This window comes from Anomaloglossus baeobatrachus, chromosome 5, assembly GCF_048569485.1.
Source record: "Anomaloglossus baeobatrachus isolate aAnoBae1 chromosome 5, aAnoBae1.hap1, whole genome shotgun sequence".
NCBI classification, from domain to species: domain Eukaryota; kingdom Metazoa; phylum Chordata; class Amphibia; order Anura; family Aromobatidae; genus Anomaloglossus; species Anomaloglossus baeobatrachus.
Window position 1 is genome coordinate 490,932,324 of NC_134357.1, and position 72,089 is coordinate 491,004,412.

General features: G+C 49.4%; 1 protein-coding gene across 1 annotated transcript; it reads right to left on the reverse strand.

The window, feature by feature from the left end:
- Window positions 1-34,295: 34,295 nt before the first annotated feature.
- CHMP6 (charged multivesicular body protein 6) lies at window positions 34,296-58,370 on the reverse strand. Its single transcript, XM_075347911.1, has 8 exons — window positions 58,211-58,370; window positions 49,578-49,687; window positions 47,940-48,027; window positions 46,010-46,096; window positions 45,862-45,927; window positions 45,675-45,755; window positions 39,106-39,160; window positions 34,296-35,917 (listed from the first exon to the last, which is right to left on the reverse strand). The coding sequence occupies exons 1-8, from the start codon at window positions 58,271-58,273 to the stop codon at window positions 35,865-35,867; spliced, it is 603 nt and encodes a 200-aa protein (XP_075204026.1). The 5' UTR covers window positions 58,274-58,370; the 3' UTR covers window positions 34,296-35,864.
- Window positions 58,371-72,089: the final 13,719 nt, after the last annotated feature.

Consider the following 72,089-nt stretch of genomic DNA (forward strand, 5'->3'; position numbering starts at 1 on the left):
CGCACTATCTCTCTGCCTTCTCTGAATATAGGAGGTGTGGTCACACATGCTCACTACCTCTCCATTCTCTGTCTATAGGAGTGGTGTCCGCACATGTGCACTACCTCTCCCTTCTCTGTATATAGGAGGTGTGGTCACACATGCTCACTACCTGTCCATTCTCTGTATATAGGAGTGGTGGTCACAGGTGCTCACTACCAACCCAATCACACAATTTCAGGAGTGATGAGTATCTCAGCAGTCAACCCCCCAGTAGTCACACATTTTTATCTATTCTGTGGATTGGTGATAAATATTGTTCATCCCTTTAAGTAGAGATGATCTAATCCATACTTGCCATCAGTCTTGATTTTGCAAGAAAAGGAATCTGTCACAAGGTTTTTGCTAGATAATCTGAGCAGTATAATGTAGAGACAAAAGATCCTGATTCCAGTGATGTGTCACTTACTGGGCTGCTTGATCTAGTTTTAATATAATCACTGTTTTATCAGCAGGAGATTATCACAAGAGGACTAGTAAACCTGCTGCCAGGTAGTCAGGCCTATTCATGTGCTCTGCATAACTCTGTCCCAATCACTGATTGGCAGCTTTCTGTCTCATATAATGGGACATGGGGTCTCTACAGTTCCCTGCATATCCGGGATGCTGGGAATGTCTCTGATTGAGACATTTTTACCTGTATCTGACTGAGGGGACACAATACAGATTCAGTGTGACAACCCCTTCATTCCCAGGATCAATGGAGGTCTCAGAGGGCAGGAAGTCTATTGGAACCTCCTGACGAGCACTTATGTGCCAAGATACTTAAAGAGGGGTACAAACAGAAGCACAGATAGCAAAGAGGGCGGTTGGGCTTATCTATATATATAATTGCCTTATTCTGTCTGTCTGTCTTGCTCCAAAATTGTGTCCTTACGGTGACAAACAGCGGATTGGCCGCTGGGCTCGACATGGCCCCTCCCCCCCCGCACGGATTGGCCGCTCGCCTTGCCTCGGCTTCGCCCCCTCACACGGATTGGCCTCTCGCCCCGGCCCCCTGCACGCATAGGCAACTCGGCCACGCCCCCCCCTCACGCAATGCACGCTCGCTCTGGCCCCGCCCCCCGCACGCATTCCCTGAACCGACTCCCTGCAGCGGCAGAACACACACGCACACACATAAGAACAGACACACACACACACACATCAGATCACACTCACTCTCACACACACCTCACACACACATCAGATCGCATCCACACACTCACAACATCCCGTGATATCGCTTGCTTCTCGGCGGCGATCCTGTGCATGCAGTGACCTTCCAGGACCTGCCGGAGGATCACAAGGCCGGAAGCATGTAGTATCTCCGGATGTTGTGACTGTGTGAGCGCGTCTGTGAAATATCGTCATTGTGTGTGTATGCGATCGGATGTGTGCGTGTATGCGATCGGATGTGTGTGAGTGTGTTCTGATGTGTGAGTGTATGCGATCGAATCTGAGTGTCGGCAGAGGAGCACGGGGACCGCCCACCGGTGGGCACAGTGAGAAGTGGGGGGTGTGTGTGAGTGTATGCGATCAGATGTGTGCATGTATACTGTCTGATGTGTGACTATGGAGCACGATGGGGGGTGCGCAGCATGGGGGATGGAGCATGATGGGGGGTGCGCAGCATGGGGGATGGAGCACGATGGGGGGTGCGCAGCATGGGGGATGGAGCACGATGGGGGGTGCGCAGCATGGGGGATGGAGCACGATGGAGGGTGCGCAGCATGGAGGATGGAGCACGATGGGGGGTGCGCAGCATGGGGGATGGAGCACGATGGGGGGTGCGCAGCATGTGGGATGGAGCACGATGGGGGGTGCGCAGCATGGGGGATGGAGCACGATGGGGGGTGCGCAGCATGGGGGATGGAGCACGATGGGGGGTGCGCAGCATGGGGGATGGAGCACGATGGGGACTGCGCAGCATGGGGGATGGAGCACGATGGGGAGTGCGCAGCATGGGGGATGGAGCACGATGGGGAGTGCGCAGCATGGGGGATGGAGCACGATGGGGAGTGCGCAGCATGGGGGATGGAGCACAATGGGGAGTGCGCAGCATGGGGATGGAGCACGATGGGGGGTGCGCAGCATGGGGGATGGAGCACGATGGTGGGGGTGCGCAGCATGGGGGATGGAGCACGATGGGGGGTGCGCAGCATGGGGGATGGAGCACGATGGGGGGTGTGCAGCATGGGGGGATGGAGCACGATGGGGGGTGTGCAGCATGGGGGGATGGAGCACGATGGGGGGTGCACACCTCCCCCCAAAACACACACACCGCCACACACGCACTGCACAACACACCACACACACACTGGGAACCACAAACACTGCCCTACACAGACACCCACACACACAGACAACGCCGCACACACACAACACCCAACACAAAAACACCGTGGCACACACAAATATACGCACATACCGCACAACACACACATTGCACAAAACATACCTCCCCCCAAAACACACACACACACCCCACACCCAAACAAACCGCGCAACACACACGCACAACGCTACAGACACACAGCGCTGCACAAACAACGCAACACACAAACAACACCGCTCTCACCCCCCGCCACACCTAGAAAACACCCAGAACATGTACAGCCTCTACACAAACACTTGGTAACTACACACAACAACATCTATATATCTATATCTATATATATATATATCTATCTATCTATATATCTATATATATCTATATCTATCTATCTATATATCTATATCTATCTATATCTATCTATATATATCTATATCTATCTATCTATATATATATCTATATCTATCTATATATATATCTATATATATCTATATATATATATATAAATAAAACAAAAATCATACTTTAACTACACAATACGTAAATTCTAGAATACCCGATGCGTAGAATCGGGCCACCTTCTAGTAGCAGATATAAATGTGCTCCCTTTACAGGCACTGCTTGACACCAGCAAACTCACCAGTCACCCACAGGAGGTCTTGCTGCCCCACGCTATTTTCCAGGCTTGAGAACGTTAACACTTTCCTGTCTGCTAATGTTACAGCATCCGCAGAGACTACATCCCTATGGCTAATCTGGAAAGGTCCCCCAGGTGTTGATGGCCATAAGTATTATTTGGACCATTGTTAAGGTGAACTCTTAACCAGAGATCTCTAGTTGCCTACTGCCTGGCCAAATTGGTGTGGATCGAGTGCATGCTTGAAAAATGAGATCAGACACAGTCAGATATTCATCTTTCCTCGACAGAAGTCAGCCCATGCTCTGCTTTATTACAACTGAGCTTGCTCTGATATAACCTTGCAAAGGGGCATGTCCGGATGTGTTCATTGGTCAGTGGGTCGAACAATGTGTTAGTCCATGAGCTGATTGGTAGGCGTCATTGTAGGCGGGTCTATTACATCATTGGATGGATCCATGGTGATGGTGATGGGAGGGACGTCATCTGGTGGATCCATGCTGGATGGTTTGGTCTGTGATGTCTTCTAGCTTGACCAGTCTTCCCTTATATGGTATCTTCTTACACCTGGACATTCCTTGCATTCCAGGCAAGGTGTGGAGAAACAGGCAATGGCAGCCACCTTTATATCTGTGTCATGTATATGATCTGAAACCTGAATTACGTAAGGCAAATCAACATATTTCCCACAATCCCTTGTCAAGAAATTAATTAAGTATTTCATCTTATGGCTCTCCTCAACACCATTATGGGAAAGTCTATAAAGGGGAGTATTGGGAAACCTCAGCAGAGCAGTGACATGTGGTTGGCACAGCGGAGGGCAGATTGGTGTGGTAACGCATATAGTGACACCTCACCACATAGTAACACAAAGAGAACGGCAGGTGTCAGAGAAGAGAGGGACGCAAGGAATCAGCACTTTTAGCTGTTGCACACTACAACTCCTAACATGCGTGGAATCAGGTGGCCACATGGAAAAACATGCCAAATTGTGGCCGTGCTGGTGCAGTGTCCACGTGGGCTGGTGGTGTCGGAGCTGCTATTACAGTGCATGGATGATGCTGGGATTTATTTGAACACGCAGATGAGCGGCTACATGGAAAGTCAGCCATGTGCACTGGCACCCAGGTGATAATGGATACGTGGCACGCACAGACCGATAATACGCTCGTCTACATGATTCCTTGAAGATTTGCAGCAGTTAAAGAGCAGCAGATTGGAGATCTCATCCGGACAGTGAAAGCGGACAGTGTGTGCTGCCATTTCCATACTGGTGCAAGAAATAACGGAGTCTACCAATGCAAATACATAGATCTATTACTCGTAGTTCAGCATTAAAGAGTACACATTTATGGCACATCCATAGGACTTGCCACACATGCCCTAGTGGTGCCAAGGCGATGGGCCCGTTACCAGTCACCGATTTATAGCTGCCGCAGTTTCTTTAGGTAGGATCCCATTAGACACATCACTCAAAATATGGTATATGACTATATCCCTTTAAAAGTGCTAAAAACTCTTGCTCACTGAAGATTTTTTGCAGATCTATAAGGCCCTTAAAGGAAATCATCAGCAAATTTTTTGCTAAGTAATCTGAGAGCAGCATGGTGTAGGGGCTGAGACCCTGATTTCAGTGATATGTTACTTGTCATTTTGATACAATCACAGTTTTTCTCCGCTGCAGATCTAGCAAAACTCTGAATGCTGAGCCCTGTATAATCCTGCCCACACCATTGATTATACGCTTTCGATCAATGTACACAGAAAGTTGTCAATCAGTGGTGGGGATGTGGTTGGACTAGGAGACAAGAGACAGCTAGCCCTGTAGACATAATCTCCTGCTGATAAAACACTGGTTTTATTGAAACCGCAACACAGCCCAGTAAGTGACATCGCTGAAATCAGGGTCTAGCCTCTACATCAGGATGCTCTCAAATTACACAGCAAAGACCTGTTGATAGATTACTTTTAAAGAGGTCATGTTTTACTAGAAGCTGTTTATCTCAGCCTGGGATAGGGTCGGCTTGCTTGTCTAACACATTATGGACTGATCATTCCATTTTACGACTTGGTTGAACCAAAACATCTGAGAAGGAAGATGTATGGTCTCTTATCGAATGAATAAAGCTTGGGATGGAGGAAGCAAAATGTAGGAACTGCTGGTCCGGTCACTTTGCTCATACGGTGTTATACCTGTGGAAACAGTCATGTTGCAGACAGCTATTCGTATCGCCTAGCAAAGAAACACCATTTAAAGGGGGGGGGGGGGGGACGAAAATGGAGGTTAGGTAGGTTTAATACTTTGTTTTGGCAAGAAAAATAATAAAAAATATATATTTCGTTAGCACCCCTATAAAATAATTGTTCCTATTGATTGACACCTTGACATATACAATTGGGTATTACTTACATGGACATGTTCCCCTGCCCCATAGGCTGGGCATCATCATGTATTGCTGCGGGGACACTGGGGCGAGACCCTTAATCAGCAGACTGCACAACCAGATTTCAGATTGGGGAAGATAACATTGTTTTTATTAATCCACATTATTACATAAACTGACGACAATACAACACCCAGATCTGCAATATTTTCATGCTGTGCAGGTGTATGGCCAAAGTACTGCAGGCAGCGTACAGCAATCAAGGTCTGTTCTGCCCCCTGGTGGTGAAGCTAGGTACTGCCACCATTGTGTGCACGGTGTATGATGAAGCTGGGGAATATGTGCAGCTATTGTCACCATTGATCATGTGCTTAACCTAGAAAGAAGGGGATGAACATTTATGACAAGGCAGAAGATGCTTTGTTGAATCGATGAGACTAGAGGAAGAGCTGGGGGAGTGAGGGTCCGATTCTCTCAGCATCCTACTCAGTAGGAGGTGGGTGTAATGCCCCTGAGTGCATGTGAATCACAATGTGAGGGGCGAGATGCAGCTGAGTCAAGGAGATCATCCCACGCTCACACTACGTGGGAGTACGGCAGGCAGCGACGCTCCAGCACAATCACAGCTCTGAGTAGTCAGTGCTCTGCATCCAGCCGCTATTATACAGAAACCATGCAACAGGTCACTTTAAGGCTATGTGTGCACTGGAAAATGGAATTTTCTCAAGAAAATTCCGCAGGCACTGAAAGATTACCGCACCCGCAGTAAAAAACCGCGGCAAATTGCACCCGAAAACCGCATGCGGTTTGCCGTGGTTTTACCGCGGTATTGCCACGGTTTTGCCGTGTGCGGGTTGGTACATGTGCTTTATTGCATTCAATACAATAAAGCACATTGAAGGAAAAAAAAAATAAATAAAATAATTTCCTTCTGAGATAGATAGATAAATAGACAGAATAGATAGAGGGATGGATAGATAGATAGATGACAGATCGCTGCATTTCTCACGGTCGGTAGTGAGTTCACATTACCTGCCGTGGGAAATGCCCTGTGGTTACTGTGACGGGGTGTACATCAGAGCAAAGAGAGACAACAGGCCGAGGATGATCCAACAGGTTTACTAACAGGAATACAGGAACAGCACACGACAAGTCCAAATAAAACAGATTTGGGGCACCTCCCGATAATCCAAAGTGCCAGATCACAACGTAATAGTCCTTTTCAGAGTCCCAGAGAGTTCCACACAATCCCACGGAGTCCTTTTCAGAGTCTCAGAGAGTTCCACACAATCCCACGGGCCGCCACACAGGCCTAGCTCCGTCCGTGTCCACAGCCACCCAGGCTGGGGCTCCTGCTCTCTTCAAGTTTCAGCTCACTCTGAAGTTACAAAAAGGGAAATGCATTGTCTGTGCTGCTTGACCAGCCCACCATGTTTGTTCAGAGGGTAGGGGTCACACATCCTATCATCAATGGTTTGGTCCATCACAGGGCTCCGATATGTCTGCCAGCCACAGTAGATGAAGGGATCCCCTGCTGTAAAGAACAATGACTATTCCTTCACTGGCCAATGCAATTACAGATTAGATACACAACTCTGGAAAGAAGAGGACAGGCTATTTACATAATCACATTAGATGCCAAGACTACAATTGTATGAGAGAGACACATTGAGACCAGTAGCTCCCCCAAGAAAATACATGAATTACAACTAATACAACCAGGGAAATATACATATCATGACATAGTATCACAGCATATACAGTGAGAGGGTAAATTACATCTTCACAATCCCTCCCCCTCCCAACTTGTGTACGTACTAGGGACCTCTACAGGTCACTGGTTAAGTATACACAGGCAGAGCGTTACTTACATGTGGCTTCATGCAGCCACGAATTGGCATCGTAGCTCTCCCACATCATTGCCCAGGAGAACAGCTGCAGGCAGACCACCCATCACCCCAACCACACATCGCCTGACCCCAAAACCAAAGTTCAGATCCACAGTGGCTGTGGGAATAGTCCTCCATTGTCCACCAGCCAGTTCAATAACAATCCCAGGTCCTCTATGGATTGCCTCAGGCCGAACCACTCGGGGATCAGCCAGTGTGAGGAAAGCACCCGAGTCACAAAATCCAACAAGTCTCTGTCCATAAGCATAGAAGGAAGAAATGGAGCTTGCAAGGCTGTTCGTATAAAATATCAAAAACTTTATTATACAAATTTCTTATTATATTAAAATGGTTTCAATCAATATAGAAAACGTACATATGCGGTGCTAATAGAGAAAAAGGTGAGTTACCACACATAAGTGGGAGAGCAAAAGTGGTAGACACCCCAAGTAGACTTAAATTACTAGCAGGGGCAAAGGGTCATAAGTAATCATAAGTGGCTGGCTGATAGATATGGCATCTCTGTCCTGGCAGGATACGTAAATATATATAGCCAAGTCAGCATAAATCCCCAAGACAGGACAGAGATTCCAAACATCAGACTAATCATGAAAAAGGTCACAAAAAATGACTAACAATTATGGCGCATCCACCATGACCGGACACATGAAAATGTATAGCCAAATCGGCATAGGTCCGTTTAGACAGGGCAGGGATCACCCAATAACAAGCCAGTCACATGAGAAAGACCCTAAGAACCCATAACTTACACATAGTTAAAAAGGGGGGTGAACACCAGAGCGTCCCACGACAGTGCAAGGAGCCTTCCTACGCGCGTTTCGCACGGATTACGTCTGCTGGCTTCATCAGGGAAGGTGTACGGCAATTGCCGTTCAAGGACCTTAAATAGGAAGTCACATGACTTCATTGGGCAGACCTGGACCTAGAAAATGTGTCCCAGCCAATCGGATCCCCGCTGACGCACACGCGCACCGCGCGCCCAACATCACATGCCCCACAGCCGTCCAATGGGAGAGGGAGCCCGGAGCACAACAACGTGCTCCAAGGCCACCCCCACCCAGCAAGGACGGCCAAGGGGCGGGCAAGGAAGGCGAGCGGCGCGCACGGGTCACGGAGATCAGAGGGCGGGACACAGCTCCCAGCTAGAGCCCGTCAATCAGCCATCGGGTTGCCATGGCGGCGCGCACGCCAAAGCACGGCGGGAGTCCGCACCACGTCCCCGGCAATCCAGTGAGGGGGGACGCGGCGGGCCCCCGGGCCCAGGGGTCCGCAGCATCCACCCCCACCAAAAAGGATGCCGGGCAGGCAGTGGGGACAAAACACCGCGCGATGGGAGCGCGCACAGCAACCAGAGGGCGGGACAGGCTAATGGCTGGAAATGAAAAATATGAACAATAAATAAGTATCCATGCCATCCCATAAGTAAAACCACAGAAATGAGATAACAATGGCATCAATCATATTACATAAAAACAAGGAACAGGGGAATTATTATGAAGAGATCTTCTTAAAGTGACAGTACGTCCATGTCATAAGGGAATCATGTGCGAACAATTTTTCCAAAATCGATGTCAGGTCCAAGTCCGACATGTAAACCACATGGATTATAACTGAGACAAGGTCCTATGAAGGCAAGAGAATTAAATTAGGAACACTGAAAATTAATAATGGGGCCAAAAAGAAACCAGATAAAAAATGTTGATTAAAAAAACCTTAGATTAAAAAGGAAAGGAATGGTGCAGTACATGACAAGGACTACTCATAGAAACGGGGCGAAGTTTAGAGCCTCATTAAGGCCCTTCGGTGTAACTGTGTCCAAAATGGTGATCCATTTCAGTTCACGTTGGGCCAAAAGCTTTTTGACATTTCCCCCCCTAATCCCACAGTGAATCACGTCTATACCCCTGACCATAAAAGATCTAGGGTTGCATCCATGAACAGATTTGAAGTGGCGCGGTATAGTTTTTAGTTCTGCCACATTGGTCGCTGTGGTTGCCGCCCGAATGTCCCTCACATGCTCTCTTACTCTTACTCTTAGTTCCCTTGACGTCATACCTATATAGATCTTATTACAATCACATGTTGCATAATAGATGATGTTGATGGTAGTACAAGAGATATGTTCTCTTATAGGGAAATTTTTCCTCCCATCACTAGTATGGAAAGAGGAGCAGCGGGAGACATTCGGGCAGGAAACACAGCGACCACAAGGGAAGCAACCTTTAATGGGTCCAGACGAGCCAAAAGGACTACTGGTCACTGGTGGTATGTAGTGGCTTTTGACCAGGTAGTCCTTAAGATTTTTACATCGTCTGGCGGTCATCAAAGGTACAGGGGGTAGACGTGACTTCAAGGTGGGATCCGATTGAAGGATCGGCCAAAATTTAGTTAGGATTTCTCTCATCTCCTGCCATTTAGCATTAAATGTTGAGATGAACCTTATATTTTCCACAGGCCGGATTTCACCTCTCCTCCCGTGAAGTAGATCGTCCCTAGACACCGATCTTGCTCTCTGATATGGCAACCCGATGGCTGATTGACGGGCTCTAGCTGGGAGCTGTGTCCCACCCTCTGATCTCCGTGACCCGTGCGCGCCGCTCGCCTTCCTTGCCCGCCCCTTGGCCGTCCTTGCTGGGTGGGGGTGGCCTTGGAGCACGTTGTTGTGCTCCGGGCTCCCTCTCCCATTGGACGGCTGTGGGGCGTGTGATGTTGGGCGCGCGGTGCGCGTGTGCGTCAGCGGGGATCCGATTGGCTGGGACACATTTTCTAGGTCCTGGTCTGCCCAATGAAGTCATGTGACTTCCTATTTAAGGTCCTTGAACGGCAATTGCCGTACACCTTCCCTGATGAAGCCAGCAGACGTAATCCGTGCGAAACGCGCGTAGGAAGGCTCCTTGCACTGTCGTGGGACGCTCTGGTGTTCACCCCCTTTTTAACTATGTGTAAGTTATGGGTTCTTAGGGTCTTTCTCATGTGACTGGCTTGTTATTGGGTGATCCCTGCCCTGTCTAAACGGACCTATGCCGATTTGGCTATACATTTTCATGTGTCCGGTCAGGGTGGATGCGCCATAATTGTTAGTCATTTTTTGTGACCTTTTTCATGATTAGTCTGATGTTTGGAATCTCTGTCCTGTCTTGGGGATTTATGCTGACTTGGCTATATATATTTACGTATCCTGCCAGGACAGAGATGCCATATCTATCAGCCAGCCACTTATGATTACTTATGACCCTTTGCCCCTGCTAGTAATTTACGTCTACTTGGGGTGTCTACCACTTTTGCTCTCCCACTTATGTGTGGTAACTCACCTTTTTCTCTATTAGCACCGCATATGTACGTTTTCTATATTGATTGAAACCATTTTAATATAATAAGAAATTTGTATAATAAAGTTTTTGATATTTTATACGAACAGCCTTGCAAGCTCCATTTCTTCCTTCTATGCTTATGTGCCATATGGAGTGGCGTTGATTTTGATGCGAGATGTGCCTTGGTTCAATGTTTTTGTGTCTTAAGTCTCTGTCCATCCAGCACAACCTCCTGCAAGTGCTTACCTCGATGAGCAGAAGTCGTCATAACTGCGGGTCGCACCCCGTAAACTGCTGGTGGTGCAACATGGGGGGCTGAGTCACTAGGCCAGTCTTCACATAGCGGTGCCACATCTTCCTCCATGGCACTGGGCTGTAAATAATTAACAATCCGATTGGGTGCAGGATCAGTCCTCATTTGAACAGCTGGGCAGGAGACTTGCCGATGCCCTGGCTGTCCACATTGATAGCATCTGAGCTGGGTCTCCCTCCATCCAAGGCGTCCTCTTGGGTAAGGGGTAGGGGAACTTGGAGGCCGGCTCCCACCTGAAGGTGCTGTAGGGGTTTGAGGATGATTCCTCCATGGCCTGGCTGGGCATGAGGCCTGCAAATGCCCGGGATGCCTACAAACATAAAACCTGTGCTCTGTTACTTCCTCTCCCCGGCGCATTCCAGAAAGTGCAGTAGAAGCAACTGGAGGCACATTAACACGGGTATCAACATGTGGTGGCTTAGAGGAACGGGGAACAATGGGGACAGAATAACTGGGGGCATCCGGTGTTGTGGAGCTGTTAGGCGTCTCTCCATCCTCCAACAGAACCCTCCACTGAGGCTTGATGGTGAGCACCTCATCAGCTAGAGCAGCAGCTTGTTCCACAGTTGACGGCTTTCTCTCACGCACCCATTCCCGGATCTCAGCGGGGCACTGGGCAAAGAATTGTTCTTTTAGGATGACCTGCAGGAAGGTCTCCCAAGATAAGGCCTCCTCTGCCTCCAGCCAGCGATTACATATTTGTTTGAGTCTATGAGCATATATCTTAAAAGACACTTCCCCATCACAGGCTAAAGCACGGAACTGAGTCCTGTAAGTGTCTGGGGTCACGGCATAATGTTCTAGAATAGTCTGTTTAATATCCGCATACTCACAGTTCCACCGAAGGTCCATAGCTCTATAGGCTTCAGCAGCTCCCCCCTCCAAGAGGCCCACCAGGTGTCTGACTCGCTCTCTTTCTGGGACTTCCATTAATCGGCACTGATGCTCAAAGTCCTGAAAGAAGCCCTCAATGTCACCTGCAGCTTCATTAAATGGCTTAAAGTCCTTGCGGGACACTCTGGAGAATTCCCTCATAGTGGGTGCTGTGGGTACAGTCTGTCTGGAGCCTCTAGCTGCTTCAACAGCAAGCCTCCTCTCCAGCAATGCCCTCTCCTTAGCTCCGCGAATAGCCTCCCTCTTATCTTCTATGGTGGCCTCATCTCCAAGCAGTGCCATCTCCTCTTCATACCACACAATCCATTGACTTTTTTGGGTATTTACCTCCAGCTCCCGTCTTTCCTCCCTTTGCTGTGGAAATTGTTCCTCGGTGCCATCTTGCAGGCAAGCGTTTTCCAATGCCTCAATTAGTTGCTCCTTAGAGAGTCCTTTGTAACCGACTCCTAATTCACGGGCCATTGTTTGTAGGCTCACCACAGTCCAGTTCCTGTATCCTGAGGTTCTGAATCCAGATGTTAATGGGCCGTTGTCCTCCATTCTTTCTGCTCTGATCCCGCCGCTGCCACCAGTTTGTGACGGGGTGTACATCAGAGCAAAGAGAGACAACAGGCCGAGGATGATCCAACAGGTTTACTAACAGGAATACAGGAACAGCACACGACAAGTCCAAATAAAACAGATTCGGGGCACCTCCCGATAATCCAAAGTGCCAGATCACAACGTAATAGTCCTTTTCAGAGTCCCAGAGAGTTCCACACAATCCCACGGAGTCCTTTTCAGAGTCCCAGAGAGTTCCACACAATCCCACGGGCCGCCACACAGGCCTAGCTCCGTCCGTGTCCACAGCCACCCAGGCTGGGGCTCCTGCTCTCTTCAAGTTTCAGCTCACTCTGAAGTTACAAAAAGGGAAATGCATTGTCTGTGCTGCTTGACCAGCCCACCATGTTTGTTCAGGGGGTAGGGGGTCACACATCCTATCATCAATGGTTTGGTCCATCACAGGGCTCCGATATGTCTGCCAGCCACAGTAGATGAAGGGATCCCCTGCTGTAAAGAACAATGACTATTCCTTCACTGGCCAATGCAATTACAGATTAGATACACAACTCTGGAAAGAAGAGGACAGGCTATTTACATAATCACATTAGATGCCAAGACTACAATTGTATGAGAGAGACACATTGAGACCAGTAGCTCCCCCAAGAAAATACATGAATTACAACTAATACAACCAGGGAAATATACATATCATGACATAGTATCACAGCATATACAGTGAGAGGGTAAATTACATCTTCACAGTTACCTCTGCTGACTCATTGTGAGGCTGCATTCAGTCAGCGCTGTGTCAGTCGCGGCTGGATGTAAGCAGCGCAGGACCTGTGGATTACGTCGGAGCTTTGATTCGGGGGGGTTAATAAAAGGGTGAACGAGGCTTATTTGTGTTTTATTTAAAATAAAGGATTTTTCGGTGCGTGTGGTTTTTTCACTTTACTTACGGGTTGGTCATGTCAGCCGTCACATAGACGCTGCCATGATCAAGCCTGGACTTAGTGGCGGCGATCCGCCGCCATTAACTCCTTGCATTACCCTGACTGCCACTGCATCACGGCAGCAGGAAGAGGCGGGGACACTCCGGTACTGCTGCATAATGCATGCGACAGTCCCGGGGGAGCTGCGGCTGATATTCTCGGCTGCGGGAGGTGGGAGGCAGGTGGGGGACATTAACCCTGCCCCTCGCCCTCCCCAGCCTGAGAATACCAGGCCGCCGCTGTGTGTTTACCTCGGCTGGAAGGTAAAAATACGGCGGAGCTCACGTGTTTTGTTTGCTATATTTCCGTTTACTTTCTATGTGTGTTCTATATGTATATGTCTGTGTCTGTGATGTCTGTGTGTGAGTGTGATCTGTGTGTGTTTACTCTCTGCTCCGCTTCCTCTTCCTGTCATAATGACATCACTTCCCTGCAAAACCGCAGGCAAGCGATGTACATTACCGCAGGTAAACCGCGAAATACCGCAGGGAATAACGCAGGAAAACGCAGTGAACCGCACAGAATTTGCGGTCTGCGTTATTCCCTGCGGGATTTCACGATTACATTGGAGTCAATGGAGTGAAATCCAGCAGCGACGTGCGGAAAAGAAGTGACATGCAATTGTTTTTGCTGCGGCAATCCCGCAGCAAAACATGCAGCTGTCAAATTCCGCCTAGTGCACACAGGATTTTTTTTTTCCCATAGGTTTTGCTGGTGAATCACTGCACAGATGTTATGAACATTTTCTGCAGCGAAACATGCAGTAAAACCGCAGGAAATCCGCGGAAAAAAACGGTAAGTGCGCACAGGGCCTAAGGCTTAAAGAGGATCGGTCACTTTCTCCTGACAAGTAAACACATATTAATCATGAAACAAAAATCTTGGAACGTATTTTCCAGGAGGAATAACAGAGGAACAGAACAGCGTCAGGTCTTCTTTAAGCATTTTAGGCAAACAGTGGTATGACCAACAATTCATGGCAATCCAGGTGCCCTCACCATCAGCAGTGTCACAACTGTAATATACATCTGACAACCTGATGTAGCAACCGGGATCAGAGAAACTCCAATCCCGGCCACTTAACCGCTTTAGGCCGCCTTCACACATCCATGATAAACGCACATTTTTCACAGTGCGTGTTGAAGGTGCACATGGCCATCCGTGTGCCGTGATTTTGACACACTAGTTTTCTCCATGATAGCACACAAAGATCAGGGACTTTTTACTTACTTGTACCCGGTGCTGATGTCTCCAGAGCTACTGCTTCCGGATCCGCAGTGCAGTGAATATTCATAAGCATAATGAGAGGGCCCGGAAGGAAGTAACAGCAGCGCCAAAGCTGGAGACAGAGGAGTATAGAAAATCATTTTATTTCAAAGACACCCCTTTGTGTGTGGTACGTGTTACCCTGATCACATCAGTATGCATCCGTAGAAAAACGAACTTGTCTCAGTGCAGAATACACATGCGCCACACGTCCGTGAAAAAAACAGGGATGTGTGCGTAGACCCATTGATTTTAAAGGGTCTGCACATGCCAGTGTCTCCGGTACATAAGAAAACGGACGTCATATGTCCCAGAATCACGGATGTGTGAAGGGGGTCTTAGATACCGTGGTCAACAGCAATTAATGCAGTTTAGTGGGAAAGGGTTTCCTCTGTCACACGACTACAGGAGACTCATGGGTGGCAATGGGAGCCTAATAGTCAGTTAGCAAGATTGAGGGGGAGAGGACAACGACATTAATAGGGACACAAATTACGTGGCCAAAAATCCCTGTAGGCCACCAGGGCGGGAATTGAGGCCTGCAGACCCTGAACCCTTCCCTGACCTGGTGCCCAAAGCTGCTACAGCCACAGAAAACCAGAAAAGAAGAGAAGCAACGGGGAGCCCCGGTGGTGTGGAGGGTCTCCCGGCCGGTCCCCCGACGGCGGTGAGAGGCAGTGGGAACCCCGTGAATGGAGAGGCGGTGAGCCCAGCGGCGCCTCTGCAAGATGGCGGCCGCGTATCTGGAGAGCGTGGATCGGCGGTGGAGAAAGGGGTGCCCACGGCTGCTGCCCTGCAGGCCGCGCGCTCCGCTGCAGTCCAGCTGGGACCAGAGAGCCAGCATAACACCTGCAACCGGCGCTGGTGGAATCCGGGAGGCGGGGACCGGCAGACGCGAGGTACACGTGTGCCTGGGCTCAGGTGATGACTCACCACTACAGCAGCGGGCGCTGAGGAACCAGCTGCTGCGCAGTGAAGCCAACCGGCAGGTACCTCCATCATCACCTCCATCATCATTAAACACAGGTGCTGTGGCTGGGGGAGAGGAGGGAATAATGACCAACCCTAAGGGACTGCCTGGCGGTATTAACCAGAAGCAGGGACAGCAGGAGGTCCTGATTGACAGGGCTCAGCCTGTGGGCAACAGTATTAACCCCAACCATACCTTCTATATAGAGGTCTCACAGCCCTGGGGGGGGAGGGGGGGGGATGTGTGCTGGAGAAGGAGGGAGGCCACAGGGGCGGATGCTGGTGAATCGTGGGGACTTCCTCAGAGAGGTATCCCCCACACCCTTAGGGGGCTGGTCCATGGGATCCTCCTGGGCTGAGCACCTGTCGGGCCCTGATGGGGATCTAGAGAGGGGCACACTGATGCCCGTGAACAGGTGATCCAGGATGCTGGGGTCTCCCTTACCCAGTCTTGCTGCAGTCCCACGGGCGTGGGATGACAAACAACCCTCATGGCACGCAAAATATAATATATGGTCCAACTCTACAGGACTCTCTTCGTGCATACCCCAACATATCTCATACAGCCGCCGCGATGGGAGAGGACCGCCCGGCATCCTTGGCAGACCTGCGGTCATTGCTACAAGCGATTCCCACCAAAAATGATATTGCTGCATTGGCCAGCCAAGTAGTAGCGGAATGTAAACAAGAATTCACACAATTACGGTCTGAACTTTCCATACTTACCCATAGGGTAGACGCCCTTGATGAGCGGCAGTCAGCTTCTCAGGTCTCTATGCAATCTATCCAAGAGACAGTAAAAAACAAGTCCAAGCAATTGTTTGCCCTCCAACAGCACGTAGATGATTTAGAGAACAGAAACAGAAGGAACAATCTACGTGTTAGGGGCCTTCCTGAGTCCATTGCCGCCCCCGATATCCCAGCAGTCCTCCGTTCACTTTTTAATGGCTTGCTAAAGAGACCACCAGGTACCCCCCTTGAACTTGACAGAGCTCACAGGGCCCTATGTCCTCCTGACCCAGCGGACTCTCGCCCGAGGGATGTTGTGTGCCAGGTGCACTTTTTTGCCGTCAAAGAGGCCATCTTGCAAGCTGCTAGGAGGAAACAGACCTTATAATACAATGGCTCCGCCATCCGTATAATGCCGGATCTCTCAAGGCATACCCTGGCCCAGCGCGCCAATCTTAAGCCTCTCCTGGATGTATTAAAGGAGAAGGATCTACCGTTCCGATAGGGAGAAGGGGAATTCCTATCGGTGCAGAAGGACTTGCGGTGGTGGGTCCTACATTCCCCAGAGGACTTTTCGGCCTTCATCTTGAGCCTGGGTCTACCCTCAGTCTCCATTTCAGCATGGCCCAACACCCTGCTTCAGCCGTGGGTCCCCGGGCGGGGAACGAACGCTCCCAAGTCGAACCCACCTGCAGAATCCAGTAGGGGGCTACCCCCCTGAGAGGAGAAAGGGGTTGCAAAGGTGGCCGCCTGCGGCAGTCGACATAGCAAAGCCCGGAGGCTACGCACGTTACTTATTGCTCGTATTGCGTAAACATTTGTTACCTTTGCCGGTGTTCATGGTTATCTTTAATGTTTTAAGTATAGATTGAGCTCTGCTCGGTTATGTCTGACATCTTCTTCCCCCAAATAGTCTGGGATCCCCTGTCCTGCTTAGTTGAAGCGGATATGTTCCCTATGAACGTTTGTTCGGACTTAGATTATTGTGTAAGGTCTTTCTACCTGCTGTTCTTGTTGTTTTTTTCTCTGATACACTCTACCCTTCCCAAGTCTCTCTCTCTTCTTCTCTTTCGTGGCCGGGCTGATCGTGTTCGATCCTCTCTTTCATATATCTCTAATGTCTCATGCCCTTACAGATGGCGGACCTAACCATCGCTTCTTTCAATGCCAAGGGCCTCAATGTTCCGTAGAAACGGACACAGGTACTTTACCACCTTCACAAACAGAAAGTGGGAATAGTGTGTTTCCAGGAGACCCATTTCAAGCTAGGACATGCCCCCATTATTAAAAAGAAGTATTATCAAACATGGGTATTCTCTGACAACCCAGATTCCCGTTCTAAAGAAGTGGCGATTGCCATCCATAAATTCCTCCCGCATCAAATCTTAAAATGCTCGACTGATATATCTGCCAAAACTATCATCCGCTCTCTGAGAGTGGGGGACCAAACTCACAATAATCAATGCCTATGCCCCAAACCAAAGGCAGGACAGCTTTATTACCCGCTTAGTCGACGAGGCGATCCCACTGATACAGGGCACGGCAATTCTGTGTGGCGACCTCAATGTCACCATGGACCCCACATTGGACAATTCCAGGGGGAAATCCAGCATTTCATACACTATCATTAAACGCATCAAAAAAGCTTTATTGCGTATTCAACTGTTCGACACATGGAGACTGAAACATCCGTCGGACAAAGACTATAGCTTCTACTCCCATACACAAGACTCATACAGTCGTATAAACTATATACTACTGCAACACAATGCTCTTCCATGGATCCAACATTCTAGGATGGATAACATTTTGTGGTCAGACCACGCGCCGGTCTATTGTACGAGTGCAATTCCCTCTCTCTCGGACCCTTCAGGGTCGTGGCGGCTGAATGAGTCGTTGCTGTTGGATGAGCTCTGCGTCACAGACGTTCAGACCTCTATCACAAAGTTCATGGAGGACCACTCGGTGGACGACACAGCCCTCACTTACAAGTGGGAAGCACAGAAGTGTGTCCTACGAGGTATTTTTTTATCAAGCATGGGTCCCGAATTAAAATAGAAAAGGCCCAAGACAGAAAGATTTTTGTGTACTCACCGTAAAATCTCTTTCTCTAGAGTCTTCATTGGGGGACACAGGACCATGGGTGTATGCTGCTGTGACTAGGAGGCTGACACTAAGTGAACATAAAAAGAGTTAGCTCCTCCCTGGCAGTGTACACCCCGAGCCAGAGGCGGAACTATGGCAGTTTAGTGCAAAAGCCGTAGTAGGAGAGACCTGAACAACCATAACTACATAATGTAATACCAGATAAACAAAGTGTGGTGAAAAAACCCAGTGCCTTATGGGCACATATATATATTATATATATATATATATATATATATATATATATATATATATATATATATAAAATAGCCGGATGAAAACAAAGGTGACCCGTAAACAACATCGGGAAACATCCGGTAAATGAAGACCTCACAATCCAAACAGGGTGGGTGCTGTGTCCCCCAATGAAGACTCAGAGAAAGAGATTTTACGGTGAGTACACAAAAATGCTTCTATCGCTTTCATTGGGGGACACAGGACCATGGGACGTCCAAAAGCAGTCCCTGGGTGGGTACATAAGCCGTCCTACAGAACCAAAACAAAAATTCTGTAGGAAAGCTCTGTACAAATGTTTACTACCTTTTTAGAGGTGTGCGACGGCCGTCTGCAACACCTTTCTCTCAAGGCAGGCATCTGCTGATGCCTGGGTATGGACCTTGTAAAACCTGGTGAAGGTATGAAGACTGGACCACGTTGCGGCTTTGCAGACTTGCTCGGCTGATGCCTGGTGCCTGATTGCCCAAGACGCCCCAACTGCACGGGTGGAATGGGCAATTACTCCCCTCGGAGGGGACTTGTCCCTGATTCGGTAGGACTCCGCAATGGCTGACCTGATCCATCTGGCAATGGTAGCCTTGGACGCCGGCATGCCCTTCTTGGAACCAGCAGGCAGGACGAACAGGTTGTCTGATTTGCGGAAACGCAGTTCTCGAGACGTAAGTCCTGAGCGCTCGTACTAAATTAAGAGTGTGTAGTGACCTTTCCAAGGAGCGAGTGGGTGCCGGACAAAAAGATGGGAGCACGATCTCATTCAGGTGAAAAAGGAGACACCACCTTCGGCAGGAACTCCAGAGACGGGCGCAGGACAACCTTGTCCTGGTGAAAAACAATAAAAGGTGAGCGGCACGAAAGAGCTGCCAGTTCGGACGTTCTCCTGATTGAAGTGACCTCCACCAAAAAGACCACTTTCCAGGATAAGTGTGAGAATGAAGATTCTTTGAGTGGTTCAAATGGAGCCAGTTGGAGGGATCCTAAAACCAGACTAAGATCCCATGGTTCTAGCGGAGCCCGATAGGGCGGATTCAGATGAGCGACTCCTTGGATGAACGTCTTGACCTGCGGACGTGATGCTAGGTTTCTTTGGAAAAGAACAGACAAAGCCGAAACCTGCCCCTTGATGGTTGCCAGCGAGAGACCCGCTTGCAACCCTGCCTGAAGGAATGCTAGAAGCGTCGGTAGTGACAGAACTAGCGGGGAGAGATTGCCGTTGACCTCGCACCACTGAAAAGAAGGGAATTTTGTTACTTACCGTAAATTCCTTTTCTTCTAGCTCCTATTGGGAGACCCAGACGATTGGGTGTATAGCTACTGCCTCCGGAGGCCACACAAAGCATTACACTAAAAAGTGTAAGGCCCCTCCCCTTCTGGCTATACACCCCCAGTGGGATCACTGGCTCACCAGTTTTAGTGCAAAAGCAAGAAGGAGGAAAGCCAATAACTGGTTTAAACAAATTCACTCCGAGTAACATCGGAGAACTGAAAAACCGTTCAACATGAACAACATGTGTACCCGAAACAACCCAAAAATCCCGAAGGACAACAGGGCGGGTGCTGGGTCTCCCAATAGGAGCTAGAAGAAAAGGAATTTACGGTAAGTAACAAAATTCCCTTCTTCTTCGTCGCTCCATTGGGAGACCCAGACGATTGGGACGTCCAAAAGCTGTCCCTGGGTGGGTAAAGAAACACCTTATGTTAGAGCTGCGAAGACAGCCCTCCCCTACGGGGAGGCAACTGCCGCCTGCAGGACTCTTCAACCTAGGCTGGCATCCGCCGAAGCATAGGTATGCACCTGATAATGTTTGGTGAAAGTGTGCAGACTCGACCAGGTAGCTGCCTGGCACACCTGTTGAGCCGTAGCCTGGTGTCGTAATGCCCAGGACGCACCCACGGCTCTGGTTGAATGGGCCTTCAGCCCTGATGGAACCGGAAGCCCAGCAGAACGGTAGGCTTCAAGAATTGGTTCTTTGATCCATCGAGCCAGGGCGGCCTTAGAAGCCTGCGACCCTTTGCGCTTACCAGCGACAAGGACAAAGAATGCATCCGAACGGCGCAAGGGCGCCGTGCGGGAAATGTAGATTCTGAGTGCTCTCACCAGATCTAACAAATGTAAATCCTTCTCATACCGATGAACTGCATGAGGACAAAACGAAGGCAAGGAGATATCCGGATTACGATGAAAAGAGGATACCACCTTCGGGAGAAACTCCTGAATGGGGCGCAGCACTACCTTGTCCTGGTGGAAGACCAGGAAGGGAGTCTTGGATGACAGCGCTGCCAGCTCAGACACTCTCCGAAGAGATGTGATCGCTACCAGAAAAGCCACTTTCTGGGATAGTCTAGAAAGTGAAACCTCCCTCAGAGGCTCGAAGGGCGGCTTCTGGAGGGCAACTAGTACCCTGTTCAGATCCCATGGATCTAACGGCCGCTTGTACGGGGGAACGATATGGCAAACCCCCTGTAGGAACGTGCGCACCTTAGGAAGGCGTGCCAAACGCCTCTGAAAAAAGACGGATAGCGCCGATACCTGACCTTTAAGGGAGCCGAGCGCCAAACCTTTTTCTAACCCAGATTGCAGGAAAGAAAGAAAGGTAGGCAATGCAAATGGCCAGGGAGACACTCCCTGAGCAGAGCACCAGGATAAGAATATCCTCCACGTTCTGTGGTTCTTAGCGGACGTGGGCTTCCTAGCCTGTCTCATGGTGGCAACGACCCCGTGGAATAATCCTGAAGACGCTAGGATCCAGGACTCAATGGCCACACAGTCAGGTTCAGGGCCGCAGAATTCCGATGGAAAAACGGCCCTTGGGACAGTAAGTCTGGTCGGTCTGGTAGTGCCCACGGTTGGCCGACCGTGAGCTGCCACAGATCCGGATACCACGCCCTCCTCGGCCAGTCTGGGGCGACGAGTATGACGCGGCTGCAATCGGATCTGATCATGCGTAGCACTCTGGGCAAGAGTGCCAGAGGTGGAAACACATAAGGGAGCCGGAACTGCGACCAATCTTGCACTAGGCTAGGGCGTCTGCCGCCAGCGCTCTTTGATCGCGAGACCGTGCCATGAAGGTTGGGACCTTGTTGTTGTGCCGGGACGCCATTAGGTCGACGTCCGGCCTTCCCCAGCGGCGACAGATTTCCTGAAACACGTCCGGGTGAAGGGACCATTCCCCTGCGTCCATGCCCTGGCGACTGAGGAAGTCTGCTTCCCAGTTTTCTACGCCGGGGATGTGAACTGCGGATATGGTGGAGGCCGTGGCTTCCACCCACATCAGAATCCGCCGGACTTCCTGGAAGGCTTGCCGACTGCGTGTCCCTCCTTGGTGATTGATGTATGCCACCGCTGTGGAGTTGTCCGACTGAATTCGGATCTGCTTTCTTTCCAGCCACTGCTGGAAGGCTAGTAGGGCAAGATACACTGCTCTGATTACCAGAACATTGATCTGAAGGGTGGACTCCTGCTGAGTCCACGTACCCTGAGCCCTGTGGTGGAGAAAAACCGCTCCCCACCCTGACAGACTCGCGTCTGTCGTGACCACCGCCCAAGACGGTGGTAGGAAGGATCTTCCCTGTGATAATGAGGTGGGAAGAAGCCACCATTGCAGAGAGTCCTTGCCGTCTGTGAAAGGGATACTTTCCTGTTCAGGGATGTTGACTTCCCGTCCCATTGGCGGAGAATGTCCCATTGAAGTGGACGCAGATGAAACTGCGCAAACGGAACCGCCTCCATTGCCGCCACCATCTTCCCGAGGAAGTGCATGAGGCGTCTTAAGGAGTGCGACTGACCTTGAAGGAGAGTCTGCACCCCAGTCTGTAGTGACCGCTGCTTGTCCAGCGGAAGCTTCACTACCGCTGAGAGGGTATGAAACTCCATGCCAAGATACGTTAGTGATTGGGTCGTGACAGGTTTGACTTTGAGAAGTTGATGATCCACCCGAACGTCTGGAGAGTCTCCAGCGCAACATTCAGGCTGAGTTGGCATGCCTCTTGAGAGGTTGCCTTGACAAGTAGATCGTCCAAGTAAGGGATCACAGAGTGTCCCTGTGAGTGCAAGACTGCTACCACTGCCGTCATGACCTTGGCGAACACCCGTGGGGCTGTCGCCAGCCCGAATGGCAGCGCTACGAACTGAAGATGGTCGTTTCCTATCACGAAACGTAGAAAAACATTGGTGCTCTGTAGCAATCGGCACGTGGAGATAAGCATCTTTGATGTCTATTGATGCTAGGAAATTTCCTTGAGACATTGAGGCAATGACGGAGCGGAGGGTATCATCCGGAACCGCCTGGCCTCCACGTGCTTGTTGAGCAGTTTTAGGTCCAGAACGGAACGGAAAGAGCCATCCTTTTTTGGCACCACAACCAGATTGGAGGAAAACCGTGTCTTGTTCCTGAAGAGGAACCGGGATTACCACTCCTTCTGCCCGCAGAAGAGCATCTGCTCGGTGGGGACGTTCTGAAGAATCGAGTCGGAGGACGAGAACAGAACTCTGTCCTGTGCACGTGGGCACACTGTCCCTCACCCACCGGTCTGTGACCTGTGGCAGCTAAATGTCGCCAAAGGCGAGCGAGTCTGCCATCAACCGCGGATGCGGAGAGATGAGAGAGCTGAGAGTCATGAGGAGACCGCCTTGGTAGCGGTTCCTCCGGCTGCCTTCCTTGGGCGTGATTGAGCCCGGCCGGAAGCTGAGCCCCTCTGAGGCTTTTCAGCCCTTTTGGACGAGGACAATTGGGACCTGCCCGAGCCTGGGAAGGACCGAAACCTCGACTGTCCTTCCAGGACAGCATTAATAGGGTAAGTCGCAATGCAGACATTGCGAGGTTACGGACGCCCCTGCGGCACAGATGTACATGTGCTCAAGACCAGCTGCGCAAGAACAGCTGAAAAGCTTAGGGTGCCCATACGGCTGTGAATGCCGGAGCAACCGACACGCCGATAGCCTCATAGACAGATTTCAACCAGAGTCCATCTGTCTGTCAATGGCATCTGTAAGTGAAGTCCCATCTCCACTGCAACTATGGCTCTAGCCGCAAGCCTGGAGATTGGAGAATCCACCTTTGGACCCTGGGTCCAACGCTTGACCACGTCAGGGGGAAAGGGATAACGTGTATCCTTAATACGTTTGGAGAAAACGCTTATCTGGGAAGCGTGGTGTTCCTGGACTGCTTCTCTGAAGTCAGCGTGGCGAGAACAATACTCAATATACGTTTGAGCTACTGAAATGGGACTTCTCCTGCTGTGAAGCTGACTCCTCCGCTGGGGGAGCTGAGGGAGAAAAGATCCAACATTCCATTGATGGACGCTATAGGATCATTCCTTATGGCGTCACCATCCGGTGTATCCGGAGTGAGAGCGGTGTCAGGATCAAAGTCCTGATGAGCTACGTCTGCCTCATCATACAGAGAGTCTTCCTGGGACCCCCCACGGAGCACCGATTTTATTCCAAATGAGGGTGGCCAGGGAGCAATGCTCCAGATTGCCCATGGCCTGTCCGGACTGCAAGTCTCTATCCCATTGCAACTCCGTCCCTGTCCTTGGACAGGGTTGAGAGGTGGTTCTTTTGGCCACGTCAAGTAGAGACCCCGGCTGACCAAGTGCTACAGGGGAGCATTGCACACAATGGGGTTCAGTGCCGTGGAACAGTATCACATGCAGTAAAAACAGCATCGAAAGCCTGTGTTGCTTATATGCTGCTGCCGACTTATAGAGCCAAGAATGGCGACCGTACAGTGCAATGTATAGCATACAAGCATAAAGTACAAATGAACACTGCAGCCCATGCAGTACAAGCAGCATAGAAAGCCTGTGCCTTGGCACCCTTGCTTTTTTGCTGCTGTTGTCTAGCCATCTAGGGGAATATGGCCCAGAATAGCGACCATACAGTGCAATGTATAGCATACAAGCATAAGTACAAATGAACACTGCAACACCTGCAATACAAGCAGCATAGAAAAAAACCTGTGCCTCAACACCCTTGCTTTTCTGCTGCTGTAGTCTAGCCATTCTATGGCGAATATAGCCAAGACTAGCGACCGTACAGTGCAGTGTATAGCATACAAGCATAAATACACATGAACACCTCAGTACGTGCAATACAAGCAGCATAGAAAGCCTGTGCCTTAGCACCCATGCTTTCCTGCTGCTGATGTGCCGCCATCTAAGAGGGCATATAGCCAAAAATAGCGACCTATGCAGTGTAAGCATAAAATACAAATGGACAAACTGCGGTATTTAGTGTCAGCACTTCAGGTGCCGCTTACCGCCCGCCTATAAGCGGGTGTGTGGTCGCCCTAGTCCTGTGCCTGGTTGCCCAGAGTCCGTTCTCTCAGCTCGGACTGCAGGAATGGCTGCCGGCGTCCTTCTCCAGCTCGTGTGAGTAGGGGCGGGCCGTGGGCGTGCCCCAAGTCAGAGCGGGAAACCGGCGTCCCACAGTGTCCAGTGAGAGGGCTGGAGCATGTAAATAAGGCTCCAGCCCTCGGCGCTGCTGATTGTACAGCGTCTCTCCCCTACCCTGATTGACAGGGTGGGGGCGGGAACGAAGCGGAGCTAGGCCGCAAAAGCCGGGGACTGGATTTATAAGCGCCGCCGCCGTAAAAGCGCGGTCGGCGCTAAGTCCCCGGCGCACTACAAGTCCCAGCCGCGCCGCCGCTCCCGGAGCGTCCGGCGCGGTAGTTCCCAATAAATAAAGTCACTCAGCTAGGCTGCAGTGACTGTAACCCTTTACTGTCCCCGGCGCACTAGCACACCCAGCAAGTCTGGAGTGTGCTGTGCCTGTGTGTACGGGGACACAGAGTACCTGAATGGTGCAGGGCCATGTCCCTGAACGGCACTCCCGCTCCACATCCAGCAGGTTCAATGGGTCTGTGGATGGAGCCCGGCCTCAGGGCTTTGGGGCCGGTAAGATCCCACTTCCTCAGAGCCCCTCAGGGGGATGGGGAAGGAAAACAGCATGTGGGCTCCAGCCGCCGTACCAGCAATAGGTACCTCAACCTTACAAACCACCAGTGGGGTGAGAAGGGAGCATGCTGGGGGCCCCATATGGGCCCTCTTTTCTTCCATCCGATATAGTCAGCAGCTACTGCTGACTAAACAGTGGAGCTATGCGTGGATGTCTGACCTCCTTCGCACAAAGCCGATAACTGGTGAGCCAGTGATCCCACTGGGGGTGTATAGCCAGAAGGGGAGGGGCCTTACACTTTTTAGTGTAATGCTTTGTGTGGCCTCCGGAGGCAGTAGCTATACACCCAATCGTCTGGGTCTCCCAATGGAGCGACGAAGAAAAGGCCTTCTAGGTGCGGTAGTAGATCTTTGAAGATGAAGGCTTTCGAGCCCTAATCATAGTCTGAATCACTTCTGGAGCAAATCCTGACTGGGCTAACAGCCAGGATTCAAGAGCCATGCCGTCAAATTGAGAACCCCTGAATTTTGATGGAAGAGCGGACCCTGAGACAGCAGGTCCGGCCGATCTGGAAGCCGCCATGGGGTGTCTGCGACGAGCTGTGCGAGTTCTGCGAACCATGCTCGCCTGGGCCATTCTGGAGCGATGAGAATCACCGGAATGGCCTCTGCCTTGATTTTCTTGAGGACTCTTGGGATCAGTGGCAGCGGCGGAAAGATGAACGGTAGTCTGAACTGATTCCACGGAAGAATGAGGGCGTTGACTCCTAGCGCCTGCTGGTCGTGGTAGCGGGATATGAACTGTGGGACTTGATTGTTGAACCGCGAGGCCATCAGGTCCACATCTGGAGTCCCCCACCTGTGGCAGATCTGCTCGAAAAATTCTGTTGAGAGACCATTCGCCGACGCCAGACCCTGTCTGCTGAGGTAGTCGGCCGCCCAATTTTCTGCGCCGGGGATATGTACCGCGGAGATCCTGGCGTTGTGAGACTCTGTCCACTGTATGATCCTCTTCACCTCTCTCATCGCCATGACGCTCCTCGTGCCGCCCTGATGATAGATGTATGCCACCGCCGTGGCGTTGTCCGATTGTATCCTGATTGGAGACCCTTGGAGAAGGCGCTGAAAGGCTTGCAGGGCTCGTAGGACTGCTCTGATCTCCAAAACATTGATCGGGAGCCGGCTTTCCTGGTAGGACCACTGACCGTGAGCCGTGTGTTGATGGAAGACCGCTCCCCAGCCCAGAAGGCTGACATCGGTGGTAACTGTCTTCCAGTGCACCGGTAAGAACGACGTTCCTTTGACGAGATTCTGGCTGTTGGTCCACCAGCACAGAGAGTGGCGGACTTTCGGGGACAAATGTATCTTGCGATCCAAGGTGAATAGAGACTTGTCCCAATTGTGCAGCAGGAATAGCTGAAGGGGGTGAAGGTGGAAGCGGGCAAACGGAACCGCCTCTATTGCCGCCACCATCCGACCGAGGGCCCTCATACCAAAATCGTATGGACACCGCTCTGGAGTGGTGGAGGGTCTGGACGTCTTTCCGGAGGGAGACAATCTTTTCCTGTGGAAGGAACACGCGTCCTTGGATGGTATTGAACTCCATGCCTAGGAAGGTAATCCGGCGAGCCGGGGTCAACGAGGACTTCTTCCGATTGATGAGCCAACCGAGACGGGATAGAGTGTCGATGGTGACCTGGACACTTAGACGACAGTCGTTGAAAGAGGACCCTTTGATCAGTAAGTCGTCCAGGTATGGAATTACCAAAACACCTCTGGAGTGTAGGATCGACATGGCAGCAGCCATGACTTTCGTGAACACTCGAGGCGCAGACGCAAGACCAAACGGTAGGGCAGTGAACTGATAATGATCGTGTGCTACGGCAAAGCGTAGGAATCTTTGGTGCTGGTGTGCAATCGGGATATGCAGATATGCGTCCTGTATGTCCAGAGAGGCGAGTAATTCGCCGACCTCCATGGAGGCAATCACCGATCGGAGGGACTCCATGCGAAATCTTCGGGTTCTGACGTACCTGTTGAGGATCTTGAGGTCGAGAACAGGGCGCACAGTGCCATCCTTCTTGGGGACAACGAAGAGGTTGGAGTAAACTCCCCTGAACCGTTCCGAATCTGGAACCGGAATCACGACCCCTGAGCGGTGCAGAGATTCGATGGCGCGAAAAAAGGGGCGAGCTCGCGCTTCCGACTCTGGAGGATGGGAAAGGAAAAAGCGACTTGGAGGCATTGACGTAAATTCTATCTTGTAACCCGGGACTAGGATTTCTCTGACCCAAGCGTCTGTGATCAAGGGGAGCCAGACGTGTTGGAACAGAGAAAGGCGTCCCCCCACCTGGTCTGCGCTGACGCGCGAAGACCACGAGTCATTTGGAGGAGTATCTCTGAGATCTAGATGCTGGTTTGGCAGGCTGGCGTGGTCTGGAACGCCAGGAGGGATTTGTTTTGAAAGACGGGTTCTTCCTGCTTCTCTGCGGGGATCTGTTCCTCCTAGGCTGTGCCGGGGAACTGAAGCTGCAAAAAGGGCGAAAACCTGAGGTCGGCTGGCGGCGTGGGATACGCCTTGGTCTCAGCTGTGGAAGGGAGGTGCTCTTTCCTCCTGTAGCCTCGGCGATAATCTGATCGAGCCTGTCCCCAAACAGTCGGCCTCCTGCAAACGGGAGGGCAGTAAGGGATTTCTTTGAAGCCGCGTCTGCATTCCAGGCTCTGAGCCAGACTGCCCGGCGGATTGCCACCGTGTTGCTGGCCGCTTGTGCTGCGCAATTGGCTGTAGACAGAGATGCGTTAATGATGTACTCACCCGCCAGGGCAATCTGTGCAGCCATGTTGACGAGCTCGGGATCGCCAGACTGCGAGCGAAGCACTCTGCGGAGGGTGTCGGCCCAGGTCACCATGGCCTTAGCTACCCAGACGGCGGCGAAGGCCGGAGACAGGGAAGCACCTCCTGCCTCAAAAGCCAAACGGGCGAATCTCTCGATGTTCCGGTCCGTGGCATCACGGAGCGATGTTCCCTGCGGCAGGGATAGAACTGTATGCGAGGCCAGACGGGAGACCGGAGGGTCGACCACCGGTGAGCCCGCCCATTCCTTCCTGAGATCATCGGGGAAGGGATAGTGTAAATCAATTGACTTACCATTGTTGAACGTCTTATCCGGTTGCTGTCTGTGCTTGCGTAAGATCTCGGCGAACTCCGGATGATTGCAGAAATACCTGTGAACACGCTTAAGCCGTTTGAAAGATACCTGTGAGCTCTGGGTGGTGGCAGAGTCAGGCTGTAGCTTCAGCGTCGTATTCACCGCGTCAACCAGGCTATCCAATATACGCCTGACGTCGGCTGCCTGATCCAAATCCATAAGGAAGGCTGCATCCGACTCTTCCCCTGAATCATCAGACGGTCTCGGAGACGAGTGGCACTCGGGCCTTGGAGGGGAGAGGGACCTCTGGGAGGAATTGGAAGACGAGACCGTGCGGGTCCGCTTCCGCGCTCCAGTAGTCGGGTCTGGGTCAGACCGACTGTCGTCCTGCGACGGCTGGACCTGCGGGGCCTGGCTGAGCGTAGGGAGCGACTGCAAAGCCTGCGCGATGGTCAGAGAGGCCCTTGACAGGGAATCCACCGACTGGGAGAGAGAAGTCAGCCACTCCGGGGGAGGGAGCGCATTGGGGCTCGGTGCGTCCTGTACTGCTGCAATAGCGGGTGGAATGGGGGAGCCGGCGGCGTCTGGGGCAATCTGCGTGGGCTGTGGGTCAGGGACGCAAGCTGCGCAGAGGGGGGTAGCCTGGCCTTGGGAGAATTTTTCGTTGGAGGACGAGCACGCAAAATGCATTATGAAGGGGACCTGTTTGGATCGGGAAGGCTTAGAGTTAGGCATGGCTGCTCAGGAGGCTCCTACTAGAGACACTAGGGAGGAGACAGGAGATAGGAAAGAGAAAGTGAGGAGAAAAAAAGTGTAAGAAAAGTTGCTGGTCCTAATCAGGAACAGCACTCACCCAGGCCTGTGTCCTCCCCGGGTCCGCAGGAGGCTCAGAGTAGCTGGGGGCAGCTACCGGAAAATAGATGCTGCTGCTCAGTGGCCTGCCTGTGCTGAGGTGGGCCGTTTTCCAGAAAAAACGCGGGCTTTCTGCCTTTTTTTTTTTTTTTTTTTTTACTGAGGGGGCGTGCTAGGGGTGAGCTCTGGCTGTCGCTGAGCAGAAAAAGGTAGGGGGGGGGCGGGCCAGGAAAGACACGCGCGCGCGAAAATAGGGGCGGAGCGCTCCGGCCCAAAGTGGGCCCGAAGCCGGGGACTAAATTTGTGAGTGGCGGCCGCCGGGAGCGCAGCGCTGCGCGCGCAGCAGATCTTACCTGCGTACCTGCGCGGCGTCCAGATCCATGGGTCCCATCCTGGCTGCTGCAGCCCCCGGTGAGTGCAGGCTGATGCTGGCAAGTGTCAGGGGAGGGCTGCTGGGGGGCTGTGGGGGAGACTGCAGAGCGCTCCAGCGCTGCAGTGTCAGATCCTCTGCCTGGGCCCAGTGAATCAGGGAAGAACGCTGGGGGAGTCCTGGTGCTGTGAGCGCTCCTGCGCTTGCGATCCTGATCCTCCAGTGAAGAGCTTCCTCGCCGTCTCCACCCGAAACACCCCTTGGGACGGTATCATAGGGGTCGACGGGGAGTGAGCCCATAAACAATGAACGTGTGGGACCCCAAGCAGCCCCTGGAGTGGTACCATGGGGCCGAAGGGGGATAGGGGCTGGCGTCACGATCCTCAAGGAACCCTGGGGACGATACCCCGTAGGGAAAGTGCAGGCGAGGGTACTCTCAGATGCAGGGTCTTTTAACCCTGCAGAAGAGATAAAAAAAACGTAAAAAAGATGAGAATGCTGAGCGGCGCCGCATAGGATGAAAAAAACGGAAAAAAAGGAATAACCTAGGCTGAGGTTGGCCCACAGAGATATGGGCCCACATCAGCCTCCTACGACACTAAGCAAAAAACTGGCATAGTTCCGCCTCCGGCTTGGGGTGTACACTGCCAGGGAGGAGCTAACTCTTTTTATGTTCACTTAGTGTCAGCCTCCTAGTCACAGCAGCATACACCCATGGTCCTGTGTCCCCCAATGAAAGCGATAGAGAAATAGTAAACGCTCTCCATAGGGTCTGAATCTGGAGCTCATTCATAAGCGATCCTTATCAGCCATAAATTTACAAGCTCTTCTGCAAGCTAGGCTTGAGGTAAAAAAACTGTTAGATTCCTCTTACAAGCGCCTACTACAGGTGGGGAAAGGGAAGTTTTATGAGTTTGGGGACAAGCCAGGAAGACTGTTGGCTAATGCGTTGAGAAGGGAGAGCCCATACCCTCATTCCTTGCATCAAAAACTCATGCGATGAACTGCTCTATGCTAACCCCGACATTTCAAACACCTTTCATGACTTTTATTCCAAGTTATATAACCTACCTGTCGAACCCCCGGAGTTGAGGGTAGGCGGTCCTTTAATGCCCTCACCTTTCCGACATCTTAATAGCTCTATACTTGAAAACTTGGAAAGCCCATTTTCATTGGAGGAATTGTTGGCGGTGATTAGCGACTCACCTGGTAATAAGAGTCCTGGACCTGACGGGTTCCGCGCCAAACTCTACAAATCCTTTTCTGAACAATTGGCTCATTTAATGCTTCTCTCCTTCAATTCAATTTCTGACTCTGTCCCTTTCCGCCCCATTCCACTACGGCCCACATCTCCTTGCTCCGCAAGGCTGGAAAAGACCCCACGGCGTGTAGCAGTTTTAGACCAATCTCACTCCTTAATGTTGATTTAAAATTCGATGCCAAACTTATAGCAAATAGACTTGGCCCTTTACTCCCTGACCTGATACATTTGGACCAGGTCGGATTTGTCCCGGGTAGGGAGGCAAGGGACAATACAATAAAGACCTTGAACCTGATCCAACATGCACACACAAAAAACTCTTTGATGTTGCTATCTCTGGACGCTGAGAAGGCCTTCGACAGTCTCCTGGCAGTCGCTTTCACAAACACTGGACCATATGGGCCTGGGGCCAGTTTTTTCGTCCAGGATTATGGCCTTATATCATTCTCCGACTGCACACCTTAAAATTAATGGCACTCTGTCGAGGCCCTTCTCCATCCATAACGGGACCAGGCAGGGGTGTCCCTTGTCACCTCTGCTATATATCCTGGTCATGGAGCACTTGTTGTTGGCCATTAGGACCAACCCAGATATACAGGGAATTAGGATCGCCAATCGGGAACACAAATGCGCCGCCTTTGCTGACGATTTTCCTATTTACCTCAGTAACCCCTCACATCACTCCCACCCCTAATGCTAGAACTAAACCGCTTTAGTAAATGGTCCAACTTTAAAATTAATTTTGATAAATCAGAGGCTCTAAATATTACTTTGCCACAAACGACAATAAATGCAATAAAACCAAACTTCCCTTTCAGATGGCCACCCCACGGCAGTATTGGATACTTGGGCATCAATATCCTATCCGATTTGACGAAACTCTTTCAACTAAACTATCAAAGCTTCCTGTCAAAGCTTGAGGGAGACCTGACCTTGTGGCAGAGAGGTACTCTTTCATGGTTCGGCAGGATTGGCGCCCTCAGAATGACGGCCCTGCCAAGATTGCTGTACTTGATACAGACTGTCCCGGATTACGTTCCGGCAGCCTATTGGGCCAAGATACAGCGCTTATTTGATCAATTTCTTTGGTCAAAGAAGCGCGCCCATCTCAGGAGTAGCGTTCTAACTAGGACCAAAAACGCAGGAGGTGTGTGGCTGCCCGACTGCAGGCATTATTACATGGCGGACGCCCATGCCAGAGTTCTAGACCTCTTACATAGCTCTAGGTCTAAACTTTGGGTCTGCCTAGCGCAGGATCTATCTCCCTTGTCAGTGCCGACCCTGCTGTGGACATGGCCACTCCTTTCCAAACATAAGATCGAAATGTCTTATAGCACTAAACAAACATTGAAAACTGTACACGCTACATCATTACGTAATCGCCTGATTCAGCCGAGAGGACCCTTATGTCATTAACCAATAACCCAGAGTTTCTACCGGGAGCATCACCCAACAACTTCCTGGGCAGTACGAAACAAGAGCCCCTTAAGACTGAACCAGGTGGCTCCTGGGGGATCCCTTCTACCGCTTCTGGAGATTGTGGAAAATCATAATTTCAGGATGCGGGTTCATTTTGAATATGCACAACTCTAACACTTCATAATCTCACAAAACATTGTCATGGCGCGTCTTCCACCCCAAACTCCATTTGAAAACCTTTGCACTGGGTCCTTGGATACAGGTCATGCGATATCAAAAATATATATGATCATAACCAACTCGGCAGAGGCATCCCTTCCTCGCTTTTGTGCGGCGTGGGAAGCAGAGGTCAACCAGATGTTCCTCGGGAACCAGTGGGCACGTTGCTTCTGACTGACCCACAAGTCTGTCGTGGCCACCAGAATGCAAGAAACCAGCTATAAAATACTCTTCAGGTGGTACAGGGCCCCAGCGTCTCTTCATGTGTGGTGTCCCGAGGTGCCCGATACCTGTTGGCGTTGTGGAGCACAGGGAGGCAGCATGTCCCACATCTCGTGGTACTGCCCGGACTTGGGGGTCTTTTGGAAAAAAGTACTAGCAGCCATACAGGAGGTCACAGGGATCATAGTCACCAGCCGCCCAGAGGCAGTCCTACTATACATTTTTAATGTCTTGGAAAAGGCCTATAAAAAGTCCCTCTTGGGCCACCTTCTCCAGGCAGCCAAGACAGTGGTCCCATGGTGCTGGAAAGACCCTGCCCCCCCTATGATAGATGAGTGGGTAATGGAGGTGAATGTGATCCACCGCATGGAAATGGTGATGGCCCAGTCGCGTGGACAGACGGTGGAGACAGCCACTAAATGGTTTCAATGGGAATCATTCCTCTCTGTCAAAAAAATTCTTGAATTAATCTAACCTCCGGAAGATAGGCACCTTGGCCCCACTTACTTCAGATAATATACACCACCCTTCCAACATGTCTTGGTCCAACGGACAAAGTATCAGACCCGGCCGATGCGCTCTAGTCTCCATCTCTTCCCCTCTTGCCCTGACTTATCCTTCCTTTGCTATTTTCCGTGATCATACTGCTTCACCTTTCCTCTTTTGGCTTATTATTCTTTGTGGTTCAAAACGACTATCCATGTATCATACCAATCATTTACATACTGTCATGATGTTTGTGAATGTGTTGTGTCGCATAGACTTTGGTTTTGCATTGTCAGTTATAACATGGATCCATGTTCCTTTAATGTATTCTTTAAAACTCAAAACTTTAAGTTGGGGGGGAAAAAAAAAAAAAAAAAAAAAAAAAAAAAAAAATCACTGTAGGCCGACGGTACATTGCAGCCAAGTGAAAGTGATGGCATTGGGACCTGCAAGGCACCGCGAGAAGCAAGTCACGCAGAACTTAACAGTTTATGACTTTTTGTTCCCAATCAGACCCGACTGCCTTCACTATGCTGCAATAAAGTGGCTCACAACCTGGGTCAGAGGCAAAGTTACCGTTTAACCAGAAGACTGACAATGACAGGCAATCAGGATTTGTCTCCTGCATACAACAAAGAATTATGAAAGTGATTGAATGTGAAATCTAGGGCCCATACTGTGGCGGGTTGTCCACCAATGGTGTCTATAATACTGGAAACAGCGATTTGAAACAGCAAATGTCAGTGGTGATTTATACATTTTATTAGGATTTTTAAAAAAACAAAAAATATCTGAGAATAAAAACGTCTTCAAAACGGCAAAATAATCCACAAGTTACAATGCCCGCCAACACTATACACCAACTGTGACGGGGTGGAAGCAGGTCGGTTCCTTCTCTTCCGTCGGATACATAACTCTGAGTCAGGAGGTTTCCATTCTGGTATATTAGGAGCTCACCCTGTAATACAGAGCAATCTCCTAGTGCGGTGAAATAAGGTACTGGTAACACTGGCCTGAGCACTTAAAGGGGTGAATAGTGTTAGAAAGCACGATTGCCTTCTATCTCACCTGTCCACACATGTCAGATATTGCAGCTCAACCTCACTTATTAAAGTAAGAGCTGCAATACCAGATACAACCTATAGACAAGGGTGGTGCTGCCTTTGGAAGACAGCAGCCATGTTCTACTCCGGAGCCAGCCCCTCTTTATATGTAATATTCCTGGAATATCCATGTTGTACAATTCACAGCAATTGTGTACACTCGGGTGCAGCCAAGTTCTACCCAGCCCTTGTAAGATGTGCGTTAGGGCCATACAATGATGCATTGCAGCGGCACACTTAGCTCCAGGTCGCTGGGCCTCCTTCTCTAATTCTACAATATATTTGCTCTTCGATCTGAGTTTGCTGTTATTGAAGGCATGCTGCAATCCCCAACAGACCCAAGCGTCACATCCAGCAGCGAGTGGAGAGCGTACATTACCCCCCGATACAAAGCTTTCTGATACAATGGGGTTCCGTGATACAATGTGTCCTGTTCCTGTTGATGACAGCGTTGATCACACGGTGGACGAGATGTCCAGTGATGATTATATAGAACCATTTTGCCTTTTTTTTCCCCTCAGTTATTCTGTAATCTTTAGTGTTTTTATTCTGAATTTTCATCATAGGAAATCTGGTATACAGTATATAAAAAAACGGATCTGAGCTGAGCATGCACAAAGACCAAAATCCATCATGCCAAAGTACAGGTTACCTTCCATCATAAAAACGGAAGCGAGTTCAAGACGTGGATACGAGACCCCAGGCAGAGTCAGCATAGTGGGCGTCCCATATGTCCTCGGCGGGAGCCCGACTGAGGGACCCCCGTTAATACATAGGCGGCAGTTCTCCAATGGTTTGGCCTGCAGTACCGGACCTCCAGTATGTAAAGCCATTGATGCCCAGTGTAAGAAGAGTGGGATATTGGAGGGGCGCAACTGCCAACACCTTCGATCATCTCATGAAATCATGTACAATAGACAACACAGGCTGTGTGATACTGAAACGCCATGGTTTAGTAAGGAGTCCAAAGGTCAAACATGACCCCCTTGCCTGGAAAAGCCCCCCCCCAATGTAAACCAGAGAGGGTGAAACAGTTTGTCACTTTTCACAAGGCGCCAGATACTCCCTTTCCCCTCCCTGTAGGAATAGTAGGTAGAGCGTTCCACCAAAATGCAGCACGGCGCTCCCTCTGGGGTTATAGGTAGAAGAAAAAAAAAAACAAAGCAAAAAATACAGACTTTCCGACTGCACAAACTAGGCATGAGGTTAGGACGCGGCCACCAGCTGTGGTTGAGGTTTGTTCTTGACGGCTTGTTTCTCTGTTGACAGAAAGCAAAGGAGAGAAAAGTCAGTTTCCAATCGCAGATTGCGAGTCAACATATGGCCAAGTTCACATCGTATTTTCGGTCTGAATGCTATCAATGAAAAGACAACACTGGTATTCAATTCGGTAACATCAGCATTTTTTTATGCTATGGGTGCAAAAAATCTGATCCCATACGAAGCCACCACACAGCATCATGTTTTTATGGATACATTACAGTTCTTACATTTAGGTAACTGTATTTGGTTTTGTACATTTTGTTTTAATAGCAAATCTCATTTTTCAGGATCCATGGCTCAGTGACAGCTTATTTTTTGTGTCTCATGCTGACGTTTTTAATGCTACCATTTTTGCGCCTGGTATTGCATTTTGCGCAAAATTTGCGATGACCAAAAAACAATTGGCATTTGAAATTTTTTTGCAGCTACGCCGTTTATTGATCATATTAATTGATTTTATATTTTGATAGACTGGGCTTTTCTGAAAGAAGCGATGCCAAATGTGTGTATAATTTCTCATTTTTTTTCCCTTTAATTTTCAAAAAGGCAAATGGGGGGTGATTTGAACCTTTAGGGTTTTTTTATTTTTTCATATATATATATAATATATATATATATAATATATATATATATATATATATATATATATATATATATATATATATATATATATATATATATATATATATATATATATATATATATATATATATATATATATATATATATAAAAAAAAAGAATATATATATTTTATTAGTCCCCCTAGGAGACTATAAGGGGCTGCTGATAAGTCTTTGGCTTTACACAGAAAGAAATGAGATAGGATGATGAAACTACATTTATTCCACATACTCTCCACTGATGTCAACACACTTCTTACATCGGTATTCTAAGTTCTGTAAGCCTAGCAAAAAGAAGGATTTCGGCTGTGCCTCAAACCAGGCATCCATAGCAGCCATGGTATCAGAAATGGTGTGAAATTTGGTACCCTTGAGGTGTTTCTTCAGGTTTGGACACGGATGGTAGTTGGAGGGAGCTAGATCTGGAGAATAAGGTGGGTGCTCAAGCAGCTGGAAGCCCAGCTCTGCCATTGTCGCTTGTGCAGTGTGAGCAGAGGCATTGTCTTGCAGGAACAAGATTCCTTTGGACAGCTTGCTGCACCTTTTGGCCTTCAGAGCTGCCTTCAATTGGTTAAAACGTTCAGTGTAATACCTTGCATTCATGGTGGAACCCTTTGAAGGTAGTCCATTAGCAGCACGCCCTCCTTATCCCAGAATACAGACGCCATCACCTTAATGGCTGATTTTTGCACTCAACTTCTTTGGACGAAGAGAACCACTGTGCCTCCACTCTTTTGATTGCTCCTTGTTTTCAGGATCATACAAATAAATCCAGGTCTCATCCATAGTGACCAGTCAATGCAGGACGTTATCAGTCCGAGAAGTTTTCACTCTCATGCTTCTCTGATCTGTTGTCAAACATTTGGAGATCCACTTTGCAGATAGCTTCCTCATGTCCAAATGTTCATGGATAATGACACAAACACGTTCACGGGAAATCCCCAGGATGTCTGCTATTGCTTTAGCTGAAATTCGTTGATTCTCCAGTATGAGGGTGTGCACAGCATCGACGATCTCTGGAACAAAAACCACTCTCGGTCGTCCAGGACGTTCCTCATCATTGGTGCTAAAGTGGCCCATTTTATATTTGGCAACCCAGTTCTTAACTCTGGACTATAAAGGGCATCGATCCCTCAGTGTCTGCGACATATCACCATGAATATCATTGCAGACTTTCTTTGCAGAAGCAAGAATTTTATTACTCCTCTGCTCTCAGTTGCTGTGAATATCGCATTGGACTCCACCATTTTGTTTTACCGCGTGAGTAGAACACTTGCCATAAGCAACAAACAATTTTGAAAACATATATTAGCCACATAAGGCTTTCATGTGATGTAACATTCGTTACCATAGAAACAAAAAAAGATCACAAAGCCAAAGACTTATCAGAAGCCCCTCGTATAAGGATCAGCTGTCTGATTGCTCATTCATTTCTCCTGATCTGAGCTGCACAGCTCAGATCAGCTGAAATGCTGCTCTCCTCTTACAGGCAGCGCTCTGCTGGCTGTAACAGGAAATGAGTCATGATAGCGACAGGAGTAATCACATGAACCTGTGCTACCATGGCAACCATTGGCTCCCCGTGATCACGTCACGGGGCCTACGATGGCGGCGGGTAAGTGCGCATTACCGGCTGCAGGCATTTAAATTACGCTGTCACATTTTGACAGCACGATTTAAGGGGTTAACAGGATCGTGGATCCGCCTGCGAGGCACACGTCAGCTGTTCAAAAACAGCAGACATGTGCGGGACTCACCGCCAGCTCACCGCAGCTGATGGTGATCACCCCTTCATGAGTTAGGACAAACCGTTACGTCCTCGGTCATGAAGGGGTAAATGGACAGTGTGTACTGCTTCATTTGCCCTGTGGAGGTGCTGCAGGGGGGTTGAACACTTACTGCTTAGTTCTTCTGCAGACCATAGCCGATTGGTGGGGGATACAGCAATTTGGATAACTTGTGAGCTTATTTTTTTTTATGGGGGATGGGGGGGGGGGGGGGGGGAAGATAATGGTTTAATCTCATCGCAATAACTATAAGCGATGAGTGTCAGCTGTGTTATGCACCTGTCATCCAGAATCAAAGAAAACTCAGATCCTGGCAGTTAAACTCTCTAGAAGCAGCTATCAATAGCGACCATGGCCTCTAACCTGACAAAAAAGGAGAGCTCCCCTTTGTCACCCCACTGCAATGTGGGTGCCAATTGGATCTCATGGCAGATCAGAGCCAAACGGAGCACCCCTCCTCCCCCATGTCAGTTCCTCTATGTGGCAGAGTAATAGGAGAACACTAGATTTCCCAGCAAAAATACTCAAATTCCCCATTGACTTTCATTATACTTTGTACTCGAGTAGAGTCCATCTGAGTGTCCAACTACTCGTTACGAGTACCCGAGCACGGACGTGCTTGCTCATTGCTAAATGAGTAACCATAGTCTTTTAAGGGGCTTTTCAAATGCTCAATTATCAGTTTGAGGGGAAAAAAATGGAATCATGGCCTGTTGCATGAGCCGTCATATTACAGACGTACGCTCCCCTAGGCAGAGGTATCAGCAAGGAGTTACCTGGAGTGGTATCGGGGAGCGGCTCCTTGGGTGCTTCTGGGAGCTCCAGATCTTCCTGTAAGGAACAAGAAGTGAAAGTGTTATTACAATCCAGCATAACACACAGGTGTCATCACACACAGCCTCACCACGCTGCTCGTTTACAAAGTGCACTGGGTTTGTATCACTGTGTGAAGGCCCCACATGCAGACAGACACTGGAGCCTAGAGGCAGAAGCTGATGATTTCTACAAGATCTGAAGTTGTCTATTGGATCCCTAGAAATTTATGAGGACTATAAGATCAGATTGGTTGAACGGAGTCTAATCAGTTAGTAGGAAAATCCTTCGATCTACAGTAAGAGGACGACATTGGATGAGGTCTGTGATCTCCGACTGCCATAGATTTCCAGATTCGAGAAGCGACCACTGCTTTGTATGTTGTGTCGAGTTTCCAGGACTAAAAAAAGAGAATTTTGTTTACTTACCGTAAATTCTTTTTCTTATAGTTCCGTAATGGGAGACCCAGACCATGGGTGTATAGCTTCTGCCTCCGGAGGACACACAAAGTACTACACTCAAAAGTGTAGCCCCTCCCTCCGAGCATATACACCCCCTGGATAACCAAATATAGCCAGTTTAGTGCAAAAGCTGAAGGAGAGTAGCCACCCACAAGTAGAGATAGAGCAAGAACCGGAACAACCGGAGCCTCTGTCTACAATAACAGCCGGTGATAACACGCAGAACAAGAAACTGCCAACAGGCAACAGGGAGGGTGCTGGGTCTCCCATTACGGAACTATAAGAAAAAGAATTTATGGTAAGTAAACAAAATTCTCTTTTTCTTCATCGTTCCTATGGGAGACCCAGACCATGGGACGTCTCAAAGCAGTCCATGGGTGGGAATAAACAGAAAACTGAGAAGTAGGCGAAACCTAACTTCACAAATGGGCGACAGCCGCCTGAAGGATGCGTCTGCCCAAGCTCGCATCTGCCGAAGCATGAGCATGCACTTGGTAGTGCTTCGAAAAGGTATGCAGACTAGTCCAAGTGGCAGCCTGCCAGACCTGCTGAGCCGTTGCCTGGTGCCTGAAAGCCCAAGAGGCACCGACAGCTCTGGTCGAGTGTGCCTTGATCCCCGGCTGGGGAGGCACTTGAGAACACTGGTAGGCATCGGAAATGGCCGACCTAATCCAACGAGCTAGGGTCGGCTTAGAAGCCGAGAGGCCCTTACGCCGACCTGTGGTCAGCACAAAAAAAGAGGTGCACTGCCTAAGAGCAGCGGTGCGAGACACATAGATCCAGAGCGCCCGCACCAGATCCAGAGTATGCAACGCTTTTTCAAAGCGATGAACAGGAGCCGGACAAAAGGAAGGCAGGGAAATATCCTGGTTAAGGTGGAAAGGAGATACCACCTTAGGAAGAAAGTCCGGAGTCAGACGGAGAACCACCTTGTCTTGATGAAAAACGAAAAAAGGTGACTCCGAAGAGAGCGCAGCCAAATCAGAGACTCTCCTGAGGGAAGTTATGGCCACTAGAAAGACCACTTTCTGTGAAAGACGAGACAAAGAAACCTCCCCAAGTGGCTCAAAAGGGGCTTTCTGCAAAGCCGTGAGGACCAGATTAAGGTCCCAGGGATCCAAAGGCCGCCAGTAAGGCGGAATGATGTGAGATGCGCCCTGCATGAAGGTGCGCACCTGAGCCAGCCGGGCGATACGCCGCTGGAACAACACAGATAGAGCCGAGACCTGTCCCTTGAGGGATAGTCCTAGCTGCAGACCGGACTGTAGAAAGGACAGGAGGGTCAGCAAGGAAAAAGGTCAAGGAGCATGGCCGGAAGAGCGACACCAGGACAGGGAAATTCTCCAGGTCCTGTGATATATTTTGGCCGAGGAAGACTTCCGAGCCCGAGTCATAGTGGAGATGACTTCAGGAGGGATACCAGAAGTCGTCAAGATCCAGGACTCAAGAGCCACGCCGTCAATCTGAGGGCCGCAGAATTCTGGCGGAAAAACGGACCTTGTGAGAGAAGGTCTGGACGGTCCGGGAGATGCCACGGCACCTCTACGGACAGATGGAGCAGGTCTGGGTACCAAGCTCGCCTGGGCCAGTCTGGAGCAATGAGGATGACCCGACGGCCCTCCATTCTGATCTTGCGCAGGACTCTGGGCAAGAGAGCTAGCGGGGGAAACACGTAAGACAGACGAAACTGGGACCAATCTTGAACTAGCACGTCCGCTGCCAAGGCCTGAGGATCGTGGGAGCGAGCCACGTAAACCGGAACCTTGTTGTTGTGCCGGGATGCCATTAGATTCACTTCCGGAGTGCCCCACTTGCAGCAGATTGACCGAAACACTGCCGGATGCAGAGCCCACTCGTCGCTGTCCACGGTTTGACGGCTGAGATAATCTGCCTCCCAGTTTTCCACGCCTGGGATGTGGACTGCGGATATGGTGGATTTGGAGTCCTCCGTCCACTGAAGGATGCGTTGAACCTCCAACATTGCCAGGCGGCTGCGTGTCCCGCCCTGGTCATTGATGTAGGCAACCGCTGTCGCGTTGTCTGACTGGACTCGAATGTGCTTGCCCGCCAATAGGTGGTGAAAAGCTAAGAGAGCTAGAAGCACAGCTCTGATTTCCAGCACATTGATCGAGAGGGCTGATTCGGACTGAGTCCAAGTGCCCTGCGCTCTGTGGTGGAGATATACTGCTCCCCAGCCGGATAGACTGGCATCCGTGGTGAGGATCACCCAGGACGGGGCCAGGAAGGAGGATCCCTGAGACAGAGAGAGGGGCCGAAGCCACCACTGAAGGGAGCCCCTGGTCTGTGGCGACAGAGCCACTAACCTCTGTAAGGAGGAAGGCCGCTTGTCCCAACAGCGGAGAATGTCCAGCTGCAGAGGACGCAGATGGAACTGGGCAAAGGGAACTGCCTCCATGGAGGCCACCATTTGACCCAGCACCTGCATCAGGCGCCTGAGGGAATAACGGCGAGGCCTCAGCAAAGAGCGTACCGCCAGATGGAGGGACTGCTGTTTGACTAAGGGCAGCTTTACAAGTGCCGGCAGAGTCTCGAATTGCATTCCTAGGTACGTGAGCTTCTGGGTCGGAGTCAGAGTGGACTTTGGTAGATTGACAAGCCACCCGAATTGGACTAGAGTGGCGAGAGTGAGCGAGACACTCCGCTGACAGTCTGCACTGGATGAAGCCTTGACTAGAAGGTCGTCCAGGTAAGGAATCACTGCCAACCCCTGGAGGTGCAGAACCGCAACCACTGCTGCCATGACCTTGGTGAATACACGAGGGGCCGTGGCTAACCCGAAGGGGAGAGCCACGAATTGGAAATGTTCCTCTCCGATTGCAAACCGTAGCCAACGCTGGTGTGAAACTGCAATTGGCACATGCAGATAGGTATCTCTGATGTCGATGGATGCCAGGAAATCTCCTTGGGTCATTGAGGCAATGACTGATCACAGAGACTCCATGCGAAAATGCCGCACCTGAACATGCTTGTTGAGAAGCTTGAGGTCCAGGATGGGCCGGAAGGAACCGTCCTTTTTGGGGACTAGGAAGAGATTTGAGTAGAAACCTCTGAACAGTTCCCGGGCGGGAACCGGTACAATTACTCCGTTGGCCTGCAAGGATGCCACGGCCTGAGAGAAGGCGGCGGCCTTGGAGCAGGGGGGAGTTGACAGAAAAAATCTGTTTGGCTGGCTGGAAGAGAATTCTATCCTGTAGCCGTGGGAGATGATATCCCGCACCCATTGATCGGAGACGTGTTGAAACCACACGTCGCCAAAGTGGGAGAGCCTGCCACCGACCAAGGACGTTGCTGGCGCGGCCAGATAGTCAAGAGGAGGCTGCCTTAGTGGCAGCAGCTCCTGCGGTCTTCTGAGGACGCGGCTTCGTGCCCCAGTTGGGTTTTTGGTCCTTGGCTGAGTTAGTGGACGAGGCCGGGGGCTTAGAGGACGACCAGTTGGAGGAACGAAAGGAACGAAACCTCGACTGGTTCCTGCCCTGGACATGTTTCCTGGTTTTAGTTTGTGGCAAGGAAGTACTCTTCCCGCCAGTAGCTTCCTTAATGATTTCATCCAGTTGTTCACCGAACAGCCTGGACCCAGCAAATGGGAGCCCAGCAAGGTACTTATTTGAAGAAGCGTCTGCCTTCCACTGTCGAAGCCACAAGATCCTGCAGATAGCGAGGGAATTAGCCGAAGCCACCGCAGTGCGGTGAGAAGCCTCCAGCATGGCAGACATGGCATAGGATGAAAAAGCTGAAGCCTGGGAAGTTAAGGCAACCATTTCGGGCATACAGTCCCTGGTGAGGGAACGCATCTCCTCTAGAGAAGCAGAGATGGCTTTGAGAGCCCACACTGCTGCAAAAGATGGGGAGGACGAGGCCCCTGCTGCCTCATACACAGATTTGGCCAGAAGGTTAACCTGGCGGTCAGTGGAATCCTTAAGTGAGGTGCCATCAGCCACTGATACAACTGTCCGGGCTGAAAGTCTAGACACCGGAGGGTCTACCTTTGGTGAATGAGCCCACTCCTTGACCACCTCTGGTGGAAAGGGAAAACGGTCATCAGAACTACGCTTTGGGAAGCGTTTGTCAGGACAGGCCCTAGGCTTGGTCACAGTGGCCTGAAAACTGGAGTGGTTAAAGAACACACTCCTTGTTCTCTTAGGCAAGGTAAACTGGTGCTTTTCTGCCAGAGAGGGTTGCTCCTCTGATACTGGCGGATTGAGGTCCAGTACAGAATTAATGGACGCAATCAAATCACTAACATCTGCGTCACCCTCGGACAGATCAATGGGGCACATGGAGGTAGCGTCCGAGCCCACAGTAAAGGCATCCTCCTCGTCCTGCCAGTCAGCTCGTGAATCAGAGCCGCGGGACGAGGAAGGAGAGGGGCCCCTGCGTCTCCTTTTAGGAGGACGGGGTCTGGAACCAGATGAAGGATCCTCTGAGAGCTCTGCTGAGCGAGCCGTAGCAGCAGAGGCGCCGTGAGAAGGGGCTGATGCATGCTCAGCAGAGTCCGGGACAACTCTCCCATGGAGTCGGCAAAAGACTGGGAGATAGACTTAGAGAAAAATTCTACCCAAGCCGGGGGTTCAGCCACCGGAGCCGGAGCAGCCGGAGGGACCACTGGGGGTGAGACTCCAGGCTGAGGCACCACCATGTTAGAGCAGGCATCACAATGTGGATATGTGCTCGGTTCAGGCAGTATGAGCTTACATGCAGTGCATATTGAGTACAGCCTTGCTCCTTGTGTGAGACATGCTGCTGAAGTGGGGGCTCTGAGCCAGAATGACCCCCAGAGAGTATATAAGCAGGTCCACAACCGGAGGTTGTGGCTTACCTGACCGTTTGTGTGCCCTCCAGATCCCACAGCCCGGACCCCCAGGGAGATGCTGCAGCCAGCGCCAAACGCTGTGAGAACGCTGACAAAATGGCGCCGGAGCGAGGAGAGGGGGCAGGGCCTACTCTAAGAGCGGGATCCGGAAGGCCAAGGAGATATACAGGGGAGGGAATATTTCCTCAGAGAGGAGTGTCCCTCCCCTGTGCCGAACGGCCGCTGGGCGGAGCCGCACTGTCCCTCTGCATGATTGGCATGCAGGGGCAGTGAAAACGAAACTAGGCCTCAGGTGAAGCCGGGGCCTAAATTTAACGATGCGGCCGGCGCGCAGGCACCATCGGCGCGGTTCTCCGGTGAAAATCAGAGAACCGGCCGGAAATGTCAGCATAGATACACAGCACACTCTCCCCAACAATAAAGCACAAGGGACCCCCCCGATAATAACGTCTCAGATACTTAGCTTGTGAGACGCAGGGCCAGGTCCCTGAGGGATGAGTGCTCCGTCCGGCAGGATCCTGAAAGGGCTGCGGATGGAGACCGGTCTCCTGCAAGGCAGAGAGAACCGTGCTGGCTCCCACTTCAAGCCAGAGCCCGAGGGATGGTGAAGGAGCGTGGCATGTAAGGCTCCAGCCCTGAAATAAACCTTAACAACACCGCCGACACAGTGGGGTGAGAAGGGACATGCCGGGGGTCCAGGCTTGGACCCGCTTTTCTTCAAACTCTTTTCAAAAATCAAACTAAGATGAGAATGCATGTGTGGATGTGTGCCTCCTGAACACAAAGCATTGAACTGGCTATATTTGGTTATCCAGGGGGTGTATATGCTCGGAGGGAGGGGCTACACTTTTTAGTGTAGTACTTTGTGTGTCCTCCGGAGGCAGAAGCTATACACCCATGGTCTGGGTCTCCCATAGGAACGATGAAGAAAATCTCTGCAGTGCAAAAGGGTTGTGACATTTCCTATAGAAACCTTTCATCCCGACTTCCCTAGTATTTTAATCTGTCCCATATTAGATCATTAACTGCCTCTACACACACAACCTCAACTCAATTGGGACTTTAATGATGAGAACGGTGACGTCTGTGACCTCAGACATCTGCTAGAAAACGTTATGTTCCCTTTAGCACTGCACAGATTTTTTTGCAGTGGAAATTGCAAACTAAAGAAAAATCGTCATGTAACTTCTGCCGATAGCTGCTACTCTCAGATGCCAAACAAAGCCAGAGCCCTTCGTACCTGAGTGATGGCCTCCAGCTCCTCCAGGATGGCCTCCTCGTCCTCGGTCGTCAGGCTTCCTGCTAGTAGTTCATCAATTTGCTGCAGACAGAGAAGTCACATTCATGCTGGGTCTCCAATCACGGATCATGACTTACAGAGCGGCGTGTCCCTACCATCATATATAGACGAGAAGCTTTACACTTACCCGTTGGTATTCTATTCCCTCCTGGGTTTCATCCATGATCCTCTCCACTTCTTCTATGGACATAACCTAGTGCAAAAAAAAATATATACATAATTTCTCTCCCATCACCCGGGACAGAACCGGCACCAAACAACAACGACAGACCCACCTCATGCATCTTCTTCAGACAGTCATTACCAATCTTCAAACCTTCAATCACTTTCATCTCGATCTGTGCAAATTCTATGTCTTCCACCTACAGAAAAAAGAACTTACATTAAGGAAAAAAACATTTCAGGAGTGAAGAAAATGGGATCCGTCCTCCAACCTCTTCAGATCTTCCATCATTTGAACATCAGCTATAACATTAAGGCTGCCATCACCCACAACATGGAAGACTGCACAAGACGCCTGTAGTGCCCCATATCATCTAGCAGCAGATCTTATAGTCCTGTACAACGTGAGGTGCGGCCTCCGGATACGATCAGCCCGAGATCTGGGAATCTGGAGACAAGTCATCTCCATTCCTGACTGTCTATTATCCTGCTGACAGAGGCAGGATCATAGCTGCGATGCTCTGCAGATCCTGACACCTTTCTATCATAGCTGCGATGTTCTGCAGATCCTGACACCTTTCTATCATAGCTGCGATGCTCTGCAGATCCTGACACCTTTCTATCATAGCTGCGATGCTTTGCAGATCCTGACATCTTTCTATCATGGCTGCAATGCTCTGCGTGTCCTGACACCTTTCTATCATAGCTGCGATGATCTGCGTGTCCTGACACCTTTCTATCATAGCTGCGATGATCTGCGTGTCCTGACACCTTTCTATCATAGCTGTGATACTTTGCGTGTCCTGACTCATTTCTATCATAGCTGCGATGCTCTGCGTGTCCTGACACCTTTCTATCATTGCTGTGATGCTCTGCAAATCCAGACACCTTTCTATCATAGCTGCGATGATCTGCGTGTCCTGACACCTTTCTATAACAGCTGCGATGCTTTGCAGATCCTGACACCTTTCTATCATAGCTGCGATGCTCTGCAAATCCTGACACCTTTCTATCATGGCTGCAATGCTCTGCATGTCCTGACACCTTTCTATCATAGCTGTGATACTTTGCGTGTCCTGACTCATTTCTATCATAGCTGCGATGCTCTGCGTATCCTGACACCTTTCTAACATAGCTGCGATGTTCTGCATGTCCTGACACCTTTGTATCATAGCTGCGATGCTCTGCGTATCCTGACACCTTTCTACCGTAGCTGCGATGCTCTGCGTGTCCTGACACCTTTCTATCATAGCTGCGATGCTCTGCATATCCTGACACCTTTCTACCATAGCTGCGATGCTCTGCGTGTCCTGACACCTTTCTATCATAGCTGCGATGCTCTGCATATCCTGACACCTTTCTACCATAGCTGCGATGTTCTGCGTGTCCTGACACCTTTCTATGATTCAAAAAGGTCCGTGGAGCCTCTGTTAGGAGTCTCAACACAGAAACCAGCCAGATATCCCTCCGGATATCTCCGGTTTTGTTTTGTTGGTCTACTAGGCATTGCTCCCACCCAGCCCATATCCTACTCCACACTGATGAGGGGCAATACCCCGAAACAGCTGTCTGTGGATGGATACCTGGCCTTGGTATTTCTCTTGTCATATCTTTAAACTTGTCAAAAAGTTGGATATTGACTATAAGGGCCACATAATATGGTGGTTATGGTGGTCTCCTAAGAAGAGTCACCCCTTGGCTGGGCCCTTCCCGGAGGGATATCTGGCTGGTTTCTGTGTTGAGACTCCTAACAGAGGCTCCACGGACCTTTTTGATTTGCATACTTCCCAGGGCACAATGTACCTTACCTAGGATTTCACTGTGTTGAGCGCCTTTGTTGGCTGCCGGCAGTGTTTTCTCTTGCTGGTCTCCCCGAGATCAGTGATTGTTTTATCTTTCTATGATTGCATAGTTATGGGCTTCACCCATGTCGCCCTTTTGTGCAGTGTTAGACGGGGGGGCAGTACAAACACCAGGGCAGTCCTGTAAGACCTGGAGACCCTGCACCGCGGACAGACATCGGCGTGGGACGCGCGGACTCACCATTTTCTCCAGGTTGCTGATCTGATTGTCCGTCTTCTCCAGCAGCTGCTCTTGGTATCGCTTCTTCTTTAACAGCAGTTTGGCTTTTCTACAAGAAAAAGAACAAAATGTGAGCGAATAACTTCCTAACTCTCTGTATGAGTGCGGACAGGTCTCAGGATCTCCGCTTGCTGTCAGTGACACTGCCACTTGTATCCAGCTCTGAATTTCCATCCGCTACAGGGAAAGTAGAAGGTGTTCAGTCACTTACAGCAAACAGTGATCTTGAAAATGATGCAAAAATACATTTTCATTACACAATTATTAAAGGGATTGTCCAATGTGGCCGTGTGATGAATGCTTTGTGCCGCAGCTCTCCTCCTCCCCTGATCATGCAGAGGCTCGTGTCCAAATCTTCGGTGAAGGAGAATTGCTGCACAAACCCCTTTAAAAGGGGCATCTGTCACCCCCAAAATGCATCTTTAATTGTACATTGATAAAGGGAACTTAGCACCCCGAAAATCATACTAATGCTGTACAATACTGGTACAGCGCCTGAGAAAATTACTTTTAATACAAATGTAATGGAGGGGGCTTTGGTGCACCCTGGGGACTTAGCCCATTCCTCACTGACAGTTCTTGCTGACCAAGAGCGAGCACTGCCTGAACTAAGCCAGAGTGTCTGCATAATGTGCACTGACACTGCTCGTGCGTGCGCCTTTCTCCCCCCCCCCCCCCTCGCACCTCTCATTACACACGGATGTATAGTGAGAGAGCAGCTTCAGAGAGAAGAAAGCAGATCAAATAAATTCAGGGGCCGCACAAATAAAACATCCACTCTGCCCTCTAATCATCTGGTATCCGCTCGCTTGCTAAACTTCTAGGTGTATAGAAATATATCAGAGAGGGCAATGCATCCAGATAAGAGTGCACATGGTCAGGCAGTGTCGGTGTGCACACGGTCAGGCAGTGTCGGTGTGCACACGGTCAGGCAGTGTCGGTGTGCACACGGTCAGGCAGTGTCGGTGTGCACACGGTCAGGCAGTGTCGGTGTGCACACGGTCAGGCAGTGTCGGTGTGCACACGGTCAGGCAGTGTCGGTGTGCACACGGTCAGGCAGTGTCGGTGTGCACACGGTCAGGCAGTGTCGGTGTGCACACGGTCAGGCAGTGTCGGTGTGCACACGGTCAGGCAGTGTCGGTGTGCACACGGTCAGGCAGTGTCGGTGTGCACACGGTCAGGCAGTGTCGGTGTGCACACGGTCAGGCAGTGTCGGTGTGCACACGGTCAGGCAGTGTCGGTGTGCACACGGTCAGGCAGTGTCGGTGTGCACACGGTCAGGCAGTGTCGGTGTGCACACGGTCAGGCAGTGTCGGTGTGCACACGGTCAGGCAGTGTCGGTGTGCACACGGTCAGGCAGTGTCGGTGTGCACACGGTCAGGCAGTGTCGGTGTGCACACACAAACATACAGGCTGCATCTGCTCTTTGGAAGAAGTGGGGAAAGTCCTCAAAATGCTGATTAGGTGGCTTAAGAGCGCCCCCAGCCACGCCAAAGGTGCACTGAAGCCCCCTGATTATTATCTGGATTTCTTGGGCAGTGTACCAGTGACACGGACAGTCCCAGGGAGCAGTAACCCCGCAGTACGGGCAGAACCTACTCTTTCTTGCCATTGTGCAGCAGCTGTTTGGCCACCTCCCGCTCCCGCTGCAGCTGTAACGTGATCTTCTTCTGGTACTGCTTCAGCTTGTCTCTCTGCTGCTTCAGTTGCTGCAAGAAATAAAGAAACCGATGAAAAGCAAAATCAGGGGGAACGCTGCAATACCAGATGCGGCCATGCACAAGGGTGGCGCTGTTTCTGGAAAGAGAAGCAGCAAATTCTTTATTCTAATATTTGATCTCAGGTCTTCCCAGAACTTCGTTGTAGCTGCAAGAGATTTCTATATCACATGGGTGCGAGTTTACACAGGATGGCTCTTTAAACATTGCTCTCAAAGATAAGAAAGTCATGAAATCCACATTATACAAAGCTATCCAGAGACAGGAGAATAATGGAGGTGGTTACAGGAAGGCTCAAACTGGGTCACATCCACCTGAGCTTCCAGACAAGGGGATTACAGTAATCCCTTCTAATCCCCACTCCTGGCTGTTGTATCTGTGAGCAAAGTCGTTAACAGAAACACAATGTCCGACTATTATAACACTGTGGAGACGATTCACTATATATAATGCCATCCTGTATTATACTCCAGAGCTGCACTCACTATTCTGCTGGTGCAGTCACTGTGTACATACATTACATTACTTATCCTGTACTGATCCTGAGTTACATCCTGTATTATACTCCAGAGCTGCACTCACTATTCTGCTGGTGCAGTCACTGTGTACATACATTACATTACTTATCCTGTACTGATCCTGAGTGACATCCTGTATTATATTCCAGAGCTGCAGTCACTATTCTGCTGGTGGAGTCACTGTGTACATACATTACATTACTTATCCTGTACTGATCCTGAGTGACATCCTGTATTATACTCCAGAGCTGCACTCACTATTCTGCTGGTGGAGTCACTGTGTACATACAGTGCCTACAAGTAGTCTTCAACCCCCTGCAGATTTAGCAGGTTTGATAAGATGCAAATAAGTTAGAGCCTGCAAACTTCAAACAAGAGCAGGATTTATTAACAGATGCATAAATCTTACAAACCAACAAGTTATGTTGCTCAGTTAAATTTTAATAAATTTTCAACATAAAAGTGTGGGTCAATTATTATTCAACCCCTAGGTTTAATATTTTGTGGAATAACCCTTGTTTGCAATTACAGCTAATAATCGTCTTTTATAAGACCTGATCAGGCCGGCACAGGTCTCTGGAGTTATCTTGGCCCACTCCTCCATGCAGATCTTCTCCAAGTTATCTAGGTTCTTTGGGTGTCTCATGTGGACTTTAATCTTGAGCTCCTTCCACAAGTTTTCAATTGGGTTAAGGTCAGGAGACTGACTAGGCCACTGCAACACCTTGATTTTTTCCCTCTTGAACCAGGCCTTGGTTTTCTTGGCTGTGTGCTTTGGGTCGTTGTCTTGTTGGAAGATGAAATGATGACCCATCTTAAGATCCTTGATGGAGGAGCGGAGGTTCTTGGCCAAAATCTCCAGATAGGCCGTGCTATCCATCTTCCCACAGATGCGGACCAGATGGCCAGGCCCCTTGGCTGAGAAACAGCCCCACAGCATGATGCTGCCACTACCATGCTTGATTGTAGGGATGGTATTCTTGGGGTCGTATGCAGTGCCATCCAGTCTCCAAACGTCACGTGTGTGGTTGGCACCAAAGATCTCGATCTTGGTCTCATCAGACGAGAGAACCTTGAACCAGTCTGTCTCAGAGTCCTCCAAGTGATCATGAGCAAACTGTAGACGAGCCTTGACATGATGCTTTGAAAGTAAAAGGTACCTTACGGGCTCGTCTGGAATGGAGACCATTGCGGTGGAGTACGTTACTTATGGTATTGACTGAAACCAATGTCCCCACTGCCACGAGATCTTCCCGGAGCTCCTTCCTTGTTGTCCTTGGGTTAGCTTTGACTCTTTGGACAAGCCTGGCCTCGGCACGGGTGGAAACGTTCAAAGGCTGTCCAGGCCGTAGAAGGCTAACAGTAGTTCCATAAGCCTTCCACTTCCGGATGATGCTCCCAACAGTGGAGACAGGTAGGCCCAACTCCTTGGAAAGGGTTTTGTACCCCTTGCCAGCCTTGTGACCCTCCACGATATTGTCTCTGATGGCCTTGGAATGCTCCTTTGTCTTTCCCATGTTGACCAAGTATGAGTGCTGTTCACAAGTTTGGGGAGGGTCTTAATTAGTCAGAAAAGGCTGGAAAAAGAGATAATTAATCCAAACATGTGAAGCTCATTGTTCTTTGTGCCTGAAATACTTCTTAAGGGTATGTGCGCACGTTGCTTTTTACCTGCTTTTTTGCTTCTTTTTCTTCTGCGCTGTTTAATGCCAAAATGGATGTGTTCTTCTATTCAAGCAAAGTCTATGGGAATTTGGGTTTCTTGTTCACACTATGTTGTTCAAAATGCTGCCTTTTTGTGGCAGAACTTTGGTCAAAAACTCAGCTTTGCAGTGCAAAACCCAAATGGCAAAAACAATTGACATGTTGCTTCTTTGAAAAGCTGAGTTTTTGACCAAAGTTCTGCCACAAAAAGGCAGCATTTTGAACAACAATAGTGTGAACAAGAAACCCAAATTCCCATAGACTTTGCTTGAATAGAAGAACACATCCATTTTGGCATTAAACAGCGCAGAAGAAAAAGCAGCAAAAAAGCAGGTAAAAAGCAACGTGCGCACATACCCTAATACTTTAGGGGAACAGAATTCTTGTGGTTTGAGGGGTTGAATATTAAATGACCCTCTGAATAAACTTTTCACAATTTAAAAAAAAAAAAAACAACATTCTTTTTTGCTGCATTTCACACTTCCAGGCTGATCTACAGTCCAAATGTCACAATGCCAAGTTAATTCCGAATGTGTAAACCTGCTAAATCTGCAGGGGGTTGAATACTACTTGTAGGCACTGTACATTACATTACTTATCCTGTACTGATCCTGAGTTATATCCTGTATTATACTCCAGAGCTGCACTCACTATTCTGCTGGTGGAGTCACTGTGTACATACATTACTTATCCTGTACTGATCCTGAGTTACATCCTGTATTATACTCCAGAGCTGCACTCACTATTCTGCTGGTGCAGTCACTGTGTACATACATTACTTATCCTGCACTGATCCTGAGTTAGGTTATATGCGCACGCTGCTTTTTTTGCTGTGTTTTTGGTGCAGTTTTGTTGTGAGGAAGTTCTGACTTTTGACTTCCAGCAAAGTCTATGAGAAATCAGATTTGCTGTGCGCACGTTGGTTTTTTTTGTCTGCAGTTTGTCAAAATCTTCTGACAAAAAGAAGCAGCATGTTCATTCTTGCGTTTTTGTGATGTTTTGTCACACATTGAAAACAATGAGGGGATGAAAAACGCACGGTCCAAAATTTGTGCGTTTTACTGGCATTTTTGTCACAAAAAAAACGCAGGACACCCACATTGTTCCAGGAGAAATTCATTCTCACTCCCCAAGCATTTCATACTGATTGATCACTGAGGCAGCTCATACATATTCACTGCTTCCCCGGACCACTGGCATCTGTGATTGGTTGCAGTCAGACGCACCCCCACGCTGAGTGACAGCTGTCGCACTGCAATCAATCACAGACGCCGGTGGGCGGGTCTATATGGTACAGTAAAATAAAATAAAAAATAAAAAAAACCATGGCGTGCAGTTCCCTCAATTTTGATACCCAGCTAAGATAAAGCCCCACAGCTGGGTCTGGTATTCTCAGACTGGGAGGCCTTTGGTTATTAGGCTTTTCTCGGCCTAAAAATATCAGCCAGCAGCCGCCTGGAATTGCTGCATCAATTAGATGCGGAAGTACCGGCACTTTACCTAGCTTTTCCCGATTACCCTGGTGCGGTGGCAATTGGGGTAAAAAGGAGTTAATGACAGCCCATAGCTGCCACTAAGTCCTGGATTAGTCATGGCAGGCGTCTATGAGACACCCCCAATTACTAATCTGTAAGTGAAAGTAAGTAAACACCCAAAAAATCCTTTATTTTAAATAAAAGACAAAAAAGCCCCCTCTTTCACCAGGTTATTAACACACCATACACTCCTCCAGGTCCGACGTAATCTACACGAGGTCCCATAACGCTTCCAGCACTGCTACATCTAATGCTCACAACGAGCGCCATAGAACAAGACTGCCCGCAGTGAGCTCCACGCAGCAACTGAAGTGAGACGTGCTATCAGTGTCACTCAGGTTAGCCGCAGCCCACAGCTGGAGTCATTCTCCCGTGACACCAAATTACCAGAGTGACTGAAGTGAAATGTGCGATCTGCGGTGACGTCACTTGGGCGATTTGCGGTTACAGCGGGAGTCCTCCACCTGTGATCGCAAATCAAGCTGCGACTGCAGGGGACCAAAGATGGTGGACTCACCTGAGTGACGTCACCGCTGATTGCGGGGCTCACTTTAGTCGCAGCCTGAACCGCAGCAGCAGTGAACCTGTGACATCACTGTCGCGACACGTGTGGTATTGCGGGCCCACAACTATGTCAGGGGTTCACCAAAGCTCATTCTGATCGAGCGGCTCTGGCTCACAGCGGGCAGTCAAGTTCTCTGGCGCTCACTGCGACAGGACAGGGATGTAGCAGAGCTGAATCGCTGTGGGACCTCGTGTGGATTACTTCAGACCTGCAGGGGTGTTTGGGGGTTAATACAGTGGTGAAAGAGGGTGATTTTTGTATTTTATTCCAAATAAAGGATTTTTGGTCTGTTTGTGTTTATTTACTTTCACTTAAAGATTAGTGATGGGGGCGGGGTCTCAGATGACTGCCATCACTAATCTAGGACTTCATGCCACCACACCAGGGCAACGGGAGAGCTGGGTCCAGCACCAAAAATGGTGCATCTTATGGATGCACCACTTCTGGGGCGGATATGGGCTGCTATTGTTAGGCTGGAAAGGGCCAAATAACAGGGTGGGCCCTTCCCACCCTAATAATATCAGCACCCTGTTGTCTGTTGTACCGTGGCTGGTTTTAGAAAAATGGCGGGACCCACTTATTTTTTTAAAGAAATCAAGTAATTAAAAAAAAAAAGAAAGCGTGGGATCCCATCTATTTTTTATAACCAGTCAAGGTACAGCAGACAGCTGAGGTTGCAGCTATCCCTCTATCAACCTATTCTGTTATTTCCTTCTATCTTTTCCTTCTATCTTTCTATCAATTAGCCTATCATATTTTGTTTCTCCTTTATAAAACGCATTAACAAAATTGCGGCAAGAACACATCAAAAACACATCATTACAAGAGTTTGGTTTTTTTTTACATCTCCAGGCTCTCTGTGAAAAGGTGCAGTTTTGGTTGCAGTTTATGTGCAGAAAAAACTGCAGCGTGTGCATATAGCCCTACTTCCTGTATTATACTCCAGAGCTGCACTCACTATTCTGCTTATTAGACAGAACTTCTCATGTGATTCTGGGTAATAATGAGACTACTATAGGAATCGCTACTGCTCCTGATCTGGTGACAAGAGGTGGCAAAGAAGAGGCACTGGTGCCAGGCATGTCAAGTAAAGTGGAAATGTCAAATTGGCACAGGGGGAATGTTATGTGGCATCAGAACAGGAAAAAATATGAATAACAAATGACAAAAAGATCTGCCAAGGCTCAAAAGGGTGCATTTACATCAAAACTCTGGCCGAGAGTCCAGGGGTTTCCACATCTGCTCACATCAAATAGAAGAAAATACAATTATTAGTTCTCAAGTATCAAATAGGAGACGTCAGTAGAGGCAAAAATGGACAGAAGCCGGCGTAGAGGGGGGGGGGGGCACGGGGCAGAGGCGGGCGTAGGGGGGAGGACACGGGGCAGAGGCGGGAGGGGGGGGGGGGCACGGGGCAGAGGCGGGCGTAGGGGGGAGGACACGGGGCAGAGGCGGGCGTAGGGGGGAGGACACGGGGCAGAGGCGGGCGTAGGGGGGAGGACACGGGGCAGAGGCGGGCGTAGGGGGGAGGACACGGGGCAGAGGCGGGCGTAGGGGGGAGGACACGGGGCAGAGGCGGGCGTAGGGGGGAGGACACGGGGCAGAGGCGGGCGTAGGGGGGAGGACACGGGGCAGAGGCGGGCGTAGGGGGGAGGACACGGGGCAGAGGCGGGCGTAGGGGGGAGGACACGGGGCAGAGGCGGGCGTAGGGGGGAGGACACGGGGCAGAGGCGGGCGTAGGGGGGAGGACACGGGGCAGAGGCGGGCGTAGGGGGGAGGACACGGGGCAGAGGCGGGCGTAGGGGGGAGGACACGGGGCAGAGGCGGGCGTAGGGGGGAGGACACGGGGCAGAGGCGGGCGTAGGGGGGAGGACACGGGGCAGAGGCGGGCGTAGGGGGGAGGACACGGGGCAGAGGCGGGCGTAGGGGGGAGGACACGGGGCAGAGGCGGGCGTAGGGGGGAGGACACGGGGCAGAGGCGGGCGTAGGGGGGAGGACACGGGGCAGAGGCGGGCGTAGGGGGGAGGACACGGGGCAGAGGCGGGCGTAGGGGGGAGGACACGGGGCAGAGGCGGGCGTAGGGGGGAGGACACGGGGCAGAGGCGGGCGTAGGGGGGAGGACACGGGGCAGAGGCGGGCGTAGGGGGGAGGACACGGGGCAGAGGCGGGCGTAGGGGGGAGGACACGGGGCAGAGGCGGGCGTAGGGGGGAGGACACGGGGCAGAGGCGGGCGTAGGGGGGAGGACACGGGGCAGAGGCGGGCGTAGGGGGGAGGACACGGGGCAGAGGCGGGCGTAGGGGGGAGGACACGGGGCAGAGGCGGGCGTAGGGGGGAGGACACGGGGCAGAGGCGGGCGTAGGGGGGAGGACACGGGGCAGAGGCGGGCGTAGGGGGGAGGACACGGGGCAGAGGCGGGCGTAGGGGGGAGGACACGGGGCAGAGGCGGGCGTAGGGGGGAGGACACGGGGCAGAGGCGGGCGTAGGGGGGAGGACACGGGGCAGAGGCGGGCGTAGGGGGGAGGACACGGGGCAGAGGCGGGCGTAGGGGGGAGGACACGGGGCAGAGGCGGGCGTAGGGGGGAGGACACGGGGCAGAGGCGGGCGTAGGGGGGAGGACACGGGGCAGAGGCGGGCGTAGGGGGGAGGACACGGGGCAGAGGCGGGCGTAGGGGGGAGGACACGGGGCAGAGGCGGGCGTAGGGGGGAGGACACGGGGCAGAGGCGGGCGTAGGGGGGAGGACACGGGGCAGAGGCGGGCGTAGGGGGGAGGACACGGGGCAGAGGCGGGCGTAGGGGGGAGGACACGGGGCAGAGGCGGGCGTAGGGGGGAGGACACGGGGCAGAGGCGGGCGTAGGGGGGAGGACACGGGGCAGAGGCGGGCGTAGGGGGGAGGACACGGGGCAGAGGCGGGCGTAGGGGGGAGGACACGGGGCAGAGGCGGGCGTAGGGGGGAGGACACGGGGCAGAGGCGGGCGTAGGGGGGAGGACACGGGGCAGAGGCGGGCGTAGGGGGGAGGACACGGGGCAGAGGCGGGCGTAGGGGGGAGGACACGGGGCAGAGGCGGGCGTAGGGGGGAGGACACGGGGCAGAGGCGGGCGTAGGGGGGAGGACACGGGGCAGAGGCGGGCGTAGGGGGGAGGACACGGGGCAGAGGCGGGCGTAGGGGGGGAGGACACGGGGCAGAGGCGGGAGTAGGGGGGGAGGACACGGGGCAGAGGCGGGAGTAGGGGGGGAGGACACGGGGCAGAGGCGGGAGTAGGGGGGAGGACACGGGGCAGCGGCGGGCGTAGGGGGGAGGACACGGGGCAGAGGCGGGCGTAGGGGGGAGGACACGGGGCAGAGGCGGGCGTAGGGGGGAGGACACGGGGCAGAGGCGGGCGTAGGGGGGAGGACACGGGGCAGAGGCGGGCGTAGGGGGGGAGGACACGGGGCAGAGGCGGGCGCAGGGGGGAGGACACGGGGCAGAGGCGGGCGCAGGGGGGAGGACACGGGGCAGAGGCGGGCGTAGGGGGGAGGACACGGGGCAGAGGCGGGCGTAGGGGGGAGGACACGGGGCAGAGGCGGGCGTAGGGGGGAGGACACGGGGCAGAGGCGGGCGTAGGGGGGAGGACACGGGGCAGAGGCGGGCGTAGGGGGGAGGACACGGGGCAGAGGCGGGCGTAGGGGGGAGGACACGGGGCAGAGGCGGGCGTAGGGGGGAGGACACGGGGCAGAGGCGGGCGTAGGGGGGAGGACACGGGGCAGAGGCGGGCGTAGGGGGGAGGACACGGGGCAGAGGCGGGCGTAGGGGGGAGGACACGGGGCAGAGGCGGGCGTAGGGGGGAGGACACGGGGCAGAGGCGGGCGTAGGGGGGAGGACACGGGGCAGAGGCGGGAGTAGGGGGGAGGACACGGGGCAGAGGAGGGCGTAGGGGGGAGGACACGGGGCAGAGGAGGGCGTAGGGGGGAGGACACGGGGCAGTGGCGGGCGTAGGAGGGAGGACACGGGGCAGAAGCGGACGTAGGGGGAGGACACGGGGCAGAAGCGGACGTAGGGGAAGTGACAGTGGGCAGGATAGAGGTGTCACTACCAGTAGGGGCATAATCCAGCCACTAGCAGTGGTGACACCGCACACTCGGGCAGTGCCCAGCAGAGGGTGTGTCAGCCACTGGGCAGGAAGTTCAGGTGACCCGTCACCGGGTGTATTACCAGCACTGCCTTGTCCTGCTCAGTGACCCGGCTCCGTCTCTTCCGGCCGAATATGTTGCCCATGGTGCCCCCCGGTCGCCGGTCTCCTCATCCCCTCCTGCCCGGGGCCTCCACGCCGCGCTGCACTCTGGTACTACCGGATTCTGTACGGAAACTGCAAAGGGCCAAGCCCTTCCCGCTGACGTCATCACTGCAGGCTGCCGGGAAGTGTAGTCCTGGAGGGCAGGTCACGTGGTGCCGTCATTAGCAGATACCAGTGTTGCCGGGCACATAATGGACACCGGGTGATGTCTCCCTCTGCATATACCGGATCGTGCTCATAACCCCTTCCGCCCCAGACAGTTCTCATCTTTACACTTTCTGTTTTTCCAGGTGCCATAACTTTTTTTTCCCCCTACGTCATTATTGCCCTATGAGGGCTTCAGTGGGTCTCACTGCCATGGAAACTCCTTGGACACACCGCCATTCGTAAGGGTCAATGGGCACTGGTGCACATGCGCATCACCAACCAGTGACTGGCGCTAGGTCGGCTGCTGGTGTCTGCGGTATAACACAGCCGACACTTGTTCCATACACAAGTAGCTACTTTTTTTTTTTTTACTGAAGTGAAAATCACTATGATCCATTGAATTTGTGGTCATGTGATGGCGGTATTATTCATTTTAAATGTTCCTGATTCATGACAGGTGATGCTATTACACTAGCTTGACACTAGAGGGCAGTGTTGGACTTGATAAGTAAAACACTGGTGAAACTTCTTCTATGGCCACTAGATGGCAGCAGAGAACTGCATGAAGCAAATATTATTGAGCAGTAGATGGCGCTATAGGACTTCACATAAGAATACTGATAAAAAAAAAACCAACAAAAACCTGCAATTTCCCAGCAGTGACGTGTGGTCCTGAGAACTGTCATCATATATTCACCAAGTCCTGATTTATTGGCTGCGGTGGCTACAGGGACGTCTGATCATTGAGTGACCAGTACTGGCAGGAGTAGGGGCTGATCGGGAAATGATTGCGTCCTATAATAGTAATGAAATATCACATCCCGGACTGCGGACTGTAAATGTCTCATTCACAGAAATATCTGATCCATTTTACTGCTGCAAGTTTCTAATAAATTTCACAAGGGGAAACTATTCACGCCGGCGTTAAGAGTTCTGTTATAGGAACAAAAAAGAAATGGAGCCCCTGTGCGAAATAAGTTGGTCCCCCAACTACCACAGGTCTTATATCTGTCATCTCATATAGGCCAATAAGACCTTTTGGGTCCCCATGCACCCATAATTACCGTACATCTCTGGGTCAGTTTAGTTCCATTATTTGTAAAGCCCCAGTCCAACATTTTTTTATTGCACCGCTTGAGTGGTGCCTTAAATGTAAGTCACCGTCCCGTGTCTTATACTCACCTGCCACCGTCTTCATCTTTTTCCAACATCGGTCCAGTCGGCATTGGCGATTTGTGACTTGCTGGTAGCTCCAGTGCTTCATAGTGCACACCGGACGTCACCAATCAATGTAAGTCTATGAGAGCCTCTTCCTGGCCCTCATAGAGATAAATTCATGACCAGTCAGAAGTCATTGTCACAAGATGGTGCTGCAGGACCAGAGCGGCATCGAAAAAGGATGACGCCGCCCAAAGGTGACTTTATATAGGGGGGCTTACATTAAAAGCGCCACTACAGCTCTGAAAAAAAAATGCTGGAGTGGTACTTTAACAAAAGAAAGATATAGGGCATCATAACATGATAATTTTTTATCAGAAAACAAATTGATCAGAAGGAGCTTCTAACAAGCATGACTCTGACCTTATGTGTCTATATCTCTAGCTATAATAATACACATACAATGATGCGTTAAAATTTGTATACCCTTCAAATTTTCCATAAATTAAATCTGTATGAATTTGGATTTTCACAGAAGCCCTAAAAGTAGATAAAGAACCAAAGCAAACAAAAGAGAAAAAAAAGTTAGACTTTGCCTTTGTTTATATCAGGAAAATGATGAAATATCACATCTAAGGGTGGCAAAAGCATGTGAACCTTTAGGATTGGTGGATACTTTGGAGGTGATATTAGTTTGTTGTTTTCAATCAATGAGATGACAATCAGGTGTGAGTGGGCGACCTGTATTACATAGAGCACAAGTATCTATGAATGTCTCATCTTCACCACATGTTTGAGGACTTGAATCATCGCATGAACAAAGGTGATACTGTATCGGAGGACCTCAAAAGAAAAGTTGTTGATGTTCTTCAGTCTGGAAAACGTTACAAAGTCATCTATATAGAGCTTCTACTCCACCATTTCATAGACAGATTGTGTACAAATGCAGGAAATTTCAGACCATCAGTACCCTCCTCAGGAGTGGTCAACCAATAAAAGTTACTCCAAGAACAAGTTCAATAATAATTTATGAGGTTACAAAGGAACCCAAGGCAACCGCTAAGCAACTAAAGGCCTATTTCACATAAGGTTCATGAATCCACCATCAGGAGCACACTGAACAATAATGATGTGCATAGTAGGAGTATAAGGAGAAAGCCTCTGCTCTTAAAAAAAACAACCCAAAAAAAACACTGTTACCCATATGCAGTTGGCTAAAGATAATCTGAACAAGCCAGAGGGCTATTGGAACAATGTTTTATGGATGAATGAGACCAAAATAGGGATTTCAGGTGAAGTGTTACTTTATTGAGAAAGAAAAAGCATAAAACCTCATCATCTGTGACACTCGGTAGTGGTAGGATCATGGTTTGGGGCGGTGTTTCTGTATCTGGGCCAGGATGGTGGCCATCCGTGATGGAACAATGAATTCTGAATTACACTAGAAAGCTTTCGAAGCTCAGGGGCGCCCTGGTCAACAGATTGGTCAATAGAATACTTTTGTCTTTTTCGCATAAAACTATTTCCATGGACACTACCACAATGTAATTTTTTTTTTGTATATCTGAATTTTACCTGAAATGTCTGAAGGAAAATGTCTGGATATCAGTCTATGACTCAGCTGAATTAGTATAGAATGTGGGTCATGCAGTAAGACCTGGACCCAAAGCGCACAAGTCATTCTACAAAAGAATGGTTAAAGAAGATCAAAGTTTTGGAATGGCCGAGTCCCAGTCCGGACCTTAATCTTATAGAAATGTTGTGGAAGGATCTGACATGACCAGTTCATGTGAGAGAAACCACCAACAACAGAGGTGAAGCTATTTTGTAGGGAGGAATGGGCTAAAATTCCTCCAATTCACTTTGCAGGAAGAGTCAACAATATCCACAAATATTTAGACACAAAGCGGTCAAATCATATACTTGTAACAAAGGGTCACAAACTTAACTCTCAGTCATGATATTGATTGGATCACGTTCCTCATACATAGAAAAATGACACAAAGTTTAATATTTTTTACTCCTTTGATTCTTTTTATCTACTTTTAGGAAATGTGTGAACATCTGATGTAGTTTCATGTCACATGTATGAAGAAATATGAAAAATTGTGAAGGGTTCACAAACTATAAAGTACCACTGTAGATGAATACACATGAGATAGATAGAGGAATAAGAGAGATTCAGGATTTTACAGATGTTAGTACCACTGTATAGGGTGAATGTGACGATCGATGTTTTGGAAATCCTACTAATCCCTCCTGTGATCCTGTACCAGATTAGTAGGAATGTATCCGATAGTCCAGTTACCCAAGTCCCCGTGTCTGTGAAGGTCTATGGGGTGGGTTTCCATAGTGTCGACGATCGATGTTCTGGAAATCCTACTAATCCCTCCTGTGATCCTGTACTGGATTAGTAGGAATGTATCCGATAGTCCAGTTACCCAAGTCCCCGTGTCTGTGAAGGTCTATGGGGTGGGTTTCCGTAGTGTCGACGATCGATGTTCTGGAAATCCTACTAATCCCCCCTGTGATCCTGTACCGGATTAGTAGGAATGTATCCGATAGTCCAGTTACCCAAGTCCCCGTGTCTGTGAGGGTCTATGGGTTGGGTTTCCGTAGTGTCCAACATCATGAGCAGCAGGGAAATAAATACATTAGACAGTATGTGGACATTAAATGTGGATAACCACGGTGTTAATGTGGACTCAGCCCCTCTGCAGGTTTAACAGCTCCCTCTCTGAGACTTTCCTACAATATTTTTGAGGTGGTTCCCAGAATGTTTGCCCATTTATCCAGAAATGGTCAGACATTGAGGTAGGGGAGAGGGGGGGGGTGTCACATACATTTGGCCAGACCATTTCACATACCACTGTTATGTATGGACATGGTCATTAGATTTTCTTCCCAATTCATGGCATACAATGAGGAAAATAAGTATATGATACACTGCTGATTTTGCAAGTTTTCCCACCTAAAAAGAATGGAGAGGTCTGTAATTTTTATCATAGCTACACTTCATTTGTGACAGACATAATCCGGCCAAAAAAATCCAAAAAATCACATTGTATGATTTTTAAATAATTAGTTTCAATTTTATTGAATGAAATAAGTGTTTAATACAATAGAAAAACAGAACTTAATATTCGGTAGAAACCTTTGTTTGCTATTACAGAGGTCAGACGTTTCCTGTAGTCCTTGACCAAGTTTGCACACACTGCAGCAGGGATTTTGGCCCACTCCTGCATACAGATCTTCTCCAGATCTGTCAGGTTTCGGGGCGGTCACTGGGCAACATTGAGTTTCAGCTAGGCCACTCCAGGACTTTGAAATGCTTCTTACGGAGCCACTCCTTAGTTGTCCTGGCTGTGTTTCGTGTCATTGCCATGCTGGGAGACCTAATCGCAACGCATCTTCAATATTCTTAATACGCTTCAATACAATGCTGTCGACCTGTTCCCTTTGAGAAAAGCACCCCCAAAGTATGAGGTTTCTAACCCCATGCGTCACAGTTGGGAAGGTGTTCTTGGGGTTGTACTCATCCTTCCTCCATAAATGGAGAGTGGAGTTGATACCAAAAAGTTCTATTTTGATCTCATCTGACCTTTTGCCTCCCCTGGATCATCCAGCTGGTCATTGGCAAACTTTAAACATGCCTGGCCATGTGCTGGCATGAGCAGGTGGAGCTTGCGTACCCTACAGGATTTTAAGCTATGATGGTGTAGTGTGTTACTAAGTGTAATCTTTGAGACTGTAGTCCCAGCTCTATTCAGGTCATTGACCAGGTCCTCCCATGTAGTTCTGGACTGATTCCTGACTTTTCTCAGACTCATCCTTACCCCACGAGATGAGATCTTGCATGGAGGATCAGACCAAGTATGATTGACAGTTACAGTGCCTTGCAAAATTATTCAGCTCCCTTGAATTTTTCAACCTTTTCCCACATTTCAGGCTTCAAACATAAAGATAAAAATGTTAATGGTGAAAAATCAATAACAAGTGGGACACAATTGTGAAGTTGAACAAAATGTATTGCTTATTTTAAACTTTTTTAAAAAATAAATAACTGAAATTTGGGTGTGCAATATTATTCGGCCCCTTTACTTTCAGTGCAGCAAACTCACTCCAGAAGTTCATTGAGGATCTCTGAATGATCCAATGTTGTCCTAAATGACTGATGGTGATAAACATAAGCCACTTGTGTGTAATCAAGTCTCCGTATAAATGCACCTGCTCTGTGATAGTCTCAGTGTTCTGTTTAACACTAGAAGTCCCAGAGAGGGGTCATTTAACATTTCTGCCATTGAAACCCTATGGGGCTCGAAATTCCTGGGACTTCTAGTGTTAAAGCACAGAGAGCATCATGAAGACCAAGGAATACAACAGGCAGGTCCATGATACTGTTGTGGAGAAGTTTAAAGCCGGATTTGGTTACAAAAAGATTTCCAAAACTTTAAACATCCCAAGGAGCACTATGCAAGTGATCATATTGAAATGGAAGGAGTATCATACCACTGCAAATTTACCAAGACCCGACCGCCCATCCAAACTTTCATCTCAAACAAGGAGAAGACTGATCAGAGATGCAGCCAAGAGGCCCATGATCACTCTGGGTGAACTGCAGAGATCTACAGCTAAGGTGGGAGAGTCTGTCCATAGGAAAATAATCAGTTGTACACTGCACAAATCTGGCCTTTATGGGAGAGTGGCAAGAAGAAAGCAATTTCTCAAAGATATCCATAAAATACGTAATTACTTACCGGTAATGTGTTTTTTCTAAACCCATGACAGCACCACGAGAGAGAGGATCCGCCCTTCAAGGACAGGAAACCTCCAGAATAAAAAGAGACGGCACCTCTCCCTGCATCAGTTGGTTATAGAGCATGAAAGGACCTCAGGAAGAAACAATCTTATAATATAGCCAGCACCAACATGAACCACGCGTAGCTAAAATATTGCCAAGTTATCCACATGCAGGGAGGGAATATAAGGGTGCTGTCATGGGTTTAGAAAAAACACATTACCGGTAAGTAATTACGTATTTTTCCAGCACCCATGACAGCACCACGAGAGAATTACAGAGAACAAGGAATATTCTAAGGGGGGGAACTACAGATTACAGAACCGATCTCCCTAGGTGAAGCCAGTAAGGATAACGCCAACCTATAGTGCCTATAGCAAGTGGAAAGTGAAGACCATGTGGCCCTGTGGCTTACAAGCTGCTCAATGGTGACATACGATCTTGCAGCCCAGTTGACGTCAGCGCCCTTGTGTAGTGAGCATCAGACCTGCAGGCACATACCTACCATGAGCCGAGTAGGCGAAGAAGTGGCTTCTCTGATCCACCCACCAAGTGGAATTAGAAGTTTAGAGCTATTAGCTATTTCCCTGAAAGAAAACAAACCGGACCAGCCTCTTCTGCATACAAATAGTCCATAAGGTAACTGCTAACGTCCAGGCAATGCCCCCTCCTGAACCTTTGGACTAACAAAAAGGACGGAATACCCAACCCATTTGAATTATGAAAATCATGAAGTACTATCAGGAGGCAAGGAGGGGCAGGTTTCAGGATACCGTATCCTTGAAGCTGAGCAATGGTGGAACTAAGATAGGGCCTAGACGTCACTAACCCAACTTGCTGATGTGAAGGTGTCAGGAAGTAGGTTTCAGGGATGGATTATTTAAGCGACATGGACCGTAAGGAAGTAAGGGGGCTTCGTCAGGGCCGATAGGACGAGATGAAGATCCTATGGAAGCAAAGATAGATTGCTCATAGGGCTAGACCATATCCTAATGCTATCTTGAACCGCCGCTCCTAGAGGTTCCCCGTTCAAGGACAGGAAACCAACTGATGCGGGGAGAGGTGCCGCCCCTTTTTATTCTGGAGGTTTCCTGTCCTTGAAGGGCGGATCCTCTCTCTCGTGGTGCTGTCATGGGTGCTGGAAAAAAGTGTCTTAAAGTTTACCACAATCCACCTGGGAGACACCAAACATGTGGTCAGATGAAAACAAAATCGAACTATTTGGGCACAATGCCAAACAATAAGTTTGGCGTCAAAGCAAAACAGCTCATCACCCTGAACACACCATCCCCACTGTCAAACATGGTGGTGGCAGCACCATGGTTTGGGTCTACTTTTCTTCAGCAGGGACAGGGAAGATGGTTAAAATTGATGGGAAGATGGATGGAGCCAAATACAGGACCATTCTTGAAGAAAACCTGTTGAAGTCTGCAAAAGACCTGAGACTGGGACGGAGATTTGTCTTCCAACAAGACAATGATCCCAAACATAAAGCAAAATCTACAATGGAATGGTTCACAAATAAACGTATCCAGGTGTTAGAATGGCCAAGTCAAAGTCCAGACCTGAATCCAATCGAGAATCTGTGGAAAGAGCTGAAAACTACTGGTCACAAACGTTCTCCATCCAACCTCACTCAGCTCGAGCTTTTTGCAAAGGAAGAATGGTCAAGAATTTCAGTCTCTCGATGTGCAAAACTGATAGACACATACCCCAAGCGACTTGCAGCTGTAATCGCAGCAAAAGGTGGCGCTACAAAGTATTAACTTAAAGGGGACGAATAATATTGCACGCCCCAATATTCAGTTATTTTTTAAAAGAAGTTTCAAATAAGCAATAAATTCCGTTCAACTTCACAATTGTGTTTCACTTGTTGTTGTTTCTTCACCATAACATTCAAATTTTTATCTTTATGTTTGAAGCCTGAAATGTGGGAAAAGGTTGCAAAATTCAAGGGGGCCAAATACTTTTGCAAGGCACTGTATCTTGTAATACTGGATGTGTTGACTCTTTAGGGTGGGAAATGTCTTAAATAGATTAAGTTCCCTAATCCCCCCCAAATTGCTTTCTTTTTGCTAATGGCCCAGGGTAAGCTTTATATTCATGGACCAGGTAAACTTTTAGGTATGAGACTTTCCATAAATCCATGGAGGAGTAGACACTTCTTGCAAGTGCTCATGAATGGGAATTCGATTAGTTGGGGTAATTTGGGTTCTTCCTTCCTGCTTCGTGCTAATGTTCTCCTCCGTCTCTGGGTAATTACACCTGATTCATTTATAGCAGGGAGGTGTAAGGAATTGAGTGCAGGATCTTCCCCTCCGAGAGCAACTGAAGCCGCAGCTTTATGAGAAATACAGCTGTAAACCAAATCACTGAACGTTTCATATATCAGTATATATCAACGATGGGGTACATGGAAGAGTATCACTGCCAGTTTAAAGGGAACCAGTCACCAGAACCTGTAAATTTACATGTTTGCGACATAAAGAGCATATCTACTCAAACTGATGCAAATCCGGGGATGAGGAATGCCATCTTATTAATATATTAGAAATAAAATTCCACCCTTGTGTTTGTAAGACAAAATTGTCCTTTAAAAATAGTGCCAGTTTTATCTAACTAGGGACTGCTGACAACCCTATCGGCCATGGCTTGGCTGCAATACCAGACACAACCTGTGGACAGGTGTAGCGCTGGTCCCGCACAAATACCTTCGTGTTAATGGTGATGTTTTAGAATTGTTAGCCTGCTCATCATCCTTAAGTTAACTTTAAATTGAGTCATTTTGAAACTGACTTTATATGGCATGCATCTGTCTGTAAATATAGGCTATGCCCTCTTAACTGCTATTGTAGGGTGGCGCAGGGCGGTAGTCGTGGGTGAGAGGTTGACTGTGGAAACCTCGGAACTCTACATGAAATGCCTGGTCCTGGCTGGGTGTGTGGACTATGGTCAAGTGGGCTGACAGCCCCTGCAGGCCACATACTGCCACTGGTGTCGGCTGGCCAGGACCAGATGATGACTCACACTCACAAGGAGACCAATTGTTCACTTTAAACCCCAACTCTTTACTATACAGATCATTCTCCTTCACAGCTTCACGTTCCAGATAGCTGGCACATATCTCCAGGTACGTTATAGTTTTGCACAATATTATCAGACACAGTTCAACTTCCCTCTGGGCAGCGTCCAATGTAACTGGGCCAGTGAGTCCTAGTGCATTACAGCACACACCGTGACGGTCATCTTCCCTTCCTGCAGTCTCCATTGAAGTCCAATAATGACTATAGTAAAACCTTGCTCACCTGGACGTCTATAGGTAAACCTCTCCGTTGGTGGACTATGTTCACACGCCAGTTAAGGTTAACCTGGTACCTTGATGGTTAAGGGGTCTGGCCACTAGAGTCCTGCACAAGTAGGAGTTGCCCATTACTTTGACGGTTTAAGGGGCTAGGGTTCCATCTCCAGCTCTTATCTGGGGCCATTCTGTTTGAGGAACAGTCTGTAGTTACAATGCTGTTCACAAACTGTGTCTTCGGCCACACGCAAGGCTCATGGTAATCTCACCTTCTGTCTCCTTTCCTCCATTGCCACAAACGACCCACTGTATGTGACCTTCATGACCAACCGACTATATATCTGTCATGTTCACTCATTAGGCTTCACTAACTCTTCCACAATGAACTCTCCCCATTTTCCTGTCAGCTGACTCCTCCCTTGGTTGATTAGTCACAACACTGAACTGTTTCTGTCCCTGCGTACTGTTGCTGGGCAGATTTAACCTTTCACACAGTTCTATATAAACATTATAACACTTATCCCTAACATAAATTACATTACTATACATCATAATACCTTACATTATCACATCCTACACTATACATTACATACATAACTTATAACATTGCTAGACACTAGACACTTTATTTTTCATATTATAAACGCGATTAGTGTCTTCAGGGTTAGAAACGCGACAACAACACTCTTACACTACCATTGCGCCTCACTGGCATGCCAGCAGACCACTCCCCCCCAACCCCCAATAAACTTGTTCCCACAGTAAACAATGCTGCCAGGAGGAGTGCCCCTTCACAATCAGTGTCAGAAATAGTTTATATCAAATGCTATTTTACAGCAAGAGATGGTCTGTCTGAAGCGATCGGTGGGACAGTATACTTATCACTCCAGTGTTTGAAGGTTGTTTTGTCAGCTGGAGTTTTTTTTATTAGGGAAAGCTCTTATTCACACAGACATATAATTTAATAATAAACTTTAAGCTTCCTTCAGCCACCACTAGAGGATGCTCACTGCACAGTGTTATCACAGAGATCAATAATAAACTGCAAGCTCACAAGCTCCCGCTAGTGGTGACAGCCAGAATTGTATTATTTATATCTAAGTCTCTGTAGGGGATTTGGACTTTTGTATATGAAAAATATGATTAATCCTAAAAATTAAGTTTAAATGCTAAATGCTTAAAAGCCCATGCTCAATGGCAAATTTTCCTATGAAGAATGAGACTTATGCACTAATTGTAGGGAAGTAGTTAAAACTTTGTGATCGGTTCTTGCTATATTCAAGATTTACTCTGCAATTTTAGTAAATCCCAAAACAACATGAAAGTCATTTTCATCTAAACATCAGATGAAACAGCAGCTACTAACGGCCTGTGAAGCGGCTGAAGACTTTCTGTATGCACATAACACAGAAAGTTTGGCTCCGGAGTTGCACGTTTTCCCTTGTATATTACTGTCTTCATGGGAACAAACATCCACAGCACATAAAACAGTGTTCTTGTCATTACAAAGTATCAGCTGCGCTCTGCGGTCGACCGGGCAAAACACGTCTTCGGAGGTATGAGGGATTCTGGAGGAAGGATGTGCCATTAATAGGGGACCCAGTGACTCCGCTGTGACTAATCTCAGGTGTAACCAGCTGAACATAGAAGAACCCTTTAAATCAAAGGTGGAGGGGAAGCAGTTCGGCTTATAATATTCAGATAATTCTTCATATTTATCTCAACTGCTCCAAGAACATTTATGAAATTAAAGGGTTATTCCCAAAATTGTACATTGTCCACTATCTATAGGATTGGTGATAACTTACTGATCACTGGGGATGTGACCACTAAGACCCCAGTGATCCCAAGATCCAGGCTCTGTAGAATTTGTCTTCAGTGGAGCAGAGGTGTGCATGCTCGCATATTTTCGGGACTGCTGCAATGGAAATCCAAAGCGGTATTCCGCTTTCTCCAGCAGTTCCATAGATAACGAACAAAGTGATGGCACTCGTGCTCAACCTCATTATTCATGAGACGCCAGAAAATAATGAAACTGTTATACACCTATCCCGAATCTGTGTTTTGCTTCCCACACCTCAGTGCACTAAACTCCGTTGTGCTCCACGTCGGGCTTTGCCCGGCCTGATACCATATGATTATCTGCCTAGGCCAGTGTTTCCCAAACTCCAGTCCTCATGGCCCCTAACAAGTCATGTTTTCAGGATTTCCTTACTATTGAACAGGTGATGAAATAATTATCAAGGCATCACCTGTGCTATATTAAGGAAATCCTGAAAACATGACCTGTTGGTGGTCGTGAGGATTGGAGTTTGGGAACCACTGGCCTAGGCCTATATAAGGCTAGACACACCATTATGTCTGGTTATTAAGACTTCAGTGTTCCTGAGTCCTGCCTGCCTATGGCTTCCAGTGCCTGTGATACCTATCATTGGTCTCTAGGATATCTTCTGCCTGCTATGGCTTCTAGTACCTCTGCTACCTGTTAGCAGCCTCCAGGACAGCTCATGTCTACCTGCAGCTCCCAGTATCTCTGCTACCTATCTACGGTATCCAGGATGTCTTCTGTCTGCCTGCAGCTTTCAGTATCTCTACCACCGGTCTTCTTGGGCTTGGAGAATCCACCTCACCAGGTGAGCCTAACCAACACCATACTAATGTTTCTTCAACAATCCCATAGTCAATGAATAGAGCAGAGGTCAAACATGTCCATCTCTGCTCCATTTAACACTGGCACTGCAGATTTCTATTCTCAGGATCCAGAGCCAAATTCTTAAGATCACTGGGAGTCCAAGAGGTTGGACCTCAAACATTCAGTAAGTTTACAGTGCCTTGCGAAAGTATACGGCTCCCTTGAATTTTTCAACATTTTCCCACATTTCAGGCTTCAAACATAAAGATAAAAATGTTAATGTTATGGTGAAGAATCAACAACAAGTGGGACACAATTGTGAAGCTGAACGATATTTATTGCTTGTTTTAAACTTTTTAAAAAAATAACTGAAAATTGTGGCGTGCAATATTATTCGCCCCCTATAAGTTAATACTTTGTAGCGTCACCTTTTGCTGCGATTACAGCTGCAAGTCTCTTGGGGTATGTGTCTATCAGTTTTGCACATCGAGAGACTGAATTTCTTGCCCATTCTTCCTTTGCAAATAGCTGGAGCTGAGTGAGGTTGGATGGAGAGCGTTTGTGAACAGCAGTTTTCAGCTCTTTCCACAGATTCTAGTTTGGATTCAGGTCTGGACTTTGACGTGGCCATTCTAAAACCTGGATACGTTTATTTGTGAACCATTCCATTGGAGATTTTGCTTTATGTTTGACATCATTGTCTTGTTGGTAAACAAATCTCTGTCCCAGTCTCAGGTCTTTTGCAGACTCCAATGGATTTTCTTCAAGAATGGTCCTGTATTTGGATACATCCATCTTCCCATCAATTTTAACCATCTTCCCTGTCCCTGCTGAAGAAAAGCAGGCCCAAACCATGATGCTTCCACCACCATGTTTGACAGTGGGGATGGTGTGTTCAGGGTGTTGAGCTGTGTTGCTTTTACGCCAAACATATCGTTTGGCATTGTGCCCAATTAGTTCTGGTTTCATCTGACCAGAGCACCTTCTTCCACATGTTTGGTGTCTCCCAGGTAGCTTGTGGCAAACTTTAAATGACACTTTTTATGGATATCTTTGAGAAATGGCTTTCTCCTTGCCACTCTTCCATAAAGGCCAGATTTGTGCATTGAACGACTAATTGTTGTCCTATGGACAGATTCTCTCACCTCAGCTGTAGATCTCTGCAGTTCATCCAGAGTGATCATGGGCCTCTTGGCTGCATCTCTGATCAGTCTTCTTCTTGTTTGAGATGAAAGTTTGGATGGACGGCCGGGTCTTGGTAGATTTGCAGTGGTATGATACACCTTCCATTTCAATATGATCGCTTGCACAGTGCTCCTTCGGATATTTAAAGTTTTGAAAATCTTTTTGTAACCAAATCCGGCATTACACTTCTCCACAACAATATCATGGACCTGCCTATTGTATTCCTTGGTCTTCATGATGCTCTCTGTGCTTTAAACAGAACACTGAGACTATCACAGAACAGGTGCATTTATACGGAGACTGGATTACACACAGGTGGATTATATGTATCATCATCAGTCATTTAGGACAACATTGGATCATTCAGAGATCCTCAATGAATTTCTGGAGTGAGTTTGCTGCACTGAAAGTAAAGGGGACAAATAATATTGCATGTTACACTTTTCAGTTACTTTTTTTAAAAAGTTTAAAATAAGCAATAAATGTCGTTTAACTTCACAATTGTGTTCTACCTGTTGTTGATTCTTCACCATTACATTAACATTTTTATCTTTATGTGTTGAAGTCTGAAATGTGGGA

Coding starts and splice junctions, on each gene's coding strand:
- CHMP6 (XM_075347911.1), bottom strand. CDS start 58,273: ATGGGCAACATATTCGGCCGGAAGAGACGGAGCCGGGTCACTGAGCAG. Junction 49,688..58,210: donor AGCAGGACAAGGCAGTGCTG/GTAATACACCCG, acceptor TATTTCTTGCAG/CAACTGAAGCAGCAGAGAGA. Junction 35,918..39,105: donor GCTCCCCGATACCACTCCAG/GTAACTCCTTGC, acceptor TTCTGTCAACAG/AGAAACAAGCCGTCAAGAAC.